General features: G+C 36.9%; 3 protein-coding genes across 7 annotated transcripts; 1 reads left to right on the top strand and 2 right to left on the bottom strand.

The window, feature by feature from the left end:
• Positions 1-11069: 11069 nt before the first annotated feature.
• Positions 11070-40338, bottom strand: LOC110460166 (collagen type IV alpha-3-binding protein-like). Of its 5 annotated transcripts, XR_002463978.1 has the most exons (16): positions 39977-40338; positions 34754-34894; positions 30293-30400; positions 29566-29698; positions 28245-28343; positions 27929-27940; positions 23731-23885; positions 22990-23085; positions 22384-22476; positions 21117-21194; positions 20389-20556; positions 19522-19585; positions 18791-18990; positions 17914-18040; positions 11509-17421; positions 11070-11401 (listed from the first exon to the last, which is right to left on the bottom strand). XR_002463978.1 is itself a non-coding variant. In XM_021512918.1 (15 exons), the coding sequence occupies exons 1-15, from the start codon at positions 40214-40216 to the stop codon at positions 17294-17296; spliced, it is 1842 nt and encodes a 613-aa protein (XP_021368593.1). In that variant the 5' UTR covers positions 40217-40338; the 3' UTR covers positions 11070-17293. The 5 variants fall into 5 exon arrangements, 4 of the variants coding, with proteins under 4 accessions (XP_021368593.1, XP_021368595.1, XP_021368594.1 ...); XM_021512918.1 differs by having other exon boundaries at positions 11070-17421; XM_021512920.1 differs by having other exon boundaries at positions 11070-17421; positions 34778-34894.
• Positions 40339-48860: 8522 nt separating this feature from the next.
• LOC110460144 (vigilin-like) lies at positions 48861-51887 on the bottom strand. The gene has a single exon (XM_021512882.1). The coding sequence runs from the start codon at positions 51885-51887 to the stop codon at positions 48861-48863; it is 3027 nt and encodes a 1008-aa protein (XP_021368557.1).
• A 5578-nt stretch (positions 51888-57465) lies between these two features.
• LOC110460174 lies at positions 57466-68129 on the top strand. Its single transcript, XM_021512931.1, has 11 exons — positions 57466-57844; positions 58726-58875; positions 59831-59951; positions 61067-61107; positions 61795-61887; positions 62566-62763; positions 63243-63407; positions 63866-63995; positions 64336-64502; positions 65130-65220; positions 65683-68129. The coding sequence occupies exons 1-11, from the start codon at positions 57620-57622 to the stop codon at positions 65781-65783; spliced, it is 1482 nt and encodes a 493-aa protein (XP_021368606.1). The 5' UTR covers positions 57466-57619; the 3' UTR covers positions 65784-68129.
• The last annotated feature ends 2978 nt before the right edge of the window (positions 68130-71107 follow it).

Raw genomic sequence — 71107 nt, 5'->3', positions numbered from 1 at the left:
AACACAACTCTACTACATGTAGTTGTCATCTAAAGATTCATAAATTTGTCGTTCCAGCTCCGAACTACTTGTAAAAAAATCAACATTCGGGTAATGACCAATCAATAAATACAATGCGTTTAGGGAGAGAGTCGGATAGAACGTTGATCTGAGCAGAAATCAGTACTGGTACCGATAATAACAGGGATTATAGTAGAGGTACTGGGGAGGGATTTAACTGTAGTAGGTATACCTGGTATAGAATTAAAACAAGTCAAGAGTTACCTACCATCTTATTCATCTTAGAATCAACCAAAATATATGTTATTTTAAATATTTTACTTTAACGCTTACAACGAAATTAAAATGTAAATGTTCAGAACGCATTCAAATATATTCATTTAGATAGATTGATGGTAGAAATAATGTTGTATTATGATAAATAATGCTATAATAACTGTACATCCACATAGATTGATTTTATTTTACATAAAACTGAACGTTTCTCCTATCGCTTCTGTTAATGTTTCGAACACTGAGGGTGTCTAACTGTGCGCTGATGTGTAATCAAAGCTTCCCGGATTGGCCTGTTACGAAGCTCCCCTAATCCCTGATTGATCTGCGCTGATGTGTAATAAAACCTCCCCTGATTAGCCTGTTCCGAAGCTCCCCTAATCCCTGATTGGCCTGTTACGAGTCTCCCCTGATTGGCCTGTTACGAAGCTCCCCTAATCCCTGATTGGCCTGATACGAATCTCTCCTAATCCCTGATTTGCCTGTTACGAAACTCCCCTGATTGGCATGTTACGAAGCTCCCCTGATTTACCTGTAACGAAGCTCCCTAATCCGTGATTGGCCTGTTACGAAGCTCCCCTAATCCCTGATTGGCCTGTTACGAAGCTCCCCTAATCCCTGATTGGTCTGCGCTGATGTGTAATAAAACCTCCCCTGATCCCTGATTGGCCTGTTACGAGTCTCCCCTGATTGGCCTGTTACGAAGCTTCCCTAATTGGCCTGTTGCGAATCTCCCCTAATCCCTGATTGGCATGTTACGAAGTTGTTGTCGTTGTTTTTTTTTTATTGGAGACTGCTGCTTTGGCAGTTGTATTCTGATATTGGATGTACCTACTGTGTTAGGTCACTTCTAATTGGATACTTCTAGCTTATGTTACCGGTTTTCTGATTGGATATTTATGGAAGAGAGTGTTTGAGTGGGTGGTATAGAGGGAGAGAAAATGTAGGTGTGAGAGCGACATGGTGTGAGAATGAGCATGGGTGTGTGATAGTGGGTTGGGTATGCGATAGAGTGGGTGTGAGATAGAGAGTGTGTCATAGAGTGGCTGAGAGAGAGAGGGGGTGTGAGGGAAAATTGGTTGGAGAGTGGGAAAGAGGGTCGATGGGTGGGGACAGAGAGAGTGGGTGGGAGTGGTTGAGGAAATAGAGAATGGAAGAGTGATGGTGACGACAGAGAGAGTGAGTGAGAAGAGAGAGAGGTGAATGTGAGGGAGGATGGGTGTGAGAGTGAGTGGGTGGGTGAGTGGGTGTGTGATAGAGTGTGTGTGTGGGAGAGACTCTGTATTTGTTATGGACATATTTAGAACATATCGGGGTAACCGCCAACGTCCGATCGGGGAATCCTTGGTGAAAGGCAAGCGCGTTTTCCACTTCGCCACCCAATCATCGGATCTGATGCCGTCTTTATAGTGCTATCTCGCTGAAATACTGCACCAGACACATCATTCCGCCCGGTCACATGTTGTCATTTCCCACAATTGCTGAACGTTAAGCAGGGAATAACAACTAACATTTTCAAGGTCTTTGGTATGTCCCGGCCTGGGGATAGAACCCATTACCTTCCTCACCTGGGCGAACGTACAACATTAAAGCCAGGAGTGAGGTATTGCCAATCAAGGCGTTAGGAAATAAAAGGTAGTAAGAAGTAGAGAGAAATATAAAGATCCCAACTATTGCAATTGGTGCAGCAGATTTATTTTGATCGCTTTTGTGTCCCCAAGTAGCGGGCACAAAAGCAAATCCCCAATTCTGCAGGGGGTTTAAACATTAGTCACCTCATACGAACCATGCAGTGGGTAACAGCAGGTGTATTCTTTTCTCGGTCACCGACCTGCAGGGGTGCATCTAAATTTATAGATAAATGTAAGTAGTCTCGAAGTATCTTGACCGAAAATGGCGATCGTTATGCAAGCATGAACCCTTATTGAAAATATGATTTTATGAAAAATCAATATCTATGCAAAAGTGTTACAATAATTTGTGATGTTGAAAAAGTATCAATTTCCTCAACCACTCTGGTAATCCTTCGAAAGGTTGAAATAGTGGTTGTATCTGCGCCCACTACGTATGTTACGCCGCACCTTTAAAATTTGTAATGAAATTCGAAATGTGTGTGACCGTGTTATCCCCACTTACTCGCATCAAGAATATTTTGTGTTGTCTTTGCACTTAGTATCACGTAAAATACTTTAAATGCATTTTTTAGGAAAATCTTACCACTGAAGCAGCAAAAATGGCGGTCAAAAGAGTATCCGTGATCTTCGCCTATAACCTAGGTAAGTACCATAGCTGTCAACCCTCCCTCATTGGGAGGGACACTCCCTCATTTTAACCAAAATTGACCAATCTCTCGAAACTTCCTCATTCAAGTCCAAACTCACACAAACATAGAATCTACATCCTGTGGTCACATGATCTCCTAGTTACTGCATGGTGTGTCATGATCATAACAGGTGTGTCTGAATCAAATGAATGCTTTTAAGAGTTATTTTAATACATAAAAAGGGAAAGATAAATTGAGCAAAGCAGTTTCAGTCGCGTTTCACACACTTTCTCCCTCATCGGATATGTGGAACGAGGGAGATCTCCCTCATCGGAAATGTGGAACGATGGAGATCTCCCTCATTGGAGATTTCAGAGGTTGATATCTTTATATAATACACACAAATCAAAGTACCCATATTTATATACGCGCCACCAAAATCTCGTGAGAAGGGATTAAAAATTCTCTCCCGACAAGGTATACCAATCCATCGCCTTGTTTCTATGGCCAAAATCAATTTGGCGAAGTTCAAATATAAACTTTATTCACTTTACAACAATTCTGAAACAAGTTATTTCAACTTATATTAATCACTCTTGTTGGCCCGGATGTTAGTGCGCGGGGGGTCTTAATGCGGAATGAAACCGGAGCACCCGGAGAAAACCCACGTGGTCGGGCAGGTGACCCAAATCTATTCACGTTCGATCGGGGAATCGAACCTCGGCCGCCTTGGTGAAAGGCAAGGGCGATATCTACTGCACCAACCGACCAAGTTTCTGTCCATTTGATTTAGTTTGAAAAGATCATCATCCGTTTGTAATTTTGTTTTAAATATTTAGTATGTGACAGTGCTTTCTGCATGATATATATCTGTATCGTCACGGACTTTTATAGATGTTTCAGAATTCCGTGGTTTCATCAAAACTATTTCTCGATTAAGTGCTCCCTATTGTAGTATGTCTCCGATTCATTATTTAATTAATTATTTAATTCATATCTTTATTCCTCCCTAATTGAAGAGTGACATATGCATAATGAAGAAGTAGTGATATACCTGCACAACAGAAATAAATGAAAAAATAATAATAAAAGTACAATCAATTCATCGACAAATAAATGTGCTGTTTATAAAGTTAACCGAGGAAAAGGACAAAGAGTAACAAAATGGAGAAAAAGAAAATCAATTGTCAAAAAGAAGCTAAATTACAAAGCATTATATCTTTTAACAGCGCAGAAGTATATTGTGTGTTCAGGATTGTATCGCTTAAAACATTATTGGATTGTTAACTCTTGACATTTTGATAATATACGAACAACAGTCCAATCTAAACGATAGTACGTCTTTTACGTTAGTGAACAACTCTTGCAGTTCAGAAGGAACAGTCCTTTAGCAAAGTAGTAATAAAATAACTACGTTCTTAAGTGTCAACATATACATATACAGCAATTGGATAGTCATTTTCAATTATTGTAAGAAAAACATCCCGTAGATCTACAATATCGGACTTGTGATAATCAGTGCAACAATGTGCTAAAGCATCTTCAGCTCAACGTTTTAAGTCACTGCGACGCTTGTAACTACAGACAAATTTGGCGAGCCGCTATTTAAAACATCATATAAACAGGTTCACACTAAAACGTTTTGTCATTCATTCCTAACAGCACCTGTCACACATATTGTGCATGCGTAGTTCGTGTATAGATACAATCCTTGTGGAGATAGCCCAGGGCGAGTTATAATTAACCGGCCCCTTTGATTCCTATTAATTAATAACAGATTTTATCTTTTAAACAAATAACAGCTGTTTATTGCTGTTGCCTATTTAACCTGGCGCGTTATCATCTCAATTTATTTGCAGATTCGCTCTTATTTGTGACAGCAACAACAACAGAATGAAGGTAAGTGACTCACTTTTACTAAATATTGTAAATACTACACTATAGCTAGGCTAGTTGGAACAGTTGTACCTCCTATATTTCAGTATTTGTGGTCAAAAGCGTTTTGTCTTTCTATAGTTTATGCATGTCTACTTTCTTTTTCAGTTTTCCTTAAGTCAGTTCTAATACTACGGAAACAAACACATTTGCATCAAAGAAGAGAATTATCTGTGTTTTTTTCTCTCGCAAAATTAGTTCTTTATTTTGAATGGTTTTTAAACGGACATCACGTGAAGAGCCATACTTTTTTTTAATGAATGTATGTATTGTATGCACTTCCACTTATGTTACCTCGCTATCCCCATATTCATAGTCCGTTCCAAATGTCCAGTTTGACCACTTGAATTGTTCGGGAAAGCCCTGCTAAAAATAGCGCCGATAACGTCAGCTGACGAGTTAGGAAACGGTTTCACAAGGGGCCCCCAGAGAGGGGTCGTCAGGCAACTGCAACTTATTGAATAGTAATTATTCATGAGAAGTTAATTGCACACTTGCCAATATTCAGAATTCAAATTTGTTTAGCTTTAAACATAAATTTGTTGCCAATAAAATTAAACAAGGGATGGGGCACAATTTTTACAATCTAAATGTCAACAATGATAATAGGCATAAACATAAAGTAGACAGATATAAATATATATTGAATTTAGTACCGGAATGTGACCGGTACATGTGGTACGGGGCTAAACACCTTCCCTCAACAATGGGACAAACCTTTCTGTAAAAAGGAATATTCACGAGACGAATATCCCTTTTCAAATGTTTACATAAGTGCATATATGCAATGGCAAACTACACGCGAATAAAAAGGGAACGTTTGTGAATTTATTTATTACATTATACAACTCAATGTCTTTGGCCATATTTTTTTTAGACCATGCATATAAATGTATGTATATTCTCTTTCCCACTTTCACTGTCTCCATACGCTAACACTTAGTAAGTCATATTAGCCATCACACACAATAAACTGTATGGCAAAACCACTACGTGTACATGTAGAATATGTGTCAATAAGGAACGTGTTGAGATACTTAATAATTACATTTTTTCAATACTTTACAGAGATTAAAGCATACTTGTAAATGGACCTTTTTATGTTGAGAACTTATAGCCATAGTTATCGGCAGCATGCGCCATTTTTACAACGTAATCAAATGTTTTTCCCCTGTTTTCAATACGTATTCCAATTCTATCTGAAGTCGAAATTGTATTCTTTATAGTGAAAAGGTTGTAACATGAAAAATTACGATTTAAAAAAAAATGTTATGCGATCCTATTTACTAGAAGTAGGTTGGTTTTCCTTCCTCAGTTATTCATCCTGGTCCGTCATTTTGACATTTTTAATCTAGCTGCGATAACGTAGCTTTCTGACGAAGAGCGAATTTTTTTTATATATTGCGTCGTCGCGCCAGAGGAGGCCGGGTATTCATATTAGTACTAATTTAAATCTAGCTTAACCGGCTATCCGGAAGAATACATGATTTTCCGCTTTGAATACTTCCCACTGGCAATAATGATTCCGTAACGTACCCCTTGCGCTATCATTTGACCATTTGTCAACTTTTCGTTTCGTAGCTGATTCGGTACATCATTTTTCTTTCGCTTACTTCACACGGAAACGTTAGTCAGACAGGTAGAAATACAGATGATTATCTTAGATTTAATCATTTTTATGAATCTATTTCAGCCAAATCCGATCGTTATTTTCCAAGGAGTCTCACTTGATATGTTTATGTAGTATTTGAAAAAAAAGACACAAAAAAGTTACTTCAGTGTGATGCCCCTTTAAGATATGACAAATTGTCTAAAGGATACAATTTTGTTGCGGCATTTTGCTCTTTATCTTACCAAAATTTTGTCGTAAAATTGATTTTGAGATGAAGTTTTTATATCTTGAAAATCGCTAAACGAAAATTATGAAAATATTACGAGACAAGAAAGCAACCATTTATTTTTCATGATGCATTTTACTTCAGGAAAACTCTTTGAAAAAAAATAAACATGCATGAAATATAAAAGAAAGATACCCCGCTTGCAACGTTTAATTTGATGGTTGACTTCCCGTTATATAAACCGTTAAAACGTCTAATATTACTCTGAACACATCAGGCCCAAACATAGTTATACTAACAAATTCGCATGTCCCTGAGCATAACATGGACATTGGAAAATCTGGGGCCTCACGTCCACTTGAGAACGTATCTTGAAAAAATAGGTTAGGTCGGTCGTAGTCCGAATTATTCTGACGTTTTATCGACTTCTTTATATCGGTCTGTCGTCGATCGATATAAAAAAAAAGTCGATAAAACGTCAGAATAATTCGAACTAGGTCGGTCGGATTGGGGTTTTTTTCTGTTGTTTTTTAGGGGACTAATTTAGGAAATTACAAAAATAACGCAACATCTTTTAGGTCATTTAGATAATTATAATATTACGGAATTGAAATTTGGTTTTGGTCGGAGGAAAAAACTACGGTAGGTCGCGGTACCTGAAAAATACATATTTTTGACCTAACATAAAATTTGTTTCCATGACTTTGCAATTTTGTTAATGCATAATATATCTAAATCGGATATTTCAATGTGGACATAAATTCAGCTCTTTATTTATCTGGAATGTCATGTTATCCCTATCTCCTATCACTGTCAATAGCGGTAAAATTTCCGCCCTAGTGATCTCTCCCACAGGGACCTGAGAATTTGTTACAGCTATATTTGGACCTTACCTAAGGTGTTCAGGCTGTTTGACACAGGGACGTGTCACTGAAGTTATTCTATAGCAAGTGACATGTCTCTGTGGTGTATAACATGTTACTTAACCGTACCTTGATATGTTTTAGATGATCGCTGTGACCGTATTTGTCCTCCTCCTGGCCGGAGTACAGTTGTCCGCTGGTCAAGACTGTGTTGATAGGTCCATTCTCTTGGAATGTAAAAGACAGACCGAGGATCGCCTAAACAATTGTTTCCAAGTTTGTAATGGCGCCTTTGGCAAGAAGAAGACTTCATGCCAGCTAAAATGCTACCAAGGGCCTGAGGGCTTTCCGACGCTGGCTGCTTGTTTCAACTGAGATTTGTTGTGTGTTTACGAGCCTAGCTGCACGTACCTAAAGAGGAGACACCAGCATACAAGAGACCACTATGTAGTCAAGAACTACAGATCACACTAAAAAATCACGTCACTAGCAACTAAAAGAGGCTGCATCAATTTCATGTTAAACGATTTTTATATTTGAGCAGTTAGATTTCAACAATATCATTTTCAAATGGAATTTCAGTGTTTTTGAATAAAGTTCAGTGTCTATACCTGGAATCCCTTTTGATTCATTTTTTTTGTAACAAGAGTTCCACAAAATTATATCTGATCTTTTGAAGATCGCAGCAAATCACAGAAGCTTATCATTAATGATGAAATTCTGGACCAAGCAGATAAGAATCCAAACACCACACGTGATACATGTATTTAAAATAGATATATCTATGTACGTACTGTCCAATATATATTTATGATACACACACAGCTAAACACAAAACCATAAAATTGATGACGATAAAGTTACTGAACCAGGAAATTCAGCCAAATTCATGATGTAATGCAGTTATATTAAAATATAAAATTAACGGGGACGCCACCGGAAAAGAGTGATCCTGTGTCAGGCTTTTGTGAAATTCATCGCAGTCGAGACAAAACTACCTCCGTTCTTAGATACTCAGGAGAGCTCAACAAATATATGCTATTAGATGGTTTGAAATGGGTAATCCAAGGCGTCAATTAGGCCAGAGACGTATTAAACGTCTCTGGATTAGGCTAGGACTACGGCAAGGTTCTTTTATTTCTGGTTACCAGTTCACAAAATTTGTTATACGGATTGCCTCCCTTTGTCCACTTTTCCTAAAAAATATGTTTTACATGGTTCACATGTACCGGAGAGAAATAAAAACAGTTACAGCTATTGTAAAACCACGGACTTAGTCTAATCTAATTCCGTGGTAAAAATAAGCACATGAAGTCCCCTTTTCTTCATATCATACCAATCAAACACAAAATTTCAAAGATTCGCTCAAATACTGCGGGACAAAGGGACAATAGTGATAATATTAATTCCTTTGGTGGTTGTATGAAAAAGTGTGGTCTTCACTGATCATGATGGAGTTATTATATATATAATTATCACCCGCTCAACGAGTTGGCGGGGGATATAGAAATGGAATCCGTCCTTGCGTCCGTCCATGTACCTGGTTTAGAAGAATTGCTCTCATCTGTATCTTGCCTTCTACAAGCGCTATGTTGATTATACTTGCATCAATTAATTGTGCATCTAGGATTGCTCAACTGAACGTATATTGCAGATGCTGATTTTGATCTATATTTACGCTTCATTGACTTCACATGGTTAAGAAGAATTACTCTCATCTTCATGTAAGGTAAAGAAGAATTACTCTCATCTTCATGTAAGGTTAAGAAGAATTGCTGTCATCTTCATGTAAGGTTAAGAAGAATTGCTGTCATCTTCACGTAAAGTTAAGAAGAATTGCTCTCTCATCTTCATGTAAGGTTAAGAAAAAATGCTCTCTCATCTTCATGTTAGGTTAAGAAGAATTGATGTCATGTTCATGTAAGGTTAAGTATAATTGCTCTCATCTTCATTTACGGTTAAGAAGAATTACTCTCATCTTCATGTTAGGTTAAGAAGAATTGCTGTCATCTTCATGTAAGGTTAAGAATAATTGCTGTCATCTTCATGTCAGGTTAAGAAGAATTACTCTCATCTTCATGTAAGGTTAAGAATAATTGCTGTCATCTTCACGTAAGGTTAAGAAGAATTGCTCTCTCATTTTCATATAAGGTTAAGAAGAATTGCTGTCATCTTCATGTAAGGTTAAGAAGAATTGCTATCATCTTCATGTAAGGTTAAGAAGAATTGCTGTCATCTTCATGTCAGGTTAAGAAGAATTACTCTCATCTTCATGTTAGGTTAAGAAGAATTGCTGTCATCTTCATGTAAGGTTAAGAAGAATTGCTGTCATCTTCATGTAAGGTTAAGAAGAATTGCTGTCATCTTCATGTAAGGTTAAGAAGAATTGCTGTCATCTTCATGTAAGGTTAAGAAGAATTACTCTCATCTTCATGTAAGGTTAAGAAGAATTGCTGTCATCTTCATGTAAGGTTAAGAAGAATTGCTGTCATCTTCATGTAAGGTTAAGAAGAATTACTCTCATCTTCATGCAAAGTTAAGAAGAATTGCTCTCTCATCTTCATGTAAGGTTAAGAAAAAATGCTGTCATCTTCACGTAAGGTTAAGAAGAATTGCTGTCATCTTCACGTAAGGTTAAGAAGAATTGCTGTCATCTTCATGTAAGGTTAAGAAGAATTGCTGTCATCTTCATGTAAGGTTAAGAAGAATTGCTGTCATCTTCATGTAAGGTTAAGAAGAATTGCTGTCATCTTCATGTAAGGTTAAGAAGAATTGCTGTCATCTTCATGTAAGGTTAAGAAGAATTGCTGTCATCTTCATGTAAGGTTAAGAAGAATTGCTGTCATCTTCATGTAAGGTTAAGAAGAATTGCTGTCATCTTCATGTAAGGTTAAGAAGAATTGCTGTCATCTTCATGTAAGGTTAAGAAGAATTGCTGTCATCTTCATGTAAGGTTAAGAAGAATTGCTGTCATCTTCATGTAAGGTTAAGAAGAATTGCTGTCATCTTCATGTAAGGTTAAGAAGAATTGCTGTCATCTTCATGTAAGGTTAAGAAGAATTGCTGTCATCTTCATGTAAGGTTAAGAAGAATTGCTGTCATCTTCATGTAAGGTTAAGAAGAATTGCTGTCATCTTCATGTAAGGTTAAGAAGAATTACTCTCATCTTCATGTAAGGTTAAGAAGAATTGCTGTCATCTTCACGTAAGGTTAAGAAGAATTGCTGTCATCTTCATGTAAGGTTAAGAAGAATTGCTGTCATCTTCATGTAAGGTTAAGAAGAATTGCTGTCATCTTCATGTAAGGTTAAGAAGAATTGCTGTCATCTTCATGTAAGGTTAAGAAGAATTGCTGTCATCTTCATGTAAGGTTAAGAAGAATTGCTCTCATCTTCATGTAAGGTTAAGAAGAATTGTTGTCATCTTCATGTAAGGTTAAGAATAATTGCTGTCATCTTCATGTAAGGTTAAGAATTGCTCTCTCATCTTCATGTAAGGTTAAGAAGAATTGTTGTCATCTTCATGTAAGGTTAAGAAGAATTGCTCTCATCTTCATGTAAGGTTAAGAAGAATTTCTCTCATCTTCATGTAAGGTTAAGAAGAATTGTTGTGATCTATATCTTGCCTACTACAAGTGCTGTGTTGATTAAACCAGAGAGGTATATGTAATATATACGTCTCTGATTATACTATTATATTGTGGTCAATTGTCAGTCTAGGATTACAGTACTGAATGTATAATCGGATGCTGAATTTGACCTTTGTTTTAAGCTTCGTTTTTTAATGATTCTGCACTGCGACATTGATGACAGCTTCTTGTTTAGTCTATTATGTAGTCTATGTAAACTTTTTCTCTCCCAGGGTGTAGTTTGTTAAGCAGAATGAATAGGAACCAAAATGAAATTTCATCAATATGTATTTATTGCAGCATTGTGATGCCCAGTATTTCACAACAGAACTGCTGCAAAAAAGGATACATGTATTTACAAATAGTAAATAATTCATGATATAAAACAATTGTTTAGAAAATAAATATGGTCTTTTACTCCCGCACAAATGCATTGTATTTTTTTTACCACATGGTATAAAATAGTATTTCAGAAAATATACAAAAGCTGCAAGACACAAGCACTTAAAGCTCATATACACGGACTACAAAATGACTGAACGCTTGTGACGGCTCAGATAGACCCTGTATATAGTCAGACTGCCATCACCTGAAATGTTGACCTTGGTTTACCGTAATTGGAGGCAGGCGAGCCAGTATTCATATTAGGAGGACAGATAGATCTATTGGCCTAATTGATTACCAAAGTTAACCTTACCGAAGTGTTGACCTTGGTTTACCATAATATGTGGCAGGCGAGTCAGTATTCATATTAGGGAGGACAGATAGATCTATTGTAATTGGTTACCGAAGTTACAGGTGAAACAGTTGCGACTTCCCACACGTGTATATTCTACTCGACACACTTGAACCATGAAAGGGTGGGCATACATACCTAAAACTCGATGTGAATGTCAGATATGAATATTCCACATACATTGTGACGTCCTATCACGTGTACAGTATGCTATACTCGACACATTTGAACAATGACCAGGTGGGCATACCTAACAATCAATGCAATTGCCAGATATGAATATTCCACGTACAGGTCAACGTGACAGGGTGACAATTTGGTCTGAATGTATGAACCGGTATATATATTAATTACTTCCTGAACATCGCCTGTGTAACTTAAGTGAATCATAAAGAAAAACAAAAAAAATCCCACGCTCCCCGCCCCTGAAAATCACATTTGATTTAAATTGCATGGTAGAGAATTTACGGCAAAAATGTTATCAAATGTTCACCTCCACTGAACAATTCATCATCACACATCTTTAATGTGATCAAAGATGATCTTATACAACCTTTTACATCGTTATCAAAGATAATTTAATTCAAATCATCAGAAATTTCTAACAGAACTGACTGTTTTGCACAACACTCTAAAACTGTTTTAATCATGTTTTCTGCTGCAAATGGGTTATTTAATCATGTGCGAGCAAAGGTGATATATATTACATAGAATAGCATTACATAAGGGGAAGCAACCCAGTAACACAAAGATCGAAATTTACCTTACACAGCTTTACCCTTTCACCACTGTAGACCATAATGGACTCATCCAAATATATGCATGGTAGAGTCCACTGAGGTTACATAGGGGTGAACGGGTTAACAATGCCTAATTTACCCACAGAATTGTCTCCATCCAACATCAGACAAGAATAAATATAGATTTCTGCAACAATATACTGAAATTAGCATAGACAGGATTACACCCAGTGATAAACATGCTGATAAGAAATTAGCTCCATTTCGTAAATGTTTCTTATGATACACTTAAATAGTACAAACTCCACATGTCAAGCTCTGCCAAATATGGGCCTGATTCTACAGCTTAGCTGCAACTATTTGACAAGCAAGCATTAAGGCTAATTTTAATTTATACACAATACAAGAAAAATCAATATCACAATAAAATCGTAATTTGATTATAGAAAATCATAGCTTCACCTTTGAAATGATTTCATAATACTGGAAAAAAGGTGTTTTTAGTTTGAACTTTTTCAAACGTATTTGCTGTGTAAAATGCCCAATATATCACAGTAATTTGGAATACACTGATGCTGTAGAATCATAAGGTCACATGGTAGATTTTATTCTCTTATTTTTTTAGCAGATCTAGACCAACACGTTGTCTGTGTAACATACCTAACTTGATAACAAAGTGACCTGTATGTATTCTGACGTCCTGTCTAATCCAACCACTGCATATTCTGGAAACATCTTTGCTCCGAGATCATGGTGAAATTCAAACTTATTACCAAAACTACCAAATACAACTTTTAGAGGTTAATCTGACCAATATGTTAAGTCCTACAGGATGTCAGATTGGACAGGTTAATCTGACCACTATGTTAAGTCCTACAGGATGACAGATTGTACAGGTTAATCTGACCAATATGTTAAGTCCTACATGATGTCAGATTTGACAGGTTATTCTGACCAATATGTGAAGTCCTACAGGATGACAGATTGGACAGGTTAATCTGACCAATATCTTAAGTCCTACAGGATGTCAGATTTGACAGGTTATTCTGACCAATATGTTATATCCTACAGGATGTCAGATTGGACAGGTTAATCTGACCAATATGTTAAGTCCTACAGGATGTCAGATGGGACAGGTTATTCTGACCAATATGTTATATCCTATAGGATGTCAGATTGGACAGGTTAATCTGACCAATATGTTATATCCTACAGGATGTCAGATTGGACAGGCTCATCTTACCGATGTTATATCCTACATGATGTCAGATTAGACAGGTTCATCTTACCAATGTTATATCTTACAGGATGTCAGAATAGACAGGTTCATCTGACCAATGTTATATCCTACAGGATGTCAGAATAGACAGGTAAATCTGACCAATATATATGCAATGTCCATGGGTTATATTGTTGAGTTGTCAGATTACAAAACTTTCACTGTATTACCATGGACTTAGATCTAATCTAATTCCGTGGTATTACAAGTCAGCATTTTAGCTAAAGCTCAAAACTTATAAAAGGTTTAAATTGACAACTTGTGTTGCAACAGATACTCAACACAACCCTTAATTCATTAGCTAACTCTGTTCCTGGTATGTTTTCTTACATTCTGTTGTGGTGATTTTGCAGGTGTTAATGCTTGCCGGAAAACCCCCCCGAAAAAAACAGGTTATCATGTAAGACCTTTTGATACTACGGCATGGAAACGTATACAAAATTAAAAAATTACACTTGTAAAATGTAAACGTTTGTCAAACAACTGACAAACTTTATCATTGAGCATATACCAGAATGAAACTTCTGTAAAATCAGCTGATGCAGTTGTAGTGGGTATTCTGTGAAAAAACATAACATTTGTGTATCTGAAACCCTTTTAACAGTGTTTCTCAAAGACAAAATAAAAATACACTAACTACAATACAAATTGATGAAAAACTATGTGCGGGGACAGAGTGTAGTTCTTGGGACAATCAACACAGATATATACAACAGATGTCGGCAACAATCATCATTTTAATGACGAAAATCTAATTGGGTGGTTGAAATAAAAAGTTAAATACAAAAGACTACACATCAATCAAAATTGGTTTTGTATCGGGCATGCTTCAAAGGTTGTAAGGTATGTTCAGTAAAACATTTTCTCTTCATTTGAACTTCATTTCCTGACCCTATGCACTCGGACCTTTATTACCAAATACTTGATTGCGATTGCGAGGAGGCAATTTTAATATTAATACATTTTATCTACTGAATTAATAAATCATGTAAAGATTAAAAATTTGCACAGTTTTTTTTCTTCTAACGAACTAATGTAAAAAATTCATCTCGCAAAACTAAATTGATTTTAACATTAACTAATAAATACCCATTCATTTCGAAATTTGATTACAAAATTTCAAGCACCTTGCACACAAGTAAATTTTCTTAAAATTCTACAAATATTTAATATTTTATATAACTTTTATCATATATTCACACTCGCACTGTAATATAACACCATATACAAACATTGGCATTTACACTTAAAGCGTTAGTGGTGAATCTAATGCAGCTTATTGTCAACTTATTTGGGGGGATTTCATTTTAGTTCCATCAGTATGAAAATTACACTTTTATTCTTATTGTTAAAAAAATACAGTGTATCTATTATAAGCAAGATTTTACTCTGTTAAGAAAAATTCAAGATTGAATAAATATATTTTCTATACAAGTGTATACCTACCAGAATGATGAGCTCACTTTCAACCTATTCGTAATATACCTCGACTATATATAACATCTGCGTATATGCAAGAACAGATTTAAGGTAGAGTGTCCCAGCTCAGTGTTCTATCTCCAACAAAGAAGAGTTCCAAATGGTTTTCACTTGGGGAGTTGCTTGTCTATTTGCTAAAAGCAAAGAGTAGTATATGAACCACTTTGAGATGACCTATGAAACTAGGTTGTGATAAAGCGGTATATAAGAACCTCAAATTATCATAATTATTGTATGACAGAAATACATTTATCATAATGTTATTTTTCATAAAAACATCTTGGCTCCACTACCAAGATTCGATCACTGGACCTCTTGAATATACAGCCTGCATCAACCACTGGTCGTGCTATTTGTTAAAACTTTTCCGCAACATCAATGAAAGTAATTTCAAAATGATCCAACGCCGTACAAAGGCCTAAAGTTTATAATTATCTTCGTTTATAGAGTAAATAACAAATAAGATTTAACAAGGGGAAAAAAATAGTCTTCCTTTAGTGAAATCATCCAATGTACAATATGTGTGCTTTCTAATACATTTATTTACAGCTTAACTATTTTTTCCTCATTGTGACAGAATTCTATTATGTGATGATGAACACAGATGAAAAGAATAACAAAAGATGATACACTCTACCATGCTTTAGGCTTGGCTACCCTTAAACAGAGGTAATGCTGTAAGCTGGTTCCGCTTTCACGTTACAATCTTACGTTTCCAATCGAACATGCTGAAGATTGAAATTAGATCTTATTTGACTGCAAAACTGCTAAACAGTGTATTGAAGTAAATCAGGATATGATTTTAATGAGGTTAAACATGTATAATACTTTTCGGTTTGTGTGGGAAAAATACAAATGTGCACACTTGAATTTGTGTTTTTCGCGGTTGTAAGGTCGGATATATTTGACACCTGATCTGAATTGCTCAGTCGTATTAAATTTGTAGATTCACATTATCATTAAAAGTCGGAGATAAACACTGCCAGGGTACAGCAGGACATCACTTGTGAATTGTAATTGGCATAAAATTAACAGCAAACCTTTGATTACAAGACCTGTTTTATTTAAGGCAGCATACGTAAAAAATAAATCCTAGATTATTTAGTCACATGTAAGTCTTCATTATATGATAATAAATACTTCGGTTTTCATCTGAAAAAAACCCCAAAAAAACGAACAGAATTTTCGTGTTAATCTTTGAATGAGTAATCAGATATTTGTTTTATGTGCTAAAATTTGACCCAGTGTCCCTGACGACTCGTAGGAGTGCCACGTCTCCTAGACACAGTCCCACATTGATAGGCAACAGTTAATACACTATATATTTTGTTTTATACAAAATCAATCCTATTTTTTTTATCAAAATTTGAACTTAAAGATAAAAATCATAGTGCTCTGAAGAAAATCTGAATAAATAATAAATACAGATGTCTACATGCATTTTTTTTATCATAAAAATATATAAAAATGTGCAATGATCCTTTTTCCAGTAAAACATGACTAGAGGTCTATCATAGATTAGAATGGAATCAGAAACCATTACTCTAAAGAACTATATCTAGGGAAGTTGCATCATCACAAGCATACCACATCATCTTACATAAAAAAAAATCTGAACAATTCATTATTAAAGTAAATAACAAGTCAAATAACAATGACAACTCTCCCAAGAGCAACAGCTACACAGTGCAAGTGACCCTCTTGGGAAAATCACTCACTAGGTTCCCTTGGCAGACATTTACCCTTTTTCTATAGAAATTATTCCCCCTTAGATTTGAATAGGAACAACTGCCTTTAACTCATTCACCCGTACATTTTTAAACTGGACTTGCTCTTTCTTTGATTTGGTACGGTTCAAATGTGACTGTAGGGGTGAATGGGAGCGAGTCCCACTTGGCTAACACTTTAGTTGTGTACTGTAACACTCGTCAAACTTGTGAGTGTGAGTTCATCTTGGATAACATTTCGGTTGTGTAGTGTAACACTTGTCAGACTTGTGAGAGCAAGTCCCTCTTGGCTAACAAGTCTGCTGTGGAGTGTGACATTCGCCAGACTTGTTAGAGTGAGTCTCACTTGGCTAACAATTCGGCTGTGGAGTGTGACATTCGTCAGACTTGTGAGAGCACATCCCGCTTGGCTTACATTTCGGCTGTGGAGTGTAACATGTTGCCAGACTTGTGAGAGAATGTCTGATTTAAATTTGACTTAGATATCAGATGTGTAACATATGGCCGTTTCTGTGAGAGGATGATGCTGACGGTTAGAAGAGAATGGGTTTGTCTTTGGTTTTGTCCAGAACAAATTGTGTGAATCGCTTCAGGAAGCGGGGATACTCTCGCTTGTATACTGCCCGTAGTACAGAGGCAGGGGCCCATCCACCAGGATTAACTGAAAATAAACAGAGACAAATGACTAAACACCTAACCTCAAAGTGAACTGCAGCCTGTATAAATTAAGTACTCTTCAGGCATTGAACTGTGTTGTTTACCATTTACAGTTGATATGAATGAAGTTCGATCTTTGTATGGCCATTCATTCTCAAGATATCCTCCAGACAGACACTACAGATGGAGGGACAGACACCTCAGTATGACGGTTACTGTATAACATGAAATGTCCGTTGTGTATAAACATTCGTGGTTTTCGTGGTTGCTATATTGAAACACAAAAATAAATACAAACAAATTTTGATGACATACGTGTCTACTGTTTGTTAATATAGGATATCCACGAAAGTTTGTACCACGAAACGATCTGAATTGTTTCAAACAAGGAAGGAAAGTACCAACGAACATTTCGAGTTTATATACAGTACATCACCCGAAAGTTTTTCTGATAAATAGAAATTCTGTATCTCCACTGTATCCAGCAGCAACTTACCATCAGCAGTGTAACTAATTTTGCACTTGATGTCTTTGCGGGTGATGTCTCCACCATCTTTTGGTGGTTCTATTATTGTTTCACAGATCATCGCCACATTCATGGTCACTCTGACAAACTTGTTGGACTGTAAATGAAGCAGATATATAGGTATTAATACATGATTTTCTAACACTTGTTGTATTCGTAAATTTTTCTTATAGAATTGTCAGTTTTGTGCAAATATTCTACAAGTTGCGTGTAAATATTCTGTGTAAATAACCAAATATTCTAACAATTGCGTGCAAATATTCTGTGTAAATATTCCAACATTTGTGTGTGCAAATATTCAAAGAAAACTTGTTAATTGTGTGCAAATATTCAACAAGTTGTGTATTCTAAAAACTGTGTGTATGTGTAAATTTTCAACAAATGTATGCATGAATATATATATATTCATTCAATAATGTTCAATTGTATGTGAATATTCAAATACAGTTGTGTGTGAATACCTAACAGTTGTGTGCATGTGTAGTCGTATTTGTGAATATAAACTTTTTTTGATAATAAAATAGTACAGAACTTTTTCATAAACTTCTAAAGCAAAATACCCATAATTTTATAGTCTTTATTGAATTTCAAGTTTTTTTGTCTATTAGTAATTCCCCCCCCCCCCCGACAAAAAATGAAAATATCAGACATATTCAAATTTTCAAAACAATATGTTAGGTTGAAGTTTCTAGCAACAGCTAGAATTTCAAAGAAAAGTATTGAATAAATGCAAATTGTTTTGCAAATGCCTGGTAGTACTGTATGTAAATTAATTGCGTCTTCTAACTGTCCGTGTCTGCTGCAGTATTGCATAAGACTGACCAGTAACCAAGTGACCACTACTTACTGGGACTTTAGGGTGATTAGTGGACACATTGACCACGAGCCAGCGGTCTGGAGTTTCATCCTGGGAGCTGGGCACATGGCGGATGTGTGACCAGAACAGGGCATCGCGCTGTGACGTCGGCCATACTCGCTTAATGATGTTATGACTCACAATGGTATCTTCCGAGTGTATCTCAGTCGCCACACTTGACTCTAGCGTAACTGAAAACAGAGGAACAACATATTTGTAAGTCATGAACTAAAGTATATCATAATATAATATAAATTTTATTTCTTTTACAATACCAGTAATTATGAAACAAGTTATTACTGCTAATATTGATAACTCTTGTTGGCCCACGAGGGGTTCTTAATAATGGAGGAAATCAGAGTGCCCAGAAAAAAACCCGTGGTCGGGCAGGTGACCCCATCCCTTTCACGTTTGCTCGGGAATCCAACCCCAGCCGCCAAGGTGAACGGCAAGTGCATTTTCCACTGCGGCACCCGACCACCAAGTAGTTCATTCATGCAATTCTGCCACTTGCCCAGTCACTGTTCCCATTTGACATCGATGCATACATTTAAATGTCTGTTTTGTTTGACCCTTTTGTGCATCTAATTTAAATTCTATGCATATTTGACCTAAAGTCTCTTGCTATTGAAACCCTGTTATCTATATGTACAGACATACATGCGCTGCATAAAAGGGGCTATCAGTATGTGTTGAGGGAGTTAACATGATTCACAACTTACCGTCCCACTCCATTCGGACATCAATATCCCAGAAGTACTGACACACTTCATGACCCGTGATACCCTGACAATCAAAATGTGACAAATTATCATATGCAGACTAACCAATATGCAATCAACATCAAATTTCATGATTTAATTTTGTATGTGTTTTGAAATCGTGTGCAACAGTGAAATTTCTTTTAAGTTATCTACAACTATGCAATAAGCAATAAATCTATATTAATAAGTCTTGTGTCACCCTAGAAGTGTCAGAGGTGCTAAAATGGGTGGAAACCAAAGTTCCCAGTGAGAAAAAAACGGACATGTACCAGCATAGAAGCTCATTTATTAACTAGTCCAATTAAAGAATAGAACACTGGCCGTCTTGATGAAAAACAAGATCACTTTTCACTAAATCATCTAAATTCTGTCTTATAATTATATAACAAGCCATTCGGATTGATATGTCTCGCCTTTGCCCCACTTTGACCATCAATGCACATATCAGAGAAACTATGACTTAAACGCAAAAACTTCATGTTGATGGAGATGCTGACAAAGTCAATGGACCATGAAAGGTAGACCGCATCCAGCATTTGATGCATGGATTGAGATGTACTACCTAAAAATGCATCTATGGTCCTAGTTTGGTTGGTGTAGCACTTATACTTTCAGTGAAACTAACTTCAACACAAATACCTAATGTAGACGCCGCCGTCACCGGAAAAGCAACACCTTAGTCTCGCTTCCACTTCGTGGCGGCGAGACAAAGTCTAGAGACGTGGTATGGACCATATAACCATGATAAATATGTAAGCACTTCTGACTATGTAAGCACTTCTGACCCCTTTTTAGTTAACTACAGAACACACTTTTTCTACATACCGTAACTATGTGTGTGGCCTTGAGAGGATCGACTACGACTCCATCAACCTCAATCTCGCGTTTGTAGACCTTTAGGTCGCCCTCCTCTGCGATAACCTGCCATGTGTCCTCCCCGTCCTCACACTTCTCGTCCATACGCAGCAGGTGCGTGTTTACCTCATTGTTTATCTGTAACAGACGTGTCTCAATGAAACGTTGACGTGTGACGTTTTGATGACTCGTGCAATATGTAATCTATCACCTTCATCGGGAAATTGACTGATTGAGCGTATATATGTACGCTACGGTGTAAAATACATTCCAGTTGGCGATAAAATCATCCTCGATTCAGCTATGTTTTAAGCGTCTGTACATTTAGCTGTTATAACTATATACAAAACGATTATCAAATCAACAGATTAATTTAAAATTTACAAAATGATGATTAAATCAACAGATTAATTATACAAAATGATTATTTTATAAACAGATCAATTTTACAAAATGATGATCAAATCAACAGATCAATTTTATGAAATCATTATCAAATCAACAGATCAATTTATGAAATCATTATCAAATCAACAGATCAATTTTATGAAATCATTATCAAATCAACGGATCAATTTGGCTTCACTTTGTTTAATACCTAGTCACTGAAACAGCACACATGAAAATAATTTCACTGGCTGTGCTATATGCAATCCAGACTTTCCAACCTGAAGGGAAACATTTTAAAAAATACCTACCTCCTGGTAAAGTATATTAGACGGATCCAGGGCAATGTTTGGGACATCTTTCACATGATCTTCTTTTAATTTCCGTTGCTGTAAAATCAAAAGAACCATCACATATGTGTACTCAATAATCTATGGAAATAGATTGACATTTTTTAATTTATCAGAATCCAATTAAGATAACGAGTACCACGGCTGCATCAGTTATAATCTGAACAAGAGTTCCACTTCGAGAACATGTATTTCAAAACGAAGAGGAAATTTTTCTGGCTTCAAGCAACTTCCCTTGTTAAAGCGTTTTGCAGTCCATGCGACATACAAATTTTCTTACCGGACATTCTGTTAGGTAACTATCCCAAGCTTACCGGTCCAGAACAACTTTTACAGGACATTTCGGTCAGGTAAGCTTGAAATACTTACTAGTCTGACAAAAAATGAAAGAATAAACTTCCAAAAAATGTTTGATGTGTACAATAATGAAATGAAAACGTTAACTGGATTTGGTTTTGGCAGTGGTTTGCCAGGTTTTGCCCCAGTCTCGTAACAAAGCATACTTCTTCACTTTACCAATGTCATTACAGGTTACTGCAGTGCTTGACTGCACTGAATATTACAGAGGCATTCAAAATGCTACAGTGACATGACTCACGACGACTCTAAGGTAGAAAACATGCGCCGTACATTTGGTCTGGAATTACAATAGTGATTGCCAGACTGGCAGTACTTTTTACCGCACATGTCCGTCGGACTGGCATATTTTGCATGGATTGATTTTTGTAGGCTTTGCAGCTAATTAATAGAATCCTCAATTTGATTCTGTATTTTTTAACTCCTGGATGGCAACGTTGCCATATAGTAGGTTTAACAATGTAATAGTCCCAATTTCAAACGATGCAGTTTTTGTTACCTTTTTTAGTTCTACAGTATTTTCAAACATTCAAATTTCAAATAACTATAACTCTGTAAAATGCACTGCAATATATGCTATATATGGAATACATTGTTTGAAAGGACAGTGGTAAATAGTATAGTTTAGCTTATTTGTATCATTTGTCTAAATTCCATTAAGCATCATGGTTGTAGATAAAAAAAAAAGGTTGAAATTTCAAAAATATTCCTGCAACTTTGAGACCACAGTGACCATCACTGATTTCTTATTTAAGATTTAAAAAAAAAAAAAAAAATGTTCAGAAATAAGGGCCATTCTCATCAATGACTTTGCCTGCACATGTATGAGACTGTATGATAAACTGTGTTGGCTTTCGACACAGATTCCCACCTTTTCCTCCTCCACTTTCTCCTCCAGCTTGTCAAGACTTGCATCGACAGCATCAAAGAATTCATCTTCCTTAATGGCACAATGAGGACCTTCCTACAAAACGAAATTAAATATTTGCTGTCACAAGTGAAATGTTCAGTTTGGTACTTGGACTACACATCGAAAGCCTCGCCTTCAATCTCTGACTGTAATATTTATCTCTTATATTTATACTTACCCCTATTTATCCTGCAATAAGGCCAAGTGACCAACACAAAATCTCTGACTGAAAGTAGGGGGATGGGCTTATTACAGGACAATGAAAAAGATTTGTTGGCATTTCTTCCTAACTGCAATATATTTTGATGGGCTTATTACCAAGCATGGGCAGATGCCGGATAAATATATTGTCGTTAAAGAGGCCCAAAACACCTGTACTCTTCATCATCCCAACAGTACTAGTCCTGATTATACTGTTTATACCCAATATTTATAAATATTATCCAACAAAATGTCCTCAAGACCTGTTATCCTTTAAAACTCACTAATCCTGACCATGCACTTAAATAGAGAACAGATCAAAGTTCGGTCAACCAATCAGAGGCATTGGTTTAATTAAGAACTCACCTCAAAGTCTGGTCCACCAATCACAAGCCTTGGTTTACTTTGGTCAGATACAGTGGTTTTGTAGGCATCCTCCATCTTCTTTCTCCTCTCTACCTCCTGTGACAAAGCAATAATGTTTGTAGCAAAACCTTAAGTGTCAAATTTATAAGTTTAAAGGGCCTGAATCACTCTCTTCTTACTTCTGGTTTGATGAAAGTATTTTTTTTTATAAATTGATCAACAAATTTAATTAAAAATACTGAAATTAACCTAACACAAAACTTACTGGAATAGGAAAAAGTTATTTTTTTTATAAATGAGTTATATTTTTTGTACGCAAATTGACATTTCTGTTTTAAATACCACGCTCGTCAATTTGTGCTTCACCAAACATGTACATCTGTCATACAAATAATTGTCTGCATGCTACTTGTAATGCTGAGTAAACCCAATACATTTCATGATCTGGTAAATTAAGAAATATGCTTCCTTGGGGATGAGATTATGACTGTTTTTGAAAAGGAAGGTGATGATCAATAGATAAAACCATTATTTGAAATCATCCATGATTTCCTAGATAACTTGTTTAAAATAACGAAACGAAAAATAATTCATGAAAACTTTGTTGGAAATTCATCAAATAATCATCAACATTATTACACAAGGAATATGGAACACAGGGAACAAAATTTCTTATTTTTGGAAATCAAAGCCATTTGAGGAAAATAAGGATTGCTAAGCGTAAATAATAGACAGCAGTACCTTTTCCAGCCGTTTCCGCCAGGCATCCTCTCGTTGAGACATTAGCTCCATACAGTGGGACAGGGTTGCTATGATACCGGCGGTGGTGGCCTTGAACGTAAACGACTCTCCTTTGAAGTCCACTGCATGTCCACCATGTTGCTGCAGTATGGACGCTGTGGAGAAAAACGAGAAAAACTTCACAGTACTGTACTTCAGTGAAGTCTAGTGCAGGGCACTGTCAGCCCTAAACACAGTACTGTACTTCAGTGAAGTCTAGTACAGGGCACTGTCAGCCCTAAACACAGTACTGTACTTCAGTGAAGTCTAGTACAGGGCACTGCCAGCCCTATAAACACAGTACTGTACTTCATTGAAGTCTAGTACAGGGCACTGTCTGCCCTAAACACAGTACTGTACTTCAGTGAAGTCTAGTACAGGGCACTGTCGGCCCTAAACACAGTACTGTACTTCAGTGAAGTCTAGTACAGGGCACTGTCGGCCCTAAACACAGTACTGTACTTCAGTGAAGTCTAGTACAGGGCACTGTCGGCCCTAAACACAGTACTGTACTTCAGTGAAGTCTAGTACAGGGCACTGTCGGCCCTAAACACAGTACTGTACTTCAGTGAAGTCTAGTACAGGGCACTGTCGGCCCTAAACACAGTACTGTACTTCAGTGAAGTCTAGTACAGGGCACTGTCGGCCCTAAACACAGTACTGTACTTCAGTGAAGTCTAGTACAGGGCACTGTCGGCCCTAAACACAGTACTGTACTTCAGTGAAGTCTAGTACAGGGCACTGTCGGCCCTAAACACAGTACTGTACTTCAGTGAAGTCTAGTACAGGGCACTGTCGGCCCTAAACACAGTACTGTACTTCAGTGAAGTCTAGTACAGGGCACTGTCGGCCCTAAACACAGTACTGTACTTCAGTGAAGTCTAGTACAGGGCACTGTCGGCCCTAAACACAGTACTGTACTTCAGTGAAGTCTAGTACAGGGCACTGTCGGCCCTAAACACAGTACTGTACTTCAGTGAAGTCTAGTACAGGGCACTGTCGGCCCTAAACACAGTACTGTACTTCAGTGAAGTCTAGTACAGGGCACTGTCGGCCCTAAACACAGTACTGTACTTCAGTGAAGTCTAGTACAGGGCACTGTCGGCCCTAAACACAGTACTGTACTTCAGTGAAGTCTAGTACAGGGCACTGTCGGCCCTAAACACAGTACTGTACTTCAGTGAAGTCTAGTACAGGGCACTGTCGGCCCTAAACACAGTACTGTACTTCAGTGAAGTCTAGTACAGGGCACTGTCGGCCCTAAACACAGTACTGTACTTCAGTGAAGTCTAGTACAGGGCACTGTCGGCCCTAAACACAGTACTGTACTTCAGTGAAGTCTAGTACAGGGCACTGTCGGCCCTAAACACAGTACTGTACTTCAGTGAAGTCTAGTACAGGGCACTGTCGGCCCTAAACACAGTACTGTACTTCAGTGAAGTCTAGTACAGGGCACTGTCGGCCCTAAACACAGTACTGTACTTCAGTGAAGTCTAGTACAGGGCACTGTCGGCCCTAAACACAGTACTGTACTTCAGTGAAGTCTAGTACAGGGCACTGTCGGCCCTAAACACAGTACTGTACTTCAGTGAAGTCTAGTACAGGGCACTGTCGGCCCTAAACACAGTACTGTACTTCAGTGAAGTCTAGTACAGGGCACTGTCGGCCCTAAACACAGTACTGTACTTCAGTGAAGTCTAGTACAGGGCACTGTCGGCCCTAAACACAGTACTGTACTTCAGTGAAGTCTAGTACAGGGCACTGTCGGCCCTAAACACAGTACTGTACTTCAGTGAAGTCTAGTACAGGGCACTGTCGGCCCTAAACACAGTACTGTACTTCAGTGAAGTCTAGTACAGGGCACTGTCGGCCCTAAACACAGTACTGTACTTCAGTGAAGTCTAGTACAGGGCACTGTCGGCCCTAAACACAGTACTGTACTTCAGTGAAGTCTAGTACAGGGCACTGTCAGCCCTAAACATAGTACTGTACTTCAGTGAAGTCTAGTACAGGGCACTGTCGGCCCTCAAAATTATTTCAAAAGTCAATTAAATGATTATTTTTAACTGAAAATAATGGTTATATGTCCTACTAATTATATAATTAAAAACATCAAAATTATGATCAATTAAATACATACAGATTACAACATAAATAATGTAATGAAGTGAATATTTTGTCACACAAAGAGATACAGAGTAGAGGTGTGTGTTAAAAATCACCCACACATGAAGAGAAGAATAATCGTTGGTTTACAGAGACAGATAGAGAATAGAGACAGAGAGTAGGGTAGTGTCACAAACCAACCCACACATCAGGAGGAGAATGTTCCGTTACAAAAACAGACAGAGAATAGAGACAGAGAGTAGGGTAGTGTCACAAACCAACCCACCCATCAGGAGGAGAATGTTCTGTCACAAAGGCAGATAGAGAATAGAGACAGAGAGGAGGGAGGTGTCACAAAACAACCCACACATCAGGAGGAGAAAATAGAGACAGAGGGTAGGGATGTGTCACAAAACAACCCGCACATCAGGAGGAGAATGTTTGGTCACAAAGACAGACGGAGAATAGAGACAGAGGGGAGGGATGTGTCACAAAACAACCCACACATCAGAAGGAGAATGTTTGGTCACAGAGACAGACGGAGAATAGACAGAGGGTAGGGATGTGTCACAAAACAACCCGCACATCAGGAGGAGAATGTTTGGTCACAGAGACAGACAGAGAATAGAGACAGAGGGTAGGGATGTGTCACAAAACAATCCACACATCAGGAGGAGAATGTTCTGTCACAAAGGCAGACGGAGAATAGAGACAGAGGGCAGGGATGTGTCACAAAACAACCCACACAGCAGGAGGAGAATGTTTGGTCACAGAGACAGACGGAGAATAGACAGAGGGTAGGGATGTGTCACAAAATAACCCACACATCAGGAGGAGAATGTTCTGTCACAAAGGCAGACGGAGAATAGAGACAGAGGGTAGGAATGTGTCACAAAACAATCCACACATCAGGAGGAGAATGTTCTGTCACAAAGGCAGATAGAGAATAGAGACAGAGAGTAGGGATGTGTCACAAAACAACCCACACATCAGGAGGAGAAAATAGAGACAGAGGGTAGGGATGTGTCACAAAACAACCCACACATCAGAAGGAGAATGTTTGGTCACAGAGACAGACAGAGAATAGAGACAGAGGGTAGGGATGTGTCACAAAACAACCCACAAATCAGGAGAGAGAATAGATACAGAGGGTAGGGGTGTGTCACAAAACAACCCACACATCAGGAGGAGAATGTTCTGTCACAGAGACAGACGGAGAATAGAGACAGAGAGTAGGGTAGTGTCACAAACCATCCCCCACACATTAGGAGAGAATATTTTTACAGAGAATAGAAACAGAGGATAAGGATGTGTCACAAAACAACCCACACATCAAGTTTATAGACTTAGTCTAGGATGTTTTATCACATTCAAAGTATAAGTTAGTCACAAAAGAGCACATCATTTATATACATACGCTGAGGAACTTTAATCAGACAGAGAGATGTAGAGTTAGCGAGTCACAAACACCCCACAGTTCAAGTTACCGGGTAATATAGGCGATGATCTTTTGTCACATACCAAGATAAGTGTCTAACTAAACAACTTACACATCAAGTTTATAGGAGTCAGACATAAATTTTAAACAAAACAACCCACACATCAAGTATACAGATGAGGGTCTTTTTTCACACAGACAGAGACTAACTGTGCCATAAAACACCCTACACATCAAGTATGTATACTTACAGAGGACTTTATCAGACAGAGAGATAGGGAGCCTAGTCACACGTAAAGTGTATAGGTGAGGATTTGTCACACAAACAGACAAAGTGTAAGGAGTCACATACAGACATCAAGGTCTATTAATCGGGGGGTTAAGAGTGTCACAAAACAACCCACGCATTAAGTAACTATTAATGAGAAATTTTCACCACACCAACAGATAGAGGGTAAGTGTGTCCCTCAACACTCCCACGCATCACAGATCAAGTATAAAAGAATCTTGTCTCATAGAGAAGCAGAGTGTTAGTGGGTCTAGTTGAACAAAAGCTTGTGTCAGAGAGAGAAGTAAAAATGCTGATTGTTAATTCTAGAATCGCAAGTAACCTACCAGACGGACCACCTGTAATATCAAAAGAATTGGTTTTGTTAAGATCTCATCTCTGTGTTTTAAAATAACAACATAATTTTCTACTGAAGTTCAGCAGAAATACCAATAAATGGCATTTCATTGTCCTCTAATAAGATCCCCCCGCCCCTTACTTACCCTTACCCTTGAGTCAGAGATTTTGTGTTGGCCTCCTGGCCTCACTACAGGAAAAATATGGTAACTACATCTTCTTGCACTTTCATTAATAACTTGTTGATATGTAAATACAGATTCTACCCCTGTCAGTTAATAACTGTATGTTCTTTATACTAATTACCTAGGTCCTTTCCGCTTGGACCCTGGAAGTGGACATTAGAGTGGTCAGCATCATTTTCATGAAGGTCGTCCGGGTCACCAATATCGTCAGGGTCGGTCACTGCAAAATCAACAGATACATTTAGTACTGTACAGAAGGAAACACTCATCATTAGCCATACAGTCTCTATTCATCTAGTGTGTTACCATCACTCTTCACAGGAAAACTACTAGACATTTACTACCCTTGTTGCAGGGAAACACAATTCTTTGTCTCCCTCAAGATGGGCACAGCCACAGTGAAACATAATCAATGGGGTCGGACGGGGAAACAATAAAACATATTTCCCTACCACAAGCCTAGGGTAATAATGATTTTATGGTAAAGATAGGTGTGAGACTATATAGGATTATAACCAATACAATCAAAGGAAGGGAGACAATCTCCACAGTAGAATTTTCCTTCAGACTAAATGCAGTTTTCTAGTTGGCAGTTGAGGCTGCAATTTGAACTTCAAAACCATAGATATGAATATAGAAAAAACATTCAAGAATTGTTTTTGTATGGTGCCATAGCACACCGTTTTATAGTCCCATGATACACTGTTCATGACTATTTGTGACCTCAGCCTTAAGTTTTGTTTTGGGTTAGGGTGAGCTGATCAAAGCTAAGACTGACATTGAGCTTACCCTACTGTATCACACATTATCACATTGTTGTATGAATTTGGTACCCATCATCAATACTCCAGGGGTTACTGTCACTTTCCCTTTCTGCGCCCCGGAATATGTCATGACACAATCGGATAAGACACAAAGACTAGTTTGATCCTTTGATGTACATCAAAAGAACTTCTCAGGCGTTTATCATAAAATAGACTGGCTTTGAAGTTGGGTGTTGTTCCTCTGTAATCTTCAAAGGACAGGTATCAGCCTAGCAATAAGTCAGTTTTTCTACCCGAGATCTAGATTAAACACATAGCTAGCCCCAGGCCTGTGTCTTCAAATTTGCTATGACATATTCCAGGGGTGCAGAGATTTGGTTTGGTTTGATTGTGTTTTACGTCCTATCAACAGCTTTCGTCATTTAAGGAAGTGCCAGGTTTTCTTGGTGGAGGAGTTCAGAGTTCCCGGAGAAAAAACACTGACTGGCGACCAGCACCTGGCGACTGCCTTACATCGGTTTCAGATCCGCCACACAGTGATGAAGGGCTAGTGGTAACAGAATGTCAAGACGCCTTAACCACTTGGCCACAGTGAAAGTGAGTGAAACACCTAGAGTATCGAGGATGTATGGTACTAAGGCAATTTATGCTCCTCACTAAGAAAGATATTTTGCTTACATTCCTGTATGGCACCTTGGGAGACAGCTGAGGCACAGCTGTCGAAGTAGCTCTGGAGAGTGTCAATCTGTCGACATAGGATGTCACGGAATGTCTCCATCTCGGCAAGCTTCTCCTTGAGACCACGACCCCGCTACAACAATTTCAAGGCATTATTCATTAAACATTCTTAACTGTGATTTTTCAAGATCAAAGTGGAGGCTTTTCTAGTTTAAGTCAAACTTCCATAAATCGAACTTCGAGGGACAAGTTTCTGAAATTGTCCGACTGACAGCAAAGTCTGTTTTTTGAATTTCCCTTATATAACATTACTGACATCGCATTTAAGAATAGAACTTTTATAGTAAAATTTCTCACTGGTTTGAGCTACAATAAACGTCCTGTTGTCAGGAAAATGTTGAAAACTACAACCGATAAATTGAAGTATATGCAAAACAGTCACCTGTACAAAACAATTGAAATGTCCCGGGACCAATTTATAACACCTAAACATGCAAACTATACAATGTATAATTACATGTAAACATTTTTTTTCTAATTATATTAAATCCAATATCTATTGTCCTCCATCACTTGATAATCACACAGTCGGTCTCATGCAGTGTAGGTCAACATTGGTGAGTCAAAGTCGCAATGTTTCGAAATTTTCCTGATGGTCCTACAAAGCTTGAAACATAAAATTTTGACTGTACTTATATAGACGATCTTGAAACTTTTAATGACTCACCTTGAAGGAGGAAGTAGAGGCGGTGGACAGACTTGCTGCTGAGGTCAGGGATATCATGGAACCATGGCGACGGAGGTTGTTTTCACTCCCATAACCAGATTCAGCTTGCTACAAGGCAGATAACCATTCACGTCTTTAATGGTTTCTTTAAACATTATGAACGAAATACAAGATCATCTATACGAATTGGAGGACAGAATACCAAAAGCTGTCTTATTAGCACCATTTTATATATGCTGATATACTTTCTGACTAAGCTGCCTTTTTCTCCTAAATATTCCCATCCTCGATACTCCAGATGTACACTCACTTTCACTCTCTGCACCCCTGGAATATATGTCATAGCAAAATTGAAGGATCAGTGTGCACCAACTTATGGATGAGATGAGAAGGCTAGTTTGATCCTTTGATGTGCATCAAAAGAATCTGTTGGTGGCATAACTTGCTACCAGGTAAAACTGACTGGCTTTGAAGTCGGGTGTCATTCTTCTGTAATCATCAAAAGATAGGTATCAGCCTAGTGACTGGTCAGGTTTTTTTTACCTGATACCAATGAAACAGCTAGTGGCATGCCTTCAATTGTGCTATGACATATTCCAGGGGTGCAGAGAGAAAAAGTGAGCGATAACATAATCCTAGAAATGTAAAAAAAAAACTGCACTGCTTTTACATTGTGCTTCAGGAAAAGATAAAGCACAGAACATGCTCAGCTAAAGATTTCTCCATAGAACATGAGACATTACTAGTCGGAGTACATGCTACCTAAAATTCTAAAGCGCTCTATAGATCTTGTATCATTTACTAGTAAGCATATACATACGTGTACAGAAAAGGAAACTTAATTATTAATAATAATTTGTTTCAATAAACAAAGAACAGAGATGAAAGGGGTCACCAACTGAGTCATCTTGTGACCCCGTTTTAGCTTCCAATAAGGGGCAGGATGTGTAAACATGTTACCCGTCCCCCCGACTGCATACCTGTAGTATTAGAGTGCAATTGGGTGAAATATCTATATGATTTTTGAAAGCTGACATGACTAATTCTGCACACTGTGGCTCAGTGAGTTGTTTTCAGCGGTTTAGAGTCGAGACACCGATTAAACAGACATTTTCGAAAGCTTGCAAAATAAGTTTTCAATTCCTGTTTATATGTTCAAAACAAACTTATTTTAATTATAGCTGTTATTATTCATACCAAACAGATGAATCTTATCCCGAACACACCCATGAAATAGAGACGTGTCTATTATATATTTGATTACATCATTTTTATCCTCTATCCCCAATGGTTAAAGTACAATCACATGGAAGTCTCTGATATGCGATATTGACTTGACTCCAAATTACAATTGACTCCAAATTGACAATTGACTCCAAAAATATTAACCAGCGGTTTCTAAAAATTGCAACAATTGCAATGTGACATTGCATTCTGTCAAATGAAGTTCATTTGATTTTTGTTCCATCTTGTTAAATGACAAACAACGCATCATTTCAAATCTAATATAGCAAATAAGGACTTTCATTTCTATAAATATATAGTTATATATATATGGACCTGAAAAGTGATACTGACCTTGACTTCCTCTCGGTCAGTATCTATTTCTAAGGTATATATAAAACCCATATCCACCTCAACTAAAGTCCCTAATTATCTACATGAGTATCATCACATTATATGTAAAGTCCAATATAATCCTTTATATAACCAGGATGACTGTCAGATTTAGGATCCCTACATATTTGTCTATCATGAAGAAGTCACAACCTTATATAAGATTAGAATATGGCAGGTGTTTTTTTATTAAGGATCCCCGTACCACTGTCAAAAACTATTCATTAGAAACTGTTTTCCCAAGCATGACTATATATATATAGCTTTGATAAATCATTTCTGAAGAGAAAATAAAACCTTGTGGGACTTTTATGAAAAAATAATAAAGATTTCATAGACAAAATATAACCAACAGCAGTGTTCCGAGTGTAAAAGTCCAGCAGGGCTAATTAGACTGGGATGGGGTTTGAACCCCGGACTTCAGATTGTTATACTATTGCCCTAAGTCATTGAGCTACTTGGTCAATGGAAGTGTCCTGGCCAAACTGTACGATACGTACAGTATGATTTATCGTTGCCGCCCTATAGCTAGTTTAAGTACAACTTTGATAAAACTTTACAAGTTCATTAAATTAATTCTCCTCAGCAAACTCCATTGACCAAGTAGCTCAATTGGTTTCAGTGACGGTATATAGCAAACTGAAGTCCAGGGTTCGAGTCCCATGCAGACTGGCCCCGCAGATTATTTTTACTCTCAGAACTCAATAGTTGTTTATATTTTCTTTCGTTCATCTCCATTATGTTTTCTTAAAAGTCCCACAAGGTATACTTTTCTTTTCATAAATGATTTATCAAAGCTATAGTCATGATGAAAAAATAAGTTTTGAATGCACAGTTTCATTTTTTGGCAGTGGTAAGGGGCCTATCTTGAAGTTCAAATTTAGTTATTCAACGGTTTTATTGGACATGCCCAACAGACTTGTAACACACATTAGACATATCTATTTGGTATTGAACAAACAGATGAACACATATAACACAGACATGGAGCGAAAAAAATGAACACATGCATGTATTCAAACATATGTAAGTACAGTACATTTCACTTAATATCATGTATCTTAATGTCACTTTCAGTTATTATCATGTTTTCTTGATGCACTGTTTTTCCTGCTATATAATCTAATGTAATTCAATTCTTTTATTATCACTTGTTTTGGTGTCGATTTTGCTTAATATCACTTTATTTTGGTAACTGTCACAAAAAAAACCAATGGTAAATGAAGGCAAGATACATATTAAACACAATTAATTGCAAAAAATTAAATGATAACTGTTTATCAATAAAGATTGTCACATAAAACCTATTTCAATGAAATAAACAAATAAAAGACGATTATTTCCCTGTTAATAAAGAAGAGCTGGGTCAGTTATAAATATTTTTACTAAACGATCTTCTTTGTAAAACCATATCACTTGGACATTTAATTATTGTCACTTCCAGGTTGACATCTGAAATGGTCAGGAAAAACATGTTTTCTTTTTATGTCGTGCTCTAGTTAATACATGTGTTCCTAGAGCTGACAAATGAGAAATGATATTAAGCGAAATCTACTGTACAACAAATCACAATTCTATATATAAAATACACTACCATGAACTGTCGCAAAAACAGTAGGCTACTATCCCCTTAGTATTTGCACCAAGAACTGCAGGAATAGTCTTTCAAGAATGTTGTTTTAACCACTGGGCATGCCCACAACTCCATAAACATTATAAGGTAGTGCTGAGGTGAATTTCATTTTCATTTATTCACATCCCCTTGATATTATGATCCTAAGGATCAAGTATCATTTAAATTAGTGAAGTATTTTGAGAAGGTTAGTGCAAACAACTTTTTTTTTAAACCAAGGGGCATAACTCCAAAAATAAGGTACAGTAGGTCATCCAAGAAATGAAATTAAAGGATTCAGAGCAATGAAAATCATTTAAATTATTGCAGTACGACGGGAGGTGTGGTGCAAAACGAAGTTTTTACATGAAGGGGCATATAGTTTCATATATAAAATAGGAAATTTAATCAACTCCAATTTACATACTTCCTTCACATTCCCTCGACATATCAAGTGGTATGTGTATCAACTATCACTCAAATCAGTGAATGAATTATGGACAAGTAGTGCCAGCATTTTTCTCTCTCAAAAGATCAATAATAATAGGGGGGGGGGGGTGTTACTCCAATTCATATACTTTTATAAAACCCTTTGTCCTTATAAGGGCTCTCATACCAAGTATCATTCAAACAGGTAGAGTACTTTGGGAGGAGTAGTGCAAACAAGGTTGTGTCTAAAGACTAGTGTTGGGAATCAGTTGAGATTTCAACATCGATGATCGGATATAATCGGTTAGTGTCAACCGATCGATTTTCGTTTATTATTCATGAAATGTAACAATCTTTATTGGTGAACAGTTATCATTTAATTTTTTGCAATTAATTGTGTTTAAATTACATGATTGGTAAGAAGTTATAGTTAAGAGTAAAATGACATAGAACTCCCGTTCTCTCTTAATGAAAATGAAAGTTGAACTCGCACTTCCAGTTTAGAAAACGTTCATCGATGTTGACATCTCATAATCGATTGTCGGGAATCGGTTGCCTTTCTGATTAGATATTGATTATAATCCATCATCGTGACACTACTACAGATGGATGAACAGCTACAGACAACCTCAATGCAGTTTAACCCCACCCACCTACCCTCCAACTTAGTTGCGGGGGATAATAAAAAGTGCATAATTTAAAATTAAAGGTGTAAAAGTTGTTTGAAAGGAGAGATGGTGGTTATTTCAATGCAAGATAAGAGGGGAGTTATCGACTAGTTGTGACTCCTTCAGGACAAGTACCTCAACCTCTATGTTATGAAATACCCTGTGTAACTCGATGGCATTGATCCACTGGAGTCGCTCCTCTTCCGACCCACTCCGCAGGTACCACACACAGTCATTGACCGTCACGTCAAACCGGCACTCGTCAAACTGGTGAGGCTACAACACACAAGTTTAAAAACATGCAGTCTAACTCATAATATTATCAAGTACTTGCAAACACTTTCAAGACGTGTCCTATAGAATGGTTATATATATTTATACATGTACATGTTTACATCAGGGTTAAACACTAACTACTTTTGCTTGGCAGTCCAGAGGACTAGTTGAATAATATATTTGCTAATCCTACTTCAATAGGGTCTTAATTGGTGGTCAAGTGGTTAAGGTGTCTGACCGTCTAGGATCACTAGCCCTCCACCACCAGGTTGTGGGTTAAAGGCCTGGCGTCAGGTTGCCGTTTTTTTGGTACCTACCCTAAACTTTTAAAAGCAATTTTCAAAGAAGCACTGTTAAAGTCAAGATCACTCTCCTGTATATAAACCATATAAAAGTGTTGTTAAAATAAAATTTGTTACCTACCTACCTACCTACCCTAAATATTTCCAACACTTTACAGAAAACACATATATTTTTTTGTCTGGCCTTACCGGCTTTCCTCCATCACCAAAACCTGTCTTGTCCTTAAATGACTAAATGCTGTTAATAGGACGTAAAAAAAAACAAAAAAAATGTTTCAATATTTAACTAAACCAAAATTTTCTTAAGGAAGGAACATCTCCGGAACAAAACATAAAAAGTAATTCATATTGACTTCCTGGGACATAAAATATATATAACTACTGCCATAAATATAAACGGCCATAGATGTGGTCAAGATTTAAGAAAAATGACAACTATGATATAATTTATCTATTTTTTAAGCACTTTTCCAAAGGGATTATATTTACTTCATAATCTATCAAATACAAAATTGCAGTATATACGTATCGTATTGTGAAAAAATATGTTTTTACAAGCCAAAAGCTAAGGACCAGGATGTGGATTCACTATTGCTGCTAGTGCTAGTCCTTGCTGAAATCTACTCGTCTTTGACTGGAGGACTAACGTGTTAGTGTTTCAATCAATAATTATCATAGTTCAATTTTCACCCCTGTAATATTACACTGCTTCTTTGTTATAACCCTACCAATCTAATGCAGATGACATTCATATCAGCTATATACAAAATGTATATATATATATGTATGGTTCGTATGAAATCCAAGGCTTATTTAGGGACTTTTAAAGGGTCTTTTTCAGTAAAATTAAGACCCTCAAAATCTTTCGCTGTTTGCAAATTCTCAAAATCTGGATGTGTAACCTGGATGTCTTAAAACTCACCATACAAAAACCAAACAATTCTAAAATCTAACACTGGTCTGTAGTCCGAAAATCTAGAAGTTAACTCACAACAAAAATGTAACGTTATTTAACAATTCTGAATTTATGTTTAGGAGATGAACACCACGAAACCACCAAAATTAATATACAATAATAGTTCAGTGATAACGTATTCCAATTCAAGGCAGTGGTATATGAGATATATGGTAATATATATAACACAGAGAGGTATAAACTCATGGTTTACATGAAAAAATGATCTGTTGTGTGCTATTTACCTTGAAAATTGTCCATTTTTGAAGCTGATAAATTAGATCTATGAATCTATTTTTGAAAACCTCTGCATGCAGCACTAAACAAACAAGTATTTGACATGTTTAAACATCGTCATACCAGTGTTCATCCGTAGAAAGGATATTTTGTTTGTCACATGCAGAGGCTTTCATTTCTACAATTCTATAACTGTTCCAAAACACCCTATTTTGGCTATTTCTGCTGCACAAAGAAAAAAAGAAAAAAAATATTCCTGAGTTTGGGAATCGGGCCTGGAGCTTTGGAATCGGACAAATGTGCGTATCATTTTTTAAAAAATACAATTTTTGGTGGAAACATGGGAAAAAATACTATTTCCAAAGGAGACTGAACCAAGAAACACAGTATCAAAATTGACCAATAAATCTCACTGCATAACAAAGATCTACCTAGTAAATTTGTAATTTCAGCTTTGCATCACAAGGTAATTTGTACAGTGTATCATTGCTATCCACCAGATGTGTTGATGCACTATCGGCCAAGTGGCCAGGCCTAGGGTCAACAAACATCTGGCTAGTCACACCTTCCCATAGCTATAACATTGCCTTCACATGATACAGTCCAGCCTCAGCCTCATTTTAACTGATAACTTACTTGGCACAGCTGAGATTACTAAACATCTAAACTTTGTTTGTAACTCACTTAATACTGCATTCTTCATTGAGATATCAAGGCTAAAAGGAACCTGGCACAAAATTCCATACATTTTTTTACTTGTTTTCACAAATCTCTGATCACATGCTCTCATCTGCTTTTAAGTGTTTTGGCAGCAGGCCACGACATATTGTGAATTGTTTGTCTAAAAGTTCTAGAAGAATCACTGGTACACTATATATAACAAATACAGATTTATGCTAGTTTGAAATACTTAAGGATCCCTGTCCATCTGCACTCCGATTTTTCATATATAAATGTACAGTAACCTCCCCTTTAACGGTTTAAAATGTACCGCCCGGACAAGATATTCCTGAGAAAAATTACACTTATTTGACCTTTGACCTTGAGGTCAAATTCACAGTGACCTAACCACAGTGCAATGTACATCGTATGATGGTGATGCAAATATAATAATGCAAGTTTTTTTTATCAGGATATCTTTAGCTTAGCACTTATTTGACCATATTATTAGAGGAACTGCCCATACTGCTAAATTACAAAATCCATATATGTATTATATGAACATTTAATCGTTTTAATTGTGATGGACTGCCCCCCTAGTCGCGAATGGTGCCTGGATAGAGTTTACATGGCCATCATTTACTTGCATACTCTAGGTTTATATGCAAAATTAGACACAGTGAGGGACCATTGGCATCACTTGGGCATACACCTTTGATTGTTTGAAACAATAATACGTTTTTCGCCTTTGACCTTGGGGTCAAGGTTACAATGACCTAATGACAGTGCACTGCACATCGTCTATGGGTGATGAAGGCATACTACAAGTCTTATCAAGACATCTTTAACGGCCCAGACAAAGATCATATCAGAAGAACCTGAACTAGAAGAACCAGTACTAATGAACAATACGTCTCCCTTCAACAAAGGTCAATAGTGGAACTGGACTGAGTCAAACACTGATGACAATGTATAAAAGCTCAACTAAATTGAACTCACCAACAGTTAATTAGTTTGGAGGGTTCAGTTTTGAAACCCAGTATGGCCATGCATTTTCCCTCTCCTGTTTCACTTTTATTTTGAAGATAACTGAATGGTCTCAAAAATACATATTTCAGGAGCAACAACAGATCTAGACCTGCTTGATAAATTTTGTTACTGCATAAAATGTACTCATAAACATGTGTGCTACTGTTGAAAATGTAGGAAACTACATGTATACTAAGTACAAGTATTATTAGTGGGTTTTTTTCAAATTTCATCTAATAGGGTATTTCCCTTGTGAAAACTATGTTATCACATCCAATTTACCCATACAGCTGATGTATTTTAGATTTAATTTGGAGTGTTGCATTGCCTGTGTTTAATTCAGGCAAATCATAATTTTACCATGTGGCCTTTTCCCAGATTGATTCATATCTCACCTGGCACATGGTTGTAGCCATTTTCATGTTTTGATATAGTTATGTATTCATAGACGAAAAATATTGTCATTTAAAACTGCCCTATGCATGACAATATGTAAAATCATCAAATTCTTTACAGCATGTAATTATAAGGAAATAACATTTAATCAGGTTGGGGAAATCCACCAACTTGCATATAATACGCAAACTCGCCTATTATACGCCAGTTGTAGTAAGAATTTGTTACTAAAAATAACCCAAGTCGCTTTAAGGATGTACTCTTCTGAGGTTTCAATCATGTTTAAGTCTCGTTTTGATCTGGTGTAACGGGTTTTTGTAATATTAAACAAATTATGATCAAGTTTTCATTAAAAAATAGGGGGTAGGGGTAACTAAAATCGGCTTTCTGAGTTAAAAGAATAAGATTCAGAAATTTTACTTCCATAACTTAAAAGAAAATATATTTTCATCAATTCTAAAAACATTCATACATATCTGATAACACACTCAGAAGAAATTGTATGAATTTGTTCTGCAAATGGTCAAAACCCAAAAAATCACCTAAAATCACATGTTGTGTTAAATTGGTACCTTTGACCGATCATAGCACAAAAACGAGCACACGGACATATAGTTTTGTTTGCATTTTCTACTATGCATGCCATTAACTCCTTTTTCCAAAAATCCATATAAGAAAAAAAGTTTAAGACAGGACATTTTTGACTTCTCAGTGGTGTACATCCTAAACAGTAACTTTTGCAATATATTATTAAAAATCGCATTAATTTACGACAAGGTAATTAATATTTTGCTATTGTTTACTGAAAGCGTTGGCTACTTATATGTAGAATCTTGATGCAACTCTACCGGAAGTATTGCATCTATTTTTGGTACTTTCCCACATGCAAATAAAGTTTATTATTGCATTTGTATGATGTTTCACAACTAAATAAATGTGATTTGGACAAACAATATTTGAAAAAGTTAAGCTTAAAGTGACTTTTGTGTTATATGCAAGTTAGTGGTTTTCCCCATCCTGTTATTTCCTTTAAGTTTTATATTTTTTTGACACTAAGTGACATGAGGGTCCACTGGGTTGGAAAAAGGGATTTGTTACAAATGTTTCAAATACACATATTGTATACGAATATGGGTCATAGCACATGTGTATGTGTGCTGTGAGTCTGTGACCCATATCAGTATAGCATAAAGTTATGTGTATTTCAGATATTTGTAACAAACTCCTGGCTGTGGTTGGAAGGGGTACAGTCACTACACACGAGAAAGTGATATAAATATTTTGTCTAAAAGAAAACTGGCCATGGCATGCTTATGTGTCCTAGAGTATTGCAAATCTTCTACCCTCTGGTCAAAAAGAAAGAAAACAAGGATTCACACACTTTTCAGTCCTGTGCATGTTCACGCTTGATGAGACGAAAATCCACGTTCACTGACCCGTGAAGAAACTACACAACAGTGCTAGGCCTATATACTACTGTCAGTGACAGTGTTCGTTACTTACCGAAACACTCGCTTTCGCAAGACTGACTGCCCCACGACATCCAAACGCTGTGTCATTTTCGGATTTGTAATAACTAAGAGTTCCTTCTTTCAACACTATGTATCTATCTTGCCACCCGTGCAAGTAATTTGTCCATTTACTGAGTACACCCGAAATTTCGGGCAGTGCCGGTTCATAATCCGAATCTTCATTGTCTTCGTCATCCGTTAGACTCAATGCGTCTGTTTTCTCTTCAGTCATCTCAACAAATGGTTCTTATTCAGATAATCTACATCTGGCTGGCTGATATCTTGGCAACCATTAATAACATGACTCAAGTACATCGAACTCCTCTTACTCGTCAGGTCCGGACGCCATGATGATGTCATAGAGGAAGTGAGATCGCAAACGCCCCCTAATTAAAAACCAAGGGAAACAACTCTAGATCTATCATATGAATTTACTCTTGCAACGAAATTTCATGCTAATATATATATATATGACAAAAGTTTATTTTTTACATACAGCGCCAAAACACTGCATGAAAACCTGTGAATGAAAAGAAATAAAAACGGAGAAACTTATATACGACAGGTAATGTTACATACTAGATCTACATCTGAAGCTGGATCATGACGTACATCAGTGCTACACGGATAAGAATTGTCTACATGTATGCGAGGCCGATGTATTGCAACCAATAAAGATATTAGTTCTCCTAATGTATGTGTCACAATAAAAAAGAATAAACTATAATTCAGTTTACAATAGCGTTTACGTCTAGGCCTCGTGCAATTGTTAAAAAACACCACAAAGACCCTTTATATAATACTACGGTATATATATAATGTTACAAATCAGTGACACCAGAAATGCTCAAAATTCAGTTTTAAAGAAGAAATATTACATAAAGAAAAATTCTCAACAACGAGTCTTTAGTACTTTCATCTCTTCTAGGAGATTCTTCAGACTATATCATATATGGTTTCTCACATACTTACTGAATTTTAACATGGTGTCTAATGTAACTCCAAGGTCTTTGTCTTCCTCGGATTATAATATTTCCACTTGGTCAAGCCTGTATTTATATATATATATATACATACATGTATCTTTTTGTGTGGTTATGTGAACTTTTGCATTTGTTGGTATTGAAATCTAGTTACAGACCAATTTTTCAATGTGTTTAAATCAGCTTGAATGTTGTTTCAATCATGCAATTTCCGTACCACTTTTGTTGAAAATCTTGTAATCTACGAAACCATATAGTTTAATAAGCGTGAATGCTCTGGCAAGTTGTTTATTTTTGGGAGAACGAGTACTGGCTGGAGAAAAAGATACCTCTCCTTCTTGGCAGCCATATCTTTTCTCCCGTCACTTCGGAAAAGGTGAGCTTATGCCATGGCGTAGCGTCCGTCGTCTGTCAACTTTTTCAACGCTGCTAGTCCTTAATTAACGGCTCAGGGGATTTTTACCAAATTTGGTCTGGAGCATCATTGTCCAAAGAGTTCTCAGTTTTGTATAAACGGAAGGTATGGTCCCCTTGGGGCAGAGCCAATGCAAATAGGGGGAAAATAGGTAAATCTTTAAAAATCTTCTTCTCAACCAATTGAAGGGTATTGACCAAATTTGTATAAACAGAGGATGTGGCCCCTCTGGGGGCAGTGGGGCGGGGCCCTATAGGGGAAATAGAGGATTTTTTTTCTCCTACTATACAAGTGAAGGGATTTAAACCAAATGCAGTCTTAAGCATGATTAGGGGAAAAAAAATCAGTTTTGTATAAACTGTGGTGTGTGGGCCCCTTCTTTGGGGCAGATGGGTGGGGCCCATTATGGGAAATAGAAGAAAACATCAAAGATCCTTCTCCTTTTGTACCGATGAATGGATTTTGACCAACTTTGGTCTGGAGCATCATTGGTCAAAGGGTTCTCAGTTTTGTATAAACAGAGGGTATGCCCCCCACCCCCTGGGGGCAAAGGGGCGTGGCCAAATATGGGGAAAATCGGTAAATCTTTAAAAATCTTCTTCTTCTCCTCAACCAATTGAAGGATATTGACCAAATTTGTTCTAGAGCATCTTTGGACAAAGGAGCCCCAAGTTTGTATAAACAGAAGGAAAACATTATTGTTAACTTCGTGCTTTAAATGGATTTCTTGATTTTATGTGCAGGGTTCATCACCCCGATAACATTAACATGATTGTATTCATACTCTCCTGCCATGGAATACATGTGTATGAACTCATCTGTAGTTGATTTACACTGGCATGTTTATTTCGAATATGGTAGAAAAAGAATCAAGCATGGGTGTGGTCAGTAAAGTTTCAACCTTCGGGTTAAAGTTTGGCTGTCGAGCAATGGGAAAACCAAATTCTTACCCGAGGGTTGTTCGCAGAGTGCTGGATAGCCAAACTCTTACCTGAGGGTTGTTCGCAGAGTGCTGGACAGCGAGGGTTGCATGACCTGAGGGTTGTTGTGGAATTACAAGTCTAATTTTAATTAGATTGTTAACTTGTATCAGATCTCCTCGCAATCTTCTGTGTTCTAAAGTTGATAATTTTAGAATCCTGAATCTGTTTTGATAACTTAGATCATTCATTCTTGGTATCTTTATTGCAGCTTGATCTCCTCTGCACATTTTCACCCTCAATAAATCTCCTTTTGTAGGTATATATATGAATCCCAAATGCTAGCTCTGTACGTATTCCTGATGTCTCGCTAGCGCTTTTCAAAGGAGACAAACAGTTGATGCATCTAAATATGTATATGTTGTTCTAATTGTTCCAATTATCCTGTTTGCTTTACTGACCGATTCATGTATATACCTATGTAGCCTGAGTTTCGCTTAAATTCCTCTGGTCCTGACACCAGACTTAGACATTTTGACAGATAGGTGTCGCACCAGACATCTATCTGTTAAAAATGTCCAAGTTTGGTGTCAGGGCCAGAAGAAACTCAAGCTAATGTATATGACTACTAAATTTAGGTTTGCCATCTCTGACATCTTCAATACAATTCATCATTTTTAAAATATGTGTATCAGACACAGGCTGACAAAGGGACTAATATAATCTTCCCCTACCTTGAGGGTGTGACAGAGAAATCTCCAACCCGAGGGGTACTGTTTTTAGTTGTCTAACCCGAGGGTTAGACAACCAAAAAAATCACCACGAGGGTTTACCAAAATGACTTTAATTTGGAATTGATCCAATCGAGGACTGTCGGCACCTTCTGTAAACGACAAAATATTTTTCTCGTTTACGGAAAGTGCCGAAGTTTCCCGATTGAACTTTTTTATCATGATCCCTCTTCACAGGTGTCTTTTTATTCAAATATGGTGGCGTTGTATTTTTGTTTTTATTCTTGGTGGAATTGTATCAGCAAAGTATCTGACGATATATGTAGCTGGTTCAGGTCTTCCTGTAGGTTAATATTTACCCTGTGATTATGAATTTCACCAGTAGTGTCATAAATCACAAAGAAATTTCTGTCATTGAAAACAGTTTGCTGAAAACATTAGCAGTTCAGCAGGATAAGGTTTTTGGAAATGTTAGACCATATTTTCCCACTGCCTCTGGAGGTGGGGTGCAAGGAGGGGATTTAAGGGTCCCATTTTACTCGCCCTTTATTATATCCCCACCATCTTGTGAAACCCATGCAGTTACACAAGAGGGTGCAGATTATGCGACCACTATCATAACCATTCAAAGGACATTCTATGCCACCTACATTGTATAGTGTAACCTAACGGGCCTCGACAAATGCCCTTTCTCTCACTTATTGGACAGTTTTCGGCTTATATCCATAACTTACAATACCGAGGAACCAATGTTCCCACTACTGTCACAATGAAAGTGAAGTTACCTGGGTTATAATTGTTAGAGCAAACGAGCTAACTACTTTTACAGGATTCGATAGTGTAAGCTAATGCACCCACTCGGGTAACCCGACAATACCTGTGTCGCCATTTTTACATAACTTGGAGCATATATATGTGACAGTGGTTTCGTTTGTGTTTTACGTCCTATATATAATTAACAGCTATAATCATTTAAGGATGTGCCAGATTTTGGTGGTGGAGGAAAACCGGAGTTCCCGGAGAAAAACCATCGACCTACGGCCAGTGCTTGTCGACTGCCCCACGTGGGTCTCGAACCCATTGTGGGAAACTTTGAGGGGAGTCTTAATTCACTCTGAACCTTTCAGGCTCTCAATTGTTGTTTTAGGTCAATCACCAATAACAAGTAAAACTTGAAATTGTCACAAATAATTGGACAGGCTATTCATGACTAACATGTTGAAAGATATTTTCTGACCTAAAATCACTTTAAGTTGATGTTTGACCCAAATTTACTTCACGAGAAATCATTTTGTATCAATGTTTTTCATATCATACCGAACACTATTTAAATCCCTCCTCCCCAAAATGAAAGATGCATAAGTAAGAGCCAAGTCGGGAGGAGCTTTAATAGAAACTTTAAACAAGAGGCCCAACTGGCCTGATTCGCTCATTTGGTTTTAACATAACTACTGTTGAACAAATGTGAGAAATAACAGCTCATAATACAAGGGGCCCATGGGCCTTAACGGTCAACTGAGTCCTACAGTATTAATTTTTGTTGTTGAAATATGAAGTGGAGATAATGATGTCAATCATCCCTACCAAAATTTGAGTAAAAAATGTTAAGTATATATATCTTTAAGTTAAGTTTGTTGGGACAATGAGTTGATCATTCCTAGACTGAGTTTCAGTTAATAAGCCTATTAGAACTTGATTTTTAAGTTTGAAATATTTTTTCAAAATGGTGGCCATATTGGATTTCTGATCAACCCAAAAAATAACAACACTTTGTCAGGACCACGAGTTGATCATTCTTACCAAGTTTCATTTAAATCGGCCCTGTAAACTTGACTTTAAGTTAGAAATAGTTTTTTAAAATGGCGAATGTGACAGCCATATTGGATTTCTGATTGACCCGAAAAATAACAACACTTTGTCAAGAACATAAGTTGATCATTCCTACCAAGTTTCAGTTAGATTGGCCCAGTAGAACTTGACTTTTAAGTTTGAAATAGTTTTTTAAAATGGCCAGCCCTAGCGGCCATATTAGATTTTTGATCAACCCAAAAAATAACAACACTTTGTCAGGACCATAAGTTGATCATTCCTACCAAGTTTCAGTTAAATCAGCCTAGTAGAACTTTACTTTCAAGTTTGAAATAGTTTTTCAAAATGGCGGCCTTGGCGGCCATATTGGATTTCTGATCGACCCGAAAAATAACAACACTTTGTCAGGACCACGTGTTTATCATTCCTACCAAGTTTCATTTAAATCAGCCTAGTAGAACTTTACTTTCAAATTTGAAATAGTTTTTCAAAAAATTTCATATTGGATTTCTGATCTACCCGAAAAATAACAACACAACAGGGAGTTGTCAATAACATTCTCATGAAGTATCAATTAAATCCCTTTGACAGTATTTCAGCTTAAGTTAAAAAAATGTACGACAACAGACGAAGACGGATAGCAATAGGTCACTTGAGCTAAAGCTCAGGTGACCTAATAACTATATGCTATGAGCAATAATGTTTAAAACTTCCCCGCACACGAACATTTGGGGTTCCATATACTGTAGCACATCTGTATTTGGTTTGTTACAAGAAATAACACCAATATTATAAGAATAAATGCACCTGATATGGCTACCTTTAATCAAAGATTCATACAAGAACTACAGCTTACAAACTTTAACTCTCAAAATTCAAGATGGCTGCCTGTCGCCCCTCTTGTTTCCTGATCAGTCAAAACACTTGATGTGCATACCTAGGCATCAAGAGGAACCTTCATGCGAAATTTGAAAAAGATCACTTAATTAACTTTCAAAATTCAAGATGGCTGCCTTTCAGTCATCCTAATTTTCCAATCAGTACACAAATTTGATATGCATAACTAAGGACCATGTGTAAACTTAATGTGAAATTGGATTAAGACCCCTCCAGTAACTTCTGAGAGTGGCGCTAATAAACTTTAACAAGAGATCCTAGAATCCTGGTGCCCACCATCATAGGATCTTTATATAATTATCAGATCTACAAAAGATGATTTTTTACCTTCTTTGCTTTTCATTTTCCTAACATGCACTATTACTCTATCCCATCTTGGAAATCCTTAACAAGAATCTTGTACATTAACTTAAACCTTGTTATGTCATTTGTTTTTTTGCCAATATGACAAATGTTACTTTATAAGGATTGCATAACTACCTGGTAAATGCAAAATGCTAAAAAAAATCTAAAAAAAAGTTAGAAGTGCTGTCAATGAGGGACGATCATTAATTCTCATTAGGGACGAGGGTACTCATACAAATGAAATAAAAGTGATAACAAGATTGAACTGTCAAAATTCAGCATGGCTATCTGGTGGCCATCTTTGTTTTCGTATCAGTCCAAAAATTCAATGAGCATAATAAGGGACTCTGAGGAGCCCCTACGTGAAATTTAAGAAAGATACTTTTGGTTCTATTTGAGGAATACCGCCAACAAACTTTAACTCAAAATAACAAGAGGCCTAGAGGACCTGTATCACTCACCTTGATATCTAAGCAATCATGGCAAAATATTCTCAAAATAAGATCCAAGGGAATGGGCAAGACCCCAAAGCTAATCCTTGTAGCATATCTGTATAAGATTTTTCATGACAATTTTATGTATGGTTATGGGGTGGGGATCTCAGCTGTTCATAAGGTGCGACTCAGAAACTAGGTCCCTAGCATTGTGGTCACACCCCAGGATCAATCATTATATCATAATTGCATTCATTTCTTTATGCCCAGCATTTGTATATATAGTTTTGGGGTGGGCATCTCAACCGTTTCAAAGTTATGACCCAGGGGTTAAGTCTGCAAGGTTTTGGCAGACCCCAGGGTCAATTCTAATATCAAGACTACATTCGTCTCTTTATGCCCAACAATTGTATATATAGTTTTGGGGTGGGGATCTTAACCGTTTCGAAGTTATGACCCTAGGGTTAAGTCTCTAAGGGTGGAGCCGACCCCAGAGCGATCCTTGAAGCATCTGTACATGTGCATTCTTATTTTTAAACTCGGCAATTGTATATCATTATGGTTGGGATCTCAACTGTTTCAAAGCTGCTACTCAGAAACTAGGTCCCTAGGGGTTTGGCCAGACTCAAGGGTCTATTCCTAATATCATGACTGCATTCGTCTCTTTATGTCCTGCATTAGAATATACAGTTTTGATGTGGGGATCTCATCTGTTTCAAAGTTAAGGGTGGGGCCAAACCCAAGAGCCATCTTGGAAGCATATGCGCATTCTATAAGGTTATACTGTATGGTTGGGATCTCAACCATTTCAAAGTAATAAACTACTTTTGGCTCCACCCTTTAGCCTGGGGGGTCAGCCCCACCATTTGTACAATTTTGAATCCTCAACTCCCATGAATTCTTCCAACCAAATATGATTGATATATATCATATCCATCTCTTAGTTCCAGAGAAGTCGCTTAAATCAATATAGCCAAATAATTTTTGGCCCTGCCCCTCAGCCCCTTGGGGGGTCAGCCTCTCCATTCGTACACTTTTGAATCCCCGCCTACCATGAATGCTTCTGACCAAATATGATCGATATCAAGTGCAGAGTTCTACAGAAGAAGTCGTTCAATGTAATATAGCCAAATTGCCCCAACACCTCAGCCCTACCATTTGTACAATTTTGAATCCCCACCACCACCTAAATTTAGTTAAATTCCAATCAGTGTTTAAGAAGGAGAAGTCGTTTGAAGAAATTGTTGCCGTACGGATGACGGAGGGCACGGTATGGCACAAGCTCACCTTGGTCCTTTGGACCCGGTGAAATTTGAGAAAAATATCTCCAGTAATTAATCTGAGAAATAGCACAAACAAACTTTAACTCTCAAAATTCAAGATGGCTGCCTGTTGGCCATCTTGGTTTTCCGATCAGTTTCAATTTATATTTGATATGCATAACTAGGCACCATGTGAAACTTTCAAGCTAAATTTGAGAAACATCTCTCCAGATCTTTCTAAGAAATAGTGATAACAAACTTTAACTCTCAAAATTGAAGATGGCTGGCAGCCTGTTGGCAATCTTGGTTTTCTAATCAGTCTCAATATTTGATATGCGTAACTGGGTACTATGGGGAATCTTTACATGAAATTTACGAATTTCTGAGGAATAGCGCTAACTTGAATTGTTTAAGGGTAGAAGGACGGACAATTAAATGGACCACAGCTAGACAAAGTGTGATTTGAACTGCTAAAAATATTCCTGATCGACTCATTAAAAATGATACCTTGTCTAACTTCTTAAGAACTTTGTAAAAAAACATTTCCTGATGAAAAATCACTGAAACATTGGGTTTTTATATAGAAATATTTCTACAAATATAAACAAATAATACCTACCTATCCAATGAAAATCAAAAGAGTACGGAAACTGCAATCAATTTTTAATTCAATTTTTTAAGGATGGCCCTATAATACATGTATGTTTTTTACAATTTTGAATATTTTTCAAGTTCAAAATATTAACTTTTGTTCAGTCCACTCTGATATAAAACAGTTAAAGTTCCCTAGCTCTGTACAGTTTCACATATGTTCCTTTACTTGAGGAAATTCTTAAATTCTTTTTATTGGAAAGCATGACTGGAATAGTCAAGAAACAGTCCTAGGTTGAGGAATTTTTCATTAACAGTAAACAAGAGCAAAATGTTTGCCGATTGAAAATCTTTGGAAAGTTCCAATAGTTCATCGAGTGTCAAGAATATTTGTAAAACTGGGGACTGCAAATTTTACTGCTCTCGATTAATACCACTTCAGCAACAGTCTCAAAAACGAATACATGTCCAACATACACGGTATCTAAATCAACTGTTTTCTGTCTTCATGTGCCAATCCTCATACAAACTCTTGCATGAATCTAATATTATCTCTTTTCGAACTGTTTCTATCCGGTGTTTTACTACCTCTACAGCTTTCTCTAACACTTGCATGCTACTTGCATAGACATATACGTATGGAGTTTTCGAAATGTCTGGAACATCTATGTGAAAATTGAGCCCTGAATTCAATTTCATAAGTTGAAGATTACATCCTCCTTTCCCAATGAGCCTTCCACAAATCTTAGCGTGAATATCACCATCCTCATTTGTTGTCACCTTTTCAGTGAAGGATTCAACAACCATTTTCTTAACTCTTTGGACCTCCAGTTTTATTTTTTCTGCTGCTTTCCCCACCATTTCAGCATTAGTCCCAGACACAACTATGTAACCATTTTTTATGGGTGTTAAGTCAATATCAGACCCCAGCTCTGCTTTCAAATTTTTAATTTTATGTCCTCCTTTTCCAATTATTATTCTACAAATCCTTGAGTGTTTTTCAGCATCCTCAATTGTGAACACCTCTTCTGTGAAGGGTCCTAACTTATTATATCCCCTCTGGACCTCCTGTTTCAATATTTCAACTGCTCTCTCCACTTTTTCAGCATCCGTCCCCGAGACAAGTATATGACCGAATTTTTGGATTTGCAACCTAATACTAGGCCCTAGCTCTGCTGTCAACTGTTTAATGTTCTCTCCTCCTTTTCCAATGATCCTTCTACAAATATCCCGGTGAAAATCAGCATCCTCATCTGTCAAAACCTTTCCTGTGAAGGGTAGTGCATCATCCTCATCCTTGATGTTTTGTACCTCCTGTTTCAATATTTCAACTGCTCTCTCCACCTCTCCGGCATTTCTCCCAGCGACAACTATATGACCAGCTGTTGGGCTGTGCACCCTTATACTAGACCCTAGCTCTGATGTCAACTGGTTAATGTTCTCTCCTTCTTTTCCAAAGATCTTTCCACAAAGCTTATTGTGAACATCAGTATCCTCATCTGTCGAAACCTTTCCTCTGAAGGGTAGTGCATCATCCTCATCCTCGATGTTTTGGACCTCCTGTTTCAATATTTCAACTGCTTTCTCTATCTCTTCAGCATCAGTTCCAGAGACAACTATATGTCCATCTGTTATTGTGTCCAACCTTATATTAGGCCCGAGCTTTGGTAACAAATATTTAATGTTTTGTCCTCCTTTTCCAATGATCTTTCCACAAATCTTTTTATGTTTTTCAACATCCTTATGTGTCAACACCTTTTCTGTGAAGGATGGTATAACAGCTTTATTCTTAATATTTTGGACCTCCTGTTTCAATATTTCAACTGCTCTCTCCACCACTCCGGCATTTGTCCCAGCGACAACCATATGACCAGCTGTTGAGGTGTTCACCCTTATATTAGACCCTAGCTCTAATGTCATCTGGTTAATGTTCTCTCCTTCTCTTCCAAAGATCTTTCCACAAATCTCAAAGTGAAAATTAGCACTCTCATCCGTCAACACTTTTCCTTTAAAGGGATAAACAATGATGTTTATAGCTCTTTTGACCTCCTGTTTTAATTTTTCAATTGCTCTTTCCACCTCTCCTGCATCATTCCCAGAGACATCTATATGACCAAGTTGTCTTAGGTCCACATTGACATAAGGCCCAAGTTCTTTAGTCAACTGTTTCATGTTCTCTCCTCCTTTTCCAATGATCATTCTACAAATCTGACTGTGAACATCAGCCTCCTCACTTGTCAACACCTTTTCTGCAAATTGTGGAAAGACCTCACTCTTCGCTCTAAGGACCTCATGTTTCAATATTTCAACTGCGGTCTCCACAACTTTAGCATCAATCCCACCAACAACTATATGTCCAATTGTTTTTGATTCCATTTCAATATAAGACCCTAGCTCTGCTGTCAACTGTTCAATGTTCTCTCCTCTTTTTCCAATGATCCTTCCACAAATTTTCCTGTGAAAATCGGCATCCTTATGTGTCAAAACCTTTCCTGTGAAGGGTAGTGGAACAACCCCATCCTTAACATTTTGGACCTCATGTTTCAATATCTCAACAGCTCTCTGCACCTCTTCAGCATCCGATCCTGAGACAAATATCTGACCAGCTTTAAAGGTCACATTAATATTAGGTCCAAGCTTTGATAACAAATATTTAATGCTTTGTCCTCCTTTTCCAATGATCCGTCTACAAATCTGACTGTGAACATCAGCATCCTCATCTGTCAACACCTTTCCTGTAAAGGGATTAACAAAGATGTTCCTAGCTGTAAGGACCTTCTGTTTTAATTTTCCAACTGCTCTTATCAACATTTCTGCATCAGTCCCAGAGACAACTATACGACCAAATTTGTGGAGGTCTATTTTGATATTAGGTCCAAGCTCTGACATCAACTGTTTCATGTTTTCTCCTGCATCTCCAATGATCCTTCTACAAATCTGATTGTGAACATCAGCATCCTCATCTGTCAACACATTTTCTGTGAATTGTGGAACGACCTGATTCTTAGCTCTTTGTACCTCCTGCTTTATCATTTCTTCCGCTATCTTCACGTCTTCAAAATCATCCCTAACGGCACGGACAACTATACACCCAACCTCCTCGTTAATGATATGAAAATCGATATCTGTCTCTGATTTTAATCGTTCAATGTTCTTTCCTTTTTTCCCAAAGACTCTTCCGAAAATCATTCTATGAACACCAGCATCCTCATCTGTCAACACCTTTACTTTTGGCAACATTTCAATCCGTTGTACTTCTTGCGTTACCTTTTCTACCGAACGCTTCACCCCTTCAGCATCAGTTCCAGATACGAGTATATGGCGATCCTTCATTGTTATTTTGAATTCACGCCCACACAATTCTTTGAGTCTTTTTATGTTCTTTCCTTCTTTGCCGATGAATAGAGTCGGAACAAAATCCTTTCTGGTAAACACCTTCTGTGATAAGAGAACTCCGTGGTCTGCATCGTTACCACGTGCACTGGATACTGACAATGAACTGTGTTGTACAGTCATAGTTTGAAACAAGCATTCTACACTACTACTAAAATTGAAGCTTGCATTATGATGTCGACAAGCAATTAATCGACTGTACATTCTTCCAAGGGCAGCCATTTCCGTTACAAGTTATAGGTGGTAGGTAAATCTTGTACGCCGCTCCCGGTCCCGGACTAAAACCCCGTACCAGGAATATAAAGATACTTCAATATCTCCTTAACGCCATCGTTTATACTTTTTTTTTTTAAATTATACGATAATTTCAAACATTATTTTCTAAATGCGGGTTTTTGTAATTTTTGTATTGTTGTTGTCTAATAATTTAGAAATTGACGATAATGTGGATTTCAAGGGGGTAAAACTTGTACGCCGCAGTCAACCGTGAAAATCACTTTTTTTTCCCCACATAGGCCTACAATTAGATATTTAGAGAAAAATAACATGTTGTTTTCAGGTATATATAACAAAATACCTCACTTTTTATAATTATGTAAGTTTCGTTGAAATAAACGACATATTTCACATGAAATTCTGACTTTGTTGTGATCGCGGGTGTTTCGTTTACTCCCGTACCCGGTGCTAAGGGGACATCACTCTGTCAAGCTATGTCGTTATCACGTAGAACAACAAAGATCACAACAAAGTCAGAATTTCATGTGAAATAGATCGTTTATTTCAACGAAACTTACATAATTAAAAAAGGTAAGGTATTTTGTTCTATATATCTGAAAATAACATGATAAATATGAAAAGCCGTGATTTCACGGTTGACTGCGGAATAAAAGTTTTACCCCCTTAAAATACACATTATCGTCGATTTCTAAATTTTTAAATGATTAATTAACAATTTTGTAACTGTCACATTTAAAAAATAATGTTTGAAATTATTGTATAATTTCATATAAAAAAATATAAACGATCGCGTTTATGAGAAATACGGGGTTTTAGTCCGGGAGCGGGAGCGGCGTACAAGATTTATCCACCACCCAAGTTATACTATTTACAGCCGGATATAGATATAGAGCACGGGAGAGTCCAGAAGTGATCTGACTCCCGCCGATGTGGAGAGTTTCATGAAGCGGGGTAACTCATACAGTGTGTTATAAACGTCTCTTGAGTTGCACAATTTGGAGTAAAACCACAATTAATTTTACTATATGTTCATTGTAACATTTATTTTCATAAACAATTTCCAATATTTGATAGCCAACTTTACATCTAACCTGGTCAAGTTGAAAAGCAACATCTTGGGAGTAAAATATTAATATCGTCTGCATGTGTCACCAATTTAATGTCAAAATTACCCCCCCGGTCAGGGGTAGAGATAAACGCAGGATTCTTCACACATTTTCGGAATAGATTAAGTTATGTTTTTCTTTATATTATTTCAAATTGAGCAAAATGAAACAAAACATGCTAGTTTTTGCATAATTTCTCCATTTTGCTTTGTTACTTTTCTGTCAAAAAATACGCGTGTCTATAAATTTATCTGATGGAGCTAAGGCTACAAATCGATATACTGCCACAACATGTTGAGTGGTTTTTTCCTGAGAAATGTAGATGTTATAAATAGATTTGTAACATTCATAAGTCGACATCTGACCGATTTTCTGTTCATATTCCTGTCGCCATTATGTTACACTTACCAAAATGTAAGAAGCATGTGATCTCTTAACTGACATGAATATGATAAGGGACAAATCGGCGCACGACGTCAAAACAGATGAAATGTAACAAATGTACCGATTATATTCGTACGGAAAGAAAAATGATTTCAACAGCACTAATTCAATTGTTTCTCTTGGCAATATTTTTCACCGTTATGTAATTTTTGAATGCCTTCAAAATTTTAAGTATTACTTTTATGATTTCAAAAAGTGGAATCAACCGGAAGAAGAAGAGAGATTACGAATAACTTTTATCGATTTTTCTCAAAAAAAATAAAAAATGCCAGGATATATATCAATTGAATAATGCACTTGCGGACAGCTAGAAGCAATTCAGTTTTCGCGCTATATTATGTCACGTGAAAAATAATGAAAATAATATTGAGTTTAACGTTTGCATACCTTAAATCAGTGATTTTGAAAATGATAAGGTGAATTCTCCAAATATAACAGTTTATATGCAGACGTGAGCTAGTTTCCTTAGTCATCAGTTTCTCTCCAAGGTCTTTATGGATACAGAGCAACTTGAACATGCTTGGTTCGTGGGCCGTTTTCGTTTATCGCGATCCAAACTGTCGAACCAGTTGGACCAGAGTTGTTCATTTATGAAATAAAAGGGAGACCCCGAAATCTGATGCTGCTTTTAGGCGAGCCTTGCAAGGCTTGCATAAACATCTGCAGGTCCGCTAGGATTTATACCCGAAAATATTACATCTAAAATCAAACAAACCGGTTATTCCACATAAACGAACAGGCCCCAGTGGGGTGACCTGGAAACAAGCAATATGCGTAGTCATACAACATAATGCACGAACGTAATCAACAAAACTCTGGTAAAACGCGTGGCCTAGGTGACACTTTCATATTTAAAGCAGAAGTGGATGCAATATTTTGCACATAATTATTAAGTCCATTCCATGCATAAGTTTATTGTAAAGGAGATAAATGACTTTTTGACCACATCTAATCTACATCTTGGCATTTGATAGTTACGTGGGTTACGAAGATCATGATGACGATCATTTGTTTTGAAAGGAACAATAGAGATAATCTGGAACTAATATATGTTATGAATCTTATAAAAGGTAGAAACACTCCGAGGTGACAGCGAGAATCAGTGAATGTAAGATTTTCAATTTTATAAGTTAAGTTGGTTTTAATATCTAGTTGTTTAGTATAAAGAAGATAACTACTTCTGCCGTTGCTAGATTAAAATGCATTATAAGCCATTTATCAGACCAATCAGGTAAGCGTTGAATATCATGATTGAGGTTCTGTTATATAAAATGTAAGTCAGCCGAAAACTGTTGGAGAGATGAATCATCACAAAGAATATATAATGAAAGTTGTTGGAGGGTCGACGAGATTATTAATGTTAAATAGGAATAGCGAAAGGCCGAGAACAGATCCCTGCGGTCAACCTGCCGTGACATTCTCAAGATTTTCAGATTTTATTTCCAACACTCAGATACATGGAAATGTGTAACATGAGGTACATGTACATGAATTCATATATTAAATTTTGACAGGATGGACAGGTGCATGCATGTATACAAGCAAGATTGTATTGACACTCAGACACATAATATGTGTTACATGAGGAAATAAAGTTGCAGATATGGAAAATGAAGTACAATATACATATTTGTATACACATGTATAACTGAAGGTACGGTATAGTAACATGATATTACATACAATGGAAAATACAAAGCAAACATAAAAAACAACCATACATATAATTCCCAAGTTATTTAACTATTAACAGTTATACATATGCATCATTCACAAAAGAGGAGCCATTTTGGTTAGGAAAATAGATAAACCTGTCAGAACTCGTTAATTGCATAAAGATAAAAGACCTTTAAACTTATACACATTTGGGTTGGTGCAATAATAACGAGGAATATATTTGTTACGTGAGGTGGATAAAGTTATATTATTGCATTCAAATAGATAATGAAAGAGATGATAGGCTATTTCCATACAAAGCAGATTGTTGGCGGTTAGCCAAATAACTAGAGAACCAGAAAAGTAAGTTTGAATAACAATCCTTAATTTATTCCAAACTTTATCAAATGCCTTGGAAAGGTCACAAAACACAACACACGGATATTCTTTCCTGTCAACGGCGGAAACAATGTTATGAAATAAACGTATTTTATTTGAATAATTCAAATCATTGCATCTTAAAAACGTCCTTAATTACATAATAGCATCAATACTGCAATGGACAGCATGCTACATACAATATTATTTATACATGAAAGTAACATTAATAGACATACATGGAAATAGATATTATTTGCATACCAGTACCCGTGCACTTCAGTGACTTTTAAATGATATACAATTAGAGTTTCAATAATTTGGCAAAGTAATGTAACTTGTCGATAAACTATAGAATGACCTGGTAAAAATCTAAACTGATATTTGTAAAACATATTATTGTCTCTTGCAAAATTGAATACATATTTGAAAAAGGTACACCTAATTCCATTACCTTGGAAACACAACTTAATAGTGAAAATGTTCTGTAATTCACCGGTAGGTGGCAATCGCCTTTCTTAAATAGAGGTAAAATGTGTGTTTTTCCCCAATCGGCAGGAAATGAACATTCTTTGATAGAACGATTAAATAGCATCGCGAGGGGAGAAGAAAGTGACCTTGCCCTAGTTTGATTTAAGCTTGCGGTGACTAATTTCATCAGGCTCTACAGCTTTTCCAATATAACGAACAGATAAAATACCATTAACAACTTCAACGCTTAAAATAATATCATTTAGAGAATTCGCACATTTTATCACGAAGTCAGGTAAATTTGCATTAGAATCATCAATACTAGAGTTGGTAGAAAAGTGCAGGACGTATAGTGCTATACGTCCCTGAAAAGTGGTTATAAAAGCACTGCAGGTGGGTTTTTTGTCACTATATGCCACGTTTGGATTTCCAGATTCAACAAAATAAGAGGAGGAGGTAAGTTTTGAGGACAAGACATACAACTTTTGAGTATTTTCCTGAAAAAGCACGTGTTTGCATTCCTTAATTGATTGCTTAACGACTTAGTTTCGACGAACATGCCCCAAGGCGGGACACGTTTGGCCATTCAATCTTACGACACAGTTAATAATTCTTGAAATACGGACTTATATTTTTGTTTGTTTTCCCTTTTTATTATTTTATGACAGGCATGGAACTGTATATCAGTACTACCCCGAACGACATTAAATGAAAAGAATTGGCTGAACGTGCCCTGGTCTCCCCTAATGATCGGTTTTCCAATTTTAAGCCAGTGCTACTAAATACACTCTCTTTCCAGACAAGGCCTGTTTCAAATATAAAGTCAATTATCATGATCTACATATGGTTGTTAATTTGAAAAGGCACAGGCCGAGTTCTTTTCTAACAATGATTAATCTCATGTTTTGATTTAGTCCATTTAACATCAAACTATAATTGCAAACGGACCTTTCTTTTTACAATGAGGAGTATTATAGGAAAAAAATATATTCAAATCTGAACAACATTCGAAAAAAACATTTTCCCTCTTCTTCGAGATCAAGAAAATATTCAAATCACTCATTTGACCAGCTTTGTAGTGCAATATCTACATATTGAACAAAATTGAATATTGCATGGAAATTAAAAGTATCGACCAACGAAAGTACAATATGCTAAGTTGTCAAGTTGCATCAGAATCAGTGTATTTTTTTTAATCATCTATTAAAAATCCCATTAATGATTTTTATGTCATTTTCGTATTGAACGTATATCTGTATATCCTTGCTTTTTGATCTGATATATAACATAGGAACATCAGCAAGTCTACATTGCCTTACACCACAATTCTATTTTAAGAAAGTCTCTGATGAGCTTAAAATAAGCGGATTTTGATTGGCTATTATATTTAGACGGCCTACCATGTAATATATATAAAGTCTGAAATTGAAGGACTTGTATTCTGACAACAGACCTATATCAACACGAAGTTACGAAGCATTACAGTTCCCCTATCTAGAACTTCGCTGGGCCTACCAAGCCGGCTTTTATAAGTTAGTTGTCGCCTGCTCAGAAACCGAAACCATGGCTTCCCCCTTAGTTGATGTTTACGTAAAACTGCCTAATGGCAGAACCTCAACATTTGCTCTCATGCCGACCGACAGTGCAAACAAAATCTACGACCAAGTTGGCAAGGAGGAGGGAGTGTCAGGGAGGCGTATTCGCCTTAAGTACCAGGGAAAATTAGTTGATAAAACAAGGACCATCGGTTACCTAGGTATCAGACCGGAAACTATACTCAAAGGGGAGGTAAGTCGTTTTTTTTCTTCATTTTCAGGTTGCATAGTTGTAATAGCTATAACTGTAAGCTTGTTTCAATACATAACTTGCATGTTTAAGTTAAACGTTAATAACAGAATAATATCACCGAATTCTTTATTTTGTAGACATTTAACTGAATAAGAGCTTGATACTAAGAATCGTCCAATATATATATATATCGAATAACAAGAAATGCATTTTAATTTTCAATGCACCGTAATAAATATTTAATTAGACTATGCATGTACTTAATTTAATATTATTACTTTCTGTTTATGCAGAACGGCGATCATGTTCACATTTATATAATAATAATAGATAATATATTTAAATAACCATGTGAAGAAAGAAAGTATAAAAAAGATAGAATCTTAATGCTTACTAGATAGCACTAATCTAATTCAGAGGAAAAACAAGCTAATTTCACCCTGCACAGGGCTCCTCTATATATGATAAGTCTGATTTCTGCATTAGGTAGACTAATTACATATATGTGTATTTTAAAAAAACCATCCAAATTCCAAGTCCCTGTGATGGTTAAATATAAAAGAAATGACAAAGTAGTGTCTTAGTTCTTCCCAAGAAGTACTAAGATTGTCTTGTAATTCAAGCAATAGATTTGCTAAAGTCCGAAATTTCCTTTTCGCAAAAAAAAAAATACAAAAAAATACAAAAAAAACCCGTCCAACAAACAGTATCAAATTCCTTCCTTCATTTCTTTTGACAAAAACGTTATGTAATTCTTTCTTTCTTTATTAATTTTCTGTCGACAAAAACGGCGTTTCCTTCCTTCCTTTGCTTCATTCTTTATTTGGTTGATGTATTTTTTGATTTATGCAATAGCTGGTTCATCCGTCCGTGTATTTCAGATAGTGTTCCCCAAAACCATATCCATTATACTGAGATTTGAGGACGGTCACACAATTACCATGGATGTTCAAAATGTGGATGAAATATCAAGCATTAAATCCTACATAAAAGAAGTGAAAGACATCCCAACGACCAACATTAATTTAAAGGTAGGTTATTTCTTCGGTGGCCTCATGGAGCAGTGGTTATCCTAATCGCATTATATCAAAGGTGGGTTGGGTTCGAATTACTGATTAAGGAATGTATTGGGTCGTCGTCGGATACCCAGAAAAAGGCAACTAGGATAGGGAGGGCGGGAACTAAGAGGAAGTTAAGTGGGAACGGGAGTCTGAGGCAGAGTTGAGCCGATGGTTTTATTGTTGTATAATTGTTGTAAAACAATTAAATCAATTTGAACTATTATCCAAAACATTGCTTTCAAATTGGAGAAAAGGGATTCCTATACACGCATAATTAAATCATTATATCACGATGTTTCGTATTATTAAAACCATATCAATTCAAACCAATCCAAAGCATTGTATGATTATTTCTAACCCGGCCATTGCATGGTTGGCTGATCAAAATGAGATATAGTGTGAGTTAATTGTTATCCAGTAATAAGTATATTAGTAAAATGAACAGATCAGAATGTTTTGATTTGGTTTGAATCTATATGGTTTAGCATCCTATTAACATCAAATTAACCTCGCGTATGCAAACACCAGAAAATAATCAAGTTATTGTTAATTTGAAGAGGCATCAAAACAGGCTGCAAGATTTCCAAAGATGTCTGACCTACGAGAAACCTACGAGAAACATTTAAGAACGTGCCTCCATGAGTGTGGAGGCAGCGTGTTGGTGTATCTACCTCCTTGCGTTAGCGTCGATCTGATGCCGACTTTATAGTGATACATCACTGAAATGCCATGCCGATGGCACCAAGCATATATCATCTCATCCGGTCTCATTTGACTGACATTGTATAATGCTGAACGTTAGTGGGGAATAACTACTATATTTATATACTTTGGTATGTTTTCCTCAATTGGGTTCTGTCCCGAGACCGGGACATACCAAGATTGGCACATGTGAATCCCTACATATTGTGCATGTATCTTGCAGATTGCAGGTCAACCTAGAGTACTCCGAAACGACCAGCTTCTGTTTGAGACAGGCGCAAAGGAGGAGTCAATCTTAGATGTCAGCGGGCCAAAGTCCGAACCGCCCTCTAACAGTCCGGAAGGTACGTACATACATTTTTAGTGGCAGTATAACGTTTAACCTCTTTCTACAGTTGCCATTTTCCCGATCAAATTTTTGCATTTAAATAGGGGTTGATTTGTTATTGCGAGAACGAAACTTAAGCTACCAGTAAGTTAAAATGTATTATCACCATTGTCAATATTTTGAACTACAGTTGTATTTGTTAAGTCTTTTTCAAAACACATTCTACACACATAGCGTGTATACCCGATACATTAGTTGGACAATAAGTTAATTATGTTATTCTATTGTCACTATTGTGAGGGGTCGCAGTGGCCAAGTAGTTAAGGTGTCTGACATTCTGTTACTACTAGCCCTCTACCTTTGGGTCGCGGATTCGAGGCCTACGTTGGGCAGTCGCCAGGTACTGGCCGTAGATCGATGGTTTTTTCTCCGGGAACTCCGGCTTTCCTCCATCACCAAAACCTGGCACGTCCTTAAACCAAATTGCTATTGTGAAATATTTACTGATGTCCCTTTCAAAATAATTCTTCACACAAAGCTCTTTCATCATGTATATAAAAGCTCCAACAAGTTTAAATATTTAAATACCACTGTCACTATTGCAAAACATTTTCGGATGTTATTTCCCGTAGAAAGGCGAATTGTAGAATTATATTTGTTCATGCGGAAAACAGAAAAAGGTCGAACTTATGACCTTTACATTACAAACTTCCGCCTATACTTTACAAATGTTGCAATCCAAGAGTAATTGATCTGATTAATTGGCTGCAAAATTTACGAAAATCATAGTACATTGGAGGAGACAGAAAAGTTATCCAGATCGAAAAAAGAAAAACACCTCTTTTGGCTTCTACGTTTTCTATGTAGAAGGGAGAATACTTCAAGTAAAATAAAAACTTAATGGAACATTTCTTCGCGATTATAAAAAAAAGACAATAAAGTATGCGAGGTGGGAAATGAAACAAAGAGCACAATATTGAGGTTTTACTTTTTTGTCTGACACCGTATTGTTTCGTACTGTGAAATAAAAGCAACGTACTAAGGTCAAGGTGTAAATCGCAGGCGAACTCTTCACATGCAAGCAAACATGATTATTTCACGTGATAATTCTTTTCTTCTTTTTACCCCCAGCCGATAGCATAAATGAGGACCCACCGGAAGCTTTGAAAGAGGTAATTTATATTGTATTTTATAATTATGGACGGCTAGTACTAGATACTATATCGTATTCATCTTTTTTAAGTTTGTATTTATTCTATATATATAAACATTAACATTTCCAACGCAAGTACCTCTTTAAGCATTACCAGAAGTAATTGCGTTCATATAGCTATGAACATTATTTGATAAGCGTCATTTTGAACATTCTCCTCCCGCTCGAATAACATGAGACAACCGTTAACGTTAGAAGCAAACATTTTGGTGACGTTAGGCTGTTCCAGGAAGCTCGTTTGCACTGACGACATATAGACACCTCTTTTGGTCAACGATAACTAACTAGCTGGCTTCATTGAATATGTTTGTAACCGAATTGCGTTCATAGCGTCATGAACGTGGAAAAAAATGCGCTTCAATCCTTATAATAATTATAGAAACACTTAATTTGCAGTAACAGTAAAAGTGGAAACTCTAAGCGTGCTGATTGTGATTCTTTAAACTAGATGGCGATGTGAAACTTTACATGTTTGCAATGGTTTAAGTGAAACAAAATAATACTTTCCTGAACTGAAAAAATAATAAATCAGACACAGACTTTTATTTATCGTCAAAAATCGTCTTTGAAAACACATGAAAACACAACTGATATGACAACGGTACCCATTAAACTTTGAAGTCATTAATTCTCTCTCTCTTTTAAGGACGTACTCTCCAGTTTTGACACTAATGGCAAAAACGTGGAAGTGGTTTTCTGTTTTGACACCACCGGAAGTATGGCGGTAAATCTGACCACGGTAAGTTATCTCCCTTTAGTTAAATAACATAATGAAACTACATGTACTAGTTGCTGGTATTAAAATTGCTGTTTATTTGTCCTTAGGTTACGTTTGGGTTGGGTTGTTATTTTTCTTTTATCAAGTTTTTTTTGGTGTTATATTCAGTTTATATACATCAAATACATGTAATATATATACATTGAGACAAAAAAAGATAAGTGTGTTTCCTGTTAAATGTTTGAGAAATTTAGGATAACAGATTTTATTTATTATCATTTTTCTTTTAACAAAACATAGGGTAATGAAGGGCTACCGGAAATATTTTTAGCATGGCCTAATAGATGAGCCACTGCATGTGCGTTACATGTAAAACTGGACTTGTTTGGAATATTTTACATTACCTCTTTGACAACTAGATACCTAAAATTTGACGTTTAAACAAGATCGTAAACAGATCCAAGCATACGGGTAAATGTATGTATTCAGTAGCTCCTCGCTATACTGCCGTCATTGTCCAGAATAACTTTGGCGTTCTAAAGGGAGTTGGCGATAAATTGAGCGAAAAACATTACATGATAGCGGAAAAGGTTGTGCTATAATTGGCATTTACTAATACTACATCATTGATGTGTCTATACTTTTCTTGTAGTTTAATTGCCGGTAATATATGTGACGTTTGGCTTTTGTGTTCAATAGGTGCGACAGAACATCAAAGACACGTGCACTCGGCTTATCCGGGACATTCCCGGAATCAGGATCGGCATAATGGCCCACGGTGATTACTGTGATCAGCATGATTACGTCATCAAGTCAATGGACCTGACGTCAGATGTAGACCAGCTGGTCAATTTTGCCACGTCTACACCATCCACGTGCGGTGGCGATAGCCCAGAGGTGAGAGTTCATTCAGATCTCTTTCTTTTACGGTCTATAATGACAGAAGTTAGAATTTTTTTATAAAAGAGAATTTAAGTCATAACAATATAAAAAAACAATAGTATTTTCATATTCTTTTCTTTTTATAGAAGGATTATGCTTTATAGAGGAAAATAATAAAACTTGTAAAAAATGGTGAACTGCTTCATTCGGTATCTTCACAAAAGGTCACGTATTGAAATTATTAGCGAGTCGGATACTTAAAAAAGTAATATTAAAACTATTTCTCCGATTTGGGTTTTGCCGCCCAGTACCTGGCAAAGGGAGAATACTCTAGCTTCCTTATGTAACATTTGATATTACCCACTTCTTCCAATGAAACAGCGACCATGGCCAGTAAAAAAACCCGATATCAAGCATCAGCATTACCTCCATCATAACGTAGAACAGTTCGTGAGAGATCTGTATTGCAATGTATTGTTTTCTATCCTTTTCAGTGCTACGAGTGGGCCTTACGAAAGGCACAACAGCTCGACTGGTCTGAAGACTCGGCAAAAGCGTTTGTCCTCATCGGTGACTGTGAACCACACCCACCATCTTACACTGACCAGCGCATCAATTGGCGGGAAGAAATGGAGGTCCTTAAAGGCATGGGAGTCAAGGTACATATGTACTAATCATATATACCTGGAACGTTTTGTTGTCTCTGGTATTGCATATATTGCGATTTGTTTTTGTATATTTGAGTTAAGGATCCCTTACCCACTGAAGGCAAAACATTAGAGAGTTCCACTGTTTTTTTGGTACAACTGTAACACAGACGAGGGTACTACCGTTGAGCTCAGTTGGTTACAGTGACAGTATACTGGTCGGGGTCAATGATTTGAATCCTGGTCTGGCCTCGATGATTTTTTACACTCAGAACACTATTGTTGTGTAGTTCAATCTTATTATTTATTTCAGGAAGTTTCGCAAAATATGTTTTTAATTTCGTGCCAGAAATCAAATATCAAATTATCAAAGTAAGGGAAATATTGCTGCAGACAATCGTGCGCATGAGGAGAACATGAGGTTTTTGTTTCCCCATCATGTGATTATGATATGTATTTGTATATTGTAGGTGTATGGCGTTTATTGTAAAGCATACACTAGTCCTGCAGAACATTTCTACGGTCTGCTGTCAGAGGAGACGGGAGGGTGTCTGCTCAAACTTGTCCACTTCAGTCTTATAACAGAAATGTTCTTGGCAGGTAAGGCGTTTTACGATGCTTTATTTTATACAGCCTGGATACTCCAGGGGTTATGCTAACTTTCGCTCTAAAATGATGATCTGAACCGGCCAAAATCAGAGCTGAGTCAGTCATTGTGGCATGCAGCCTGTTCTTACTGATAATCCTGTTGGTCGGTTTCGTGTGACACTTATGAAAAGTGAAATTTATCACGGTAGAAAAGTATCAACTTAATTATCGCCGTTAAATCATACATTTAACAGGCAAACATGTAATAACTATTTGCATTACATGTTGATAACTCTCCAGGCCCTGCTGTTTTTGTGTAGACCTTTTGTAGATGTTGTTTTGTTGTTTGCAGTGTGCTACAGGGAGGCGGCCCCCGAACAACTGGAAGCGTACACAGAAGAGCTAGAAAAGGAAGGGAAGTTGTCCGGAGATACGAAAGAGCTTATGGCACAGCTGGATACAAAACCGACCGAGGGAGTGGAGGGTGATGGCGGAGCTAAGAAAGCGGAAACGATAAAGGTGTGTGTTCATCTACATACAAAACGAGTACTGCCAAGTTGAAATATGTATTCGTTCAATTGAACCTACATTAAATAATTTGTTTAAGGTGGACCATACTATTCAAATTGAGCGCAATCGCGCAGAAAGTTGCGCATGTTGGCTAAATTCCAGACGGTACGGAAACCTAACATTGAGCGCAATCGCGCAGAAATTTGCGCATGTTGGCTAAATTCCAGACGGTACAGAAACCTAACGACATCATGCTTGGATTTAAAAAGAGTCATGAACAATTATTAATGATAATTAAAACCGAAGCAAAAGTTTGAATACTAGCCAGTCTGATCAGCAAACAGAAAGTCGACGCCAAAATATGGAGACCAATTTAAGCCACCGCTGGTGCTATACTTTATCACAAGCTCCGTCTTCGTGGAAAATGAACTCTCACATGGTTCACAATCTAGAAGAAAACTAATTATACTATGCAATTTAACTTAAGTTAGCTGTGTCCAATTTTTTCTTTTCTTTTCGAAAGAAACAATGATCTCTTCTTTGTCCCCTCTCTTACCTACAGACCTGTACAGAACGTCCTGTAGAAAATATATATTTGCGAAAACTAAGTGAATGTATTGAATTTTATTTCATCAGAGATATGTAAGCGCTGCCTGGTGGGATATAAGTTTGGACCACGGCCAATGTTCTGAATACAAATACGACGCACAGAGTGACAGATGGAGTGGTAAGTGTCTGGTCCAATTAAAAATTCTGCATCGCCTTTGTTCTTCTAGCTCTTCTATTCAACCGTCTGCACATTACATCATGTACCTTACACCTCACATCTGTTTAAACAATTTGAAAGAGTGTCCCTTTTTGAATCAATAGTTACATTTTCTTCGCTTCACGGTGTTTATAACACTGAACAGTTTTGATTTTTTTACTTACAAATTGAAGGTCTTCTGTCTGCTTCAGCATATATTTTTTTATACAAAATGAATGTCTACCCAGAATTGGCGTTCATTACACCCACGTAGTGAAAGGAACAAAAACTCTGGGTAGACATTGGTACAATTAACATAAGAAATTACTGAGTATTAAGAAGAGCTAATAATGAATAAATATCTTAGGACGGTTATGAATAAAAGCTGTACTATTGATAAATATTGAACCCATGATAACACATTGTGGTTATGTTTTGTTTCAGCTCATATCTCCCAGAAGCATTCAGATGTCCGCCTTTCCGCATCCGGTACAGGGAGTGTATCGCGGAAGAAACAGAATAAGCGGAAGTGCAGCATAATGTAAATTCTGACAAATACGTTCCAATGACCAATGAATAATACGAAAAAGAATTTGTGTATCACACTTTCTTACGGATGTTCCGTGAATCCAATCCAGCAGGAACGACAAGCACGGCTGTATAAAACCCGTACTGTTGTATACATTTCCCGAAACAACATTAGTGATTGGATCAATATATATATCACGTGATTGGAAGACGTACACATTGCTCACTCTCGTGAGCTTTTGCCTTCTCATACGGCAGTCATTATGTCTCCAGTCGACCACTTTGCGTTGGTCAAACAGCGAAAGGCTCGAAATCGGACTTGATCTATCAGAGGGTCTTCCAGAGTGGAACCAGGGAATGTGCAATGACTGATAGTTGTGATGACGGCCAACTCTTATTTGGTAAATTCCTGAAGTGTTCCGAAATAGTTTTCATCTTCCGAATGAAGTTGATATTCCGGACGTTCTCCCTAAACGGAGTTCTGGTTTCGTTATTCCTCATACAAATTTATGTATAATTGCTCTCTTCTAAGATATGGGTTGTGAAAGTACATGTGGATAAAACACTATTTATTGCATGGTTCACTTTATCGAAAACGCCATGTGCGCATGCGTCACCATGAATTATTCACAATGGACATTCTTTCAGTACCCATGGAATACGTCAAATACATCAATTCCAAATCATCATCTCAGTAAAGTATGGGTATTTTCCCCTGTACCACTTAAATATAGAAAAATATGTATAAAGTTCTTGGTTTGAAAATGACGGAGAACGTGTGCGTACGTGTCTCTGGGTGCTCGGAGACATTTTAAGTGACCGAGATTGAACGTTTACAGGTTAGCGTTTTGAGGTTGAATCGTGTGTGAGGAATAGGAAATAAACTGAACTACTTCATAAAGTGATACTTATCTTTGACAGTGGAAGAACTTTCCTAGATCATATAGATCATAAACTATATAAAGTTTTCTGAACTAGAGGACACCGACATGGCAACAACAATAATACTAGGCTGTCAGAGTTGTTTCCTAATAGAAGAAGACGCATGGAATCACGTCATGCTGAAAAACAGCGCCAGCATTGCTGCCACGACCAAAAGTTTAGTTGAAATACTAAGTGATTAGCTGTTTGGCCTACTGCCCGCAGTAACGATTACAATATCTATAACATAACTATTATTGACGATAACTCTTAAAGCGAGATATCTCTAAATGTTTGAATGTATGCATATATGTTTATAACCTTCATCATAATGGAGGAAATAAAGATATCTATCTATAGATGTACAGACATATAGTATATACTATTTTTGTAGAGTATACAAAGGGAAACTTATACGCAATCACACCCTTTTTGAAAGATGTTCATGTGGTATTCGATTGGAGGAATTTCATATTTTGTTTTTGAAACACATGTCGATATCTGACTTTGCGACGAAATCCTTGTTCTTATTTTGTTTCGTATTGTTGATTTTTTTTTGTCGTCGTTTTTTTTTGTAAGGATCCTCAGCTCTAAAATTAAGACGATGTAGTCAAAAGGATCGACTTAGTGCAATATCCAATTATACTGTCATCATTACCTTGTTTTATTGGCAAAACATTATGCTTTTGTTAACCTTACTCGAAAAAAATGAATAAAAATGGAAATTTTGAAACAAATCTTCATAGCCCAACGATACAACTACAAAACCAACAGTATGGTACATTGCAATTAGAATATATCACTTTTGACTGGCTGTTTTTGCTGAAAATTTTATATAGAAGGTCAACTCTCATCTGCATTTTTTACAGACCATACGTAGAGATTCTTGACTCGATGCAAGACCGATTCTATGTAATTCGAATTTTTGCGTAATTTCGATAACTGCAGCTCGGCTTGGCTCCATTGCCAAGTTCGAGGTTGAAAAATAGTCAAGTGTAACTAGCACAGAAGTAAACGAAGTACGTAATTTTCAACGAGGAGCAAGAAAAGATAAACTTATTTTGACTGATGAAAAGACGGCGAAACAATTATTTTAAAATCAAATAAGGTGTAAAGTCAAGGGTACCGCCAAGTTAGACTTAATTAAAACCATATTCTTAAAACAATTTTTTTAATCGCATGTTGCCATGCATTGGAAAGAATTGTAGAATTCGAAATTTGAATGTTTGAAAACGGAAATAAAAAAAGAAAAGCAAGAATACTGCGGTGGTCGAACTCAGGAGCATTGAACTGCAAAGCATGCACTTTACCAATGATGCCATACAGGAATTACAAATTCACAACATAAAAATGTGTGTCATAATTTATGAACTACAAATTAAAGTATATTTGAAAAAAAAACAAGCCATTCGGATTGATTTGTCTTGGCTGTACCCCGCTTTGACCATCAATACATATGTCAAGTTTGGTTGGTATAACAATTATAGTTTCAGAGAAACTAAACTTAGTGTTGATGGAGATGCATGAGTTGAGATGTACTACCTAAGATGCATCCATGGTCAAAGTTTGGTTGTGGTAGCACTTATAATACTTTCAGTGAAACTAACTTAAACGCATAAACTTAATGTTGACGCCGTCGCCGGAAAATAGCAACACCTTAGTCTCGCTTCCGCTACTTCGTGGCGGCGAGAAAAAGTTACTTTAAGCCAGAAAAGCACTTCTTTGGTGGCTTCATCTGCTATGTAAAAGGGAGAACAGTCCGAGTAAACTCAGTGGAACTCTCCTTCGCGATTATAGCATATAACTGGAGTAGTGGTACCCTACCTTAATTTGTTTCAAATACACAGAATTTAAATGGTTCGGGTGGTTCTTTATTTTTGACAGGCAAGGTATCGGATACATCTGTCGCTTACAAAAACACTATTTAAGAAAAGAGCTTGAGAATTATTTAACAACAGAATGTTCACAAGATTTAAAACCTGATATGATACAGTTGACTTCTCTTATTCAGAGAATTTGTTGTAAATGTATGCATGCTAACGTTGAATTGCAAATTAGCCAATTCTTTTATGTGATAGATAAAGCTTAACGTGTGATACACCTGCATGATCATGTATTATCTTGCTACAAATGTTTATGTAATTGTTTGTGAAATATTTATGCAACGACTCTCATTTTTGTTTGACTACGATGAAATAAATCTATGAATCAAGTCTTATCCTGGTAAAACATATGGCTTTATACGTCTCTGAACACCGATAGTGTTGTGTTTCGTTTGGTTGCTTACTTGCCTATATTTGCGGCATATTCACCAACATAACTGGTCAGGACAATATGAAAATGAATGGCTTAAATAAAACCAAGTCATAAACATATTTTAAAGGTTGTGAAGTTATATATTTGTATGATATAAAAAAAAAAACACAGTTATGTGTTCATTTGTATTATCAACCTACACACGTGTATGTCGCGAATGGATATAAATTCTAAAGATATCACTACAGGTTAGGGATCGAGAAAGTATCGTAAGAGGCGACTAATGTGGGAGCCCTCCCCCTCACCCTGCTGAATGGGGGATTTGCATTTGAGCCCTCTACTAGGGAACACCAAAATAATTCAATTTGGGACCTGTATTTCTCTCTAGTTCTAACTACCTTTTATTTTCTAGCGCCTTGCTTGGCAACACCTCACTTTTTGCTTTAATGTATAACGTTCGTTAAGGTGAGGAAGGCGCAATGGGTTCTGTCCCCAGGCCGGGACATACCAAAGTCCTTAAAAATGGGAGTTGTTATAGCCCTGCTTAACGTTCAGCATTGAGGGTAATGTCGACAACTGGTTCACCCGTTGTCAGTATAATGTGACCGGGCGGAATGATGTGCTGGATGCCCTCGGCATGGTATTTAAGTGAGATAGCACTTTTAAGTCGGCATCATATCTGCACTATCACAAGATTCATTTCATGAAAGAAATAAAGATGATGAAATAAATAAAATATAATCAGCGACTGTGTTCTTAAAGTATAATTTAGCAGGGCTTGACCGCGATTCTAACCCAAATTGTTAGATTATCGCTCTAACCAATTGAGCTTTACCTGGTCAACGAAAGCGTCCTGGCCCAGCTGTCCCCACAGTAGGCGAAAATAATCCATCTGTCTTAAGAAATAAAGTCAATTACAGAACTCCAAATTATAGACTTTCTACTACAAACAAATCTTTCTTACCTTCTACATTAAATAACTGGAACACTTTAGATGATAATATTAAATATCTGCCTCTCCCATCTTTTAACTAGGTCTATCCCAACATATTCCCACAAATCAGCCCTGCTACTTCGGGTATGATGAACGAAAATTAAACGTTACATACTAGACGTTACATTGCAGCTCTCTTAACTATGATCTCTTCCGTGTTAATTCAGTTCAGGATTCTCATTGTGTAAATTGTGGGCACCATTGTGAAAATGCTTATCATTTCCTTTTTGAGCACCAAATTTAGTATACCCCCTCAATGAAGTTAGTGGGGGGGGGGGATACACTTTTTGTACAGACAACTCCTTCTAAAGCAATGGACCGATTTCAACGAAACTTTCCATATATATTAGCTACCACCTGAAATTGTGCATCAAGGTATTATTTTTCATTCTGACCCTTTTTTATGGAGTTATTGCCATTTGTTGAAAAACGCTTTCCCGCACAACTTCTACAAAACTTCTAGGCCAATTTCAATGAGTTTTCACATATGATAACTACCACCTGATGTTGTGCATCCAGGTTTATTTTTTCAATCTGTCCTTTTTTTGAGTAAAGGCCCTTTGTTGAAAAATATTGTTCTGAAAACTCCTCCAAGACAAGGCAGCCAATTTCAACGAAAATTTACAGATATGATAACTACCCCCTTATGTTCTGCATCTAAGTATTCTTTTTCCAACCCTTTTTATCGAGTCTTGTCCTGACAACTTTTCCTTATCAACTGTGCCATTTAAAAAAAAAAAAAAATTAAAGATATGTTAACTGCCCCATGACGTTGTGCATCCAAGTAGTACTTTTTCATTCCAACCTTTTTAAAAGGAGTTATGGCCCTTTCTTGAATAAACCTTTGTCTGCCTCATAAACTACTGGGCCGATTTCAATGAAAGTTTATAGATATTGTAACTACCCTCTGCTGTCGTGCATCAGGCTAGTCTTTTTGTTCATTTCGACCCTTTTTAAGGAGTTATGGCCCTTTGTTAAAATTCTTTGTCCTGACATCTTCTCCTTATCTAACATCATGGCTAACAACATTTGATATGTAAGTATGTTTTGGCGTGGGGAAGGAGTACAGGAAGTATGTCAGTGACAAGTATACTCAAATAAGTGTACAGCTCAGTCAATAAAGAAATCATTACTGGTAGGAGATGTCCTAATGCTTTGCCTTAGGCTTAC

The sequence above is a fragment of the Mizuhopecten yessoensis genome, unplaced genomic scaffold, assembly GCF_002113885.1.
Source record: "Mizuhopecten yessoensis strain PY_sf001 unplaced genomic scaffold, ASM211388v2 scaffold10331, whole genome shotgun sequence".
NCBI classification, from domain to species: Eukaryota; Metazoa; Mollusca; class Bivalvia; order Pectinida; family Pectinidae; genus Mizuhopecten; species Mizuhopecten yessoensis.
This window is presented reverse-complemented; position numbering and strand designations above follow the sequence as displayed.

Bases quoted from the DNA above. Each gene is read 5' to 3' on its own strand.
- LOC110460166 (XM_021512918.1), bottom strand. From the start codon at position 40,216: ATGACTGAAGAGAAAACAGACGCATTGAGTCTAACGGATGACGAAGAC. The intron at 20,557-21,116 runs GTAGGTATTTTT...CGTCTGTTACAG, and splicing joins CTAATATACTTTACCAGGAG to ATAAACAATGAGGTAAACAC. The intron at 17,422-17,913 runs GTAAGTTGCTGC...GTTTATTTTCAG, and splicing joins AATTAGTTACACTGCTGATG to TTAATCCTGGTGGATGGGCC.
- LOC110460144 (XM_021512882.1), bottom strand. From the start codon at position 51,887: ATGACTGTACAACACAGTTCATTGTCAGTATCCAGTGCACGTGGTAAC.
- LOC110460174 (XM_021512931.1), top strand. From the start codon at position 57,620: ATGGCTTCCCCCTTAGTTGATGTTTACGTAAAACTGCCTAATGGCAGA. The intron at 59,952-61,066 runs GTACGTACATAC...TTTTACCCCCAG, and splicing joins GCCCTCTAACAGTCCGGAAG to CCGATAGCATAAATGAGGAC. The intron at 63,408-63,865 runs GTACATATGTAC...TGTATATTGTAG, and splicing joins TTAAAGGCATGGGAGTCAAG to GTGTATGGCGTTTATTGTAA.